Source organism: Nicotiana tomentosiformis, chromosome 6 (genome assembly GCF_000390325.3).
Source record: "Nicotiana tomentosiformis chromosome 6, ASM39032v3, whole genome shotgun sequence".
Taxonomy (NCBI): domain Eukaryota; kingdom Viridiplantae; phylum Streptophyta; class Magnoliopsida; order Solanales; family Solanaceae; genus Nicotiana; species Nicotiana tomentosiformis.
In genome coordinates, this window is record NC_090817.1 from 76,910,858 (window position 1) to 76,982,946 (window position 72,089).

At 38.4% G+C, this 72,089-nt stretch overlaps 3 protein-coding genes across 8 annotated transcripts; 1 reads left to right on the plus strand and 2 right to left on the minus strand.

Moving 5' to 3' along the window:
- Positions 1-4,382: 4,382 nt before the first annotated feature.
- On the minus strand, positions 4,383-21,792 carry LOC138893345 (uncharacterized). Of its 5 annotated transcripts, none has more exons than XM_070177499.1 (6): positions 21,634-21,792; positions 20,296-20,502; positions 20,123-20,215; positions 19,957-20,055; positions 19,513-19,872; positions 4,383-4,631 (listed from the first exon to the last, which is right to left on the minus strand). In XM_070177499.1, the coding sequence occupies exons 3-5, from the start codon at positions 20,171-20,173 to the stop codon at positions 19,525-19,527; spliced, it is 498 nt and encodes a 165-aa protein (XP_070033600.1). In that variant the 5' UTR covers positions 20,174-20,215; positions 20,296-20,502; positions 21,634-21,792; the 3' UTR covers positions 4,383-4,631; positions 19,513-19,524. The 5 variants fall into 5 exon arrangements, 3 of the variants coding, with proteins under 3 accessions (XP_070033600.1, XP_070033599.1, XP_070033598.1); XM_070177498.1 differs by having other exon boundaries at positions 4,383-4,642; XR_011408693.1 differs by lacking the exon at positions 4,383-4,631 and having other exon boundaries at positions 19,372-19,872; positions 19,957-20,051.
- A 23-nt stretch (positions 21,793-21,815) lies between these two features.
- LOC138894244 (uncharacterized) lies at positions 21,816-48,908 on the minus strand. Its single transcript, XM_070178926.1, has 4 exons — positions 48,864-48,908; positions 32,933-33,226; positions 32,661-32,846; positions 21,816-22,129 (listed from the first exon to the last, which is right to left on the minus strand). The coding sequence occupies exons 2-4, from the start codon at positions 32,976-32,978 to the stop codon at positions 21,816-21,818; spliced, it is 546 nt and encodes a 181-aa protein (XP_070035027.1). The 5' UTR covers positions 32,979-33,226; positions 48,864-48,908.
- A 4,871-nt stretch (positions 48,909-53,779) lies between these two features.
- Positions 53,780-56,669, plus strand: LOC104109580 (hypersensitive-induced reaction 1 protein-like). 2 transcript variants are annotated; one of them, XM_009618913.4, is made up of 6 exons: positions 53,780-53,932; positions 54,498-54,689; positions 54,865-54,985; positions 55,131-55,222; positions 55,302-55,398; positions 56,102-56,669. In XM_009618913.4, exons 2-6 carry the CDS (start codon positions 54,501-54,503, stop codon positions 56,458-56,460), a joined length of 858 nt encoding a protein of 285 aa, XP_009617208.1. In that variant the 5' UTR covers positions 53,780-53,932; positions 54,498-54,500; the 3' UTR covers positions 56,461-56,669. The 2 variants fall into 2 exon arrangements, with proteins under 2 accessions (XP_009617208.1, XP_009617209.1); XM_009618914.4 differs by having other exon boundaries at positions 53,787-53,925.
- Positions 56,670-72,089: the final 15,420 nt, after the last annotated feature.

The following is a 72,089-nucleotide window of genomic DNA, read 5'->3' on the forward strand; positions in this document are numbered from 1 at the left end:
CGTTATTGTCAAGTTTGATTCTATAGACATATAGTCTTAGGTTGGCTTGAATAGGTAAGCGACGCGTCGAAAGAACTTCGCGAGTATAATAATCCCTGCTAATCAACAGATTAGATAAGTCAAGTGATGACATCAATTGAAAAAACGCAATAGGAGAGACGTCAATCCCCATCTCATTAAATTATTTCTAAGTGTTTGTTTGCTCTACTTGCGATCCTATAATCTTATTTGCATATTTGTTTAGTAGTAATTTAGTTAATAAAAATCACCATCACTTTTTTCACCACCACTCGAGCAATAAATTTATAAATAGTTTAGATTGGACAATAGTTGATTATAAATTTAAATTCTCGTGGGAACAATACTTTCTCATTACTCTATTACTTGTCGACCGCGTATACTTGCGCGTACATTTGGACCCAGTATCAGCTTTTGTCCTTCGTACTGAGACGCAATAATCAGTAATACAATTAGACACTATTTAAGAAGACAGATGTTTATGTTAAGACGATTAGTTGTAAAGGAGAGTAATAGACCCCTCCACTAGGGGGACAGGGCTTCTAGAGAGAGAAGATAACCGGCCTCAGCAAACAAGCGACAGACTCTTTAGATGTGTTACATTTTCATTTGGTTAAATTTGACACCTCTAATTTCAGGCAGCAATGGCGCCTGGAGGCAAACGGACTATGTCATGTAAAAACATGCAGTGTGGGGTTGGTCCGCCCAGCCAGTCTACAGCTAGGCTTTCGTGATTTGGGTATGACCTTTCAATATAAATAAAGAAAGGCTAAAATTTTAGATGCAAAAACCTGTGGCTTACTACTAGGCTTTCGTGATTTGGGTATAATTTACTTCAAAATCTAGGTAAGAGTAGAAACCACTAAATTGCATGTACTCCGTCTGAAGTACACTACAGGAAAATAGGTCTTTAACGATAGAAAATTCGGTCGTTAAAACTCTAAATCCGGTCATTATCAGTCAATTATGATGGGTAAAAATCGGTCATCGCCGGTCGTTAGTGCCTCCGTCGTTAAAGGTAAACGACCGGATTTTGATCCCATCGTAAAAACTCTTTTAATGATGGCAAGGAATCCAGTCGTTATACCAACATTAGTGAGCGGGTTTTTCCATCGTTAAATGCCGTCCCAGTCGTTAAACACTTCACTAGCAGTAACTAATTTTTAGTGTTTGGCGATCGAAATTCAATTCGTTAATTGTATGTCCTCCATCGTTAAATGCCGTCCCAGTCGTTAAACACTTCACTAGCAGTAACTAATTTTTAGTATTTGGCGATCGAAATTCAATTCGTTAATTGTATGTCCTTTTAACGACATACTTTTAAAAACCAAAATGTTTCTTCGCTAATGTGAAATTTAAATTAATAAATATATTACGCATTCAAAATCATACAAAGAATGAATTCAATATTGACATAAAACATCTTTTATAATTATAAAGAACTAAAGCATCAAAGTAGCAATAATATATTACATCCAAATTGCATGATCCTTTTTTTTCAATTTCTTAAAGAAAACAGAAAATTAAAGAGAAAGTAAAATAGTAGTTTGTACAGATGACGACTACAACGCCTAATAAAACAAAATAGATTTCCCTTGTTCTTCAACAATTCCAGCTGCTTGACCTTGCTCGGAACTATCTTTAAGGATGATTCTTCAAACTTATTCAGGCTCTTTATCTGTTAAAAAGGGTTCATATTAGTGGAGTAAGAAAACAAGATTTAAGATTGGTAAGTTGCTACCACACAGTAAAATGTAAAATCACGCAGCGAAGAACATTTCAAAATACTATGAACAATCAGTGCTTCTTGCAACAACATTACCAAATCCAACATTAAGAGTATAATGAAACGTATTACAATTGCTCGCCAACAGTATAATAGCCATAACATTGGGAGCAAATGATATCATACAAAAAGGTATAACTATTCCCTCCTACACAATGGTGTTTAGGAAGAACCTTAGAAAACACTAATTATCTTTAACAAGAAAGAAACGCTCAGGATTGAATTATTCGTTATTTAGGACTTCACAAGTTACTGTATTACATAACCAAAATGGGAAAAAACAATTGAAGCGAGGTACATCAGTTAGGTTGCAGAAGCATTGATAATACAGATAACTTCAACCATGAATGGTGAGATGGCTGTTTCTTTATGGAATTTTTTTGGTGCGCCACTGGGTGTTAGATGAGAAGAAAGGCCAATCAGAATTTTATTCCAATAACAACAACAACAACAATAATAATAACAACCCCGTATAATCCCACTAGTGGGGTCTGGTGAGGGTAGTGTGTACGCAGACCTTACCCCTACCCTGGGTAGAGAGGCTGTTTCCGATAGATCCTCGGCTTTCTCCTTCCAAGAACTCCCCTCCTTGCTCTTGGGGTGATTCAAACTCACAACCTCTTGGTTGGAAGTGGAGGGTGCTCACCACTAGAACAACTCACTCTTGTCTTTATTCCCATAAATGACTACCATTTTGAGATAGAGCATTTTGGAATAAGTGTCCATAAATTTATTGAATTTATGAGGACAAAATTTTCAGTTTTGGCTTTCAAGAATTCCATTAGGTATCTTTGATTTTTGTTTGTGAGAACTGCCTTGGAAATAGGATTTGCTAAAACTGCAGCTTTTTCTGTCTGTTTTGATGTCATCTAAAATGCTTTGCGCTTTTTATAGTTGACTGGAGGGAAAATTGGTGACCGGCTGCTAGCTGAAGAAGAAACAAATCTCGCCATAAATGTTCTCCCCAGTACATCAGAATCATATGAAGTGCAGGGTAGAGGTGAACTCCAATTAGGTGAGTTGTTTAGGTGTAACAATTTCGATCAATGTTACTCACCCAAAAGCAGCAACATGGCTAAAGCAAAGGCAATAAGAATTTTACAAGCTAAAGCAACTATATATTGCTTTGGAATCAGTGTCCATAAATTTAGAAGGGTTATTTTACTATACATCCTTATAAAATACAATATTTGGGTGAGCAACTATATACTGCTTTGGACAGAAGTGAATAAAATTCTTATTGGTTACTGCATCAGCAACATGGCTAAAGTAAAGGCAATCTTAATTGGAATAAAGTGGAGTTCTATGAATGGTTTCACTAACATTGTGTTAGAAAGCGACTCTTTATTGATCATTAATATGCTTAAAGAAGTTCATAGACTACCATGGCACTTGAAGGATATTATTGAAGAAATCAAGAATTATACTAAGTTGGTTAACTTCACAATCCAACACTGCTTTAGATAAGCAAATCAAGTGGCGGATGCATTGGCTAAGTGGAGTGTTAATAAGTTAGATCATGTATTTTTGTCCAGTAGTGATCTCCCTCAAAATATCAAAGGCCCTTATAGGATAGACAAGATGCAGGTAGTCACATTTAGACATAAGCATAGAGTAAACATCTTCGATGGAAGTTGATCCTTCAGTTGTTAGCCTATCTACTGTATTTTGGTTAGTCTGTAAGATAGGCTTAAAAGTTTGGGTAGCGTTGACTAGGCTTGTCCAGTCACACTAAAGCTAAGGGTAAGAATGTTTAATCCACCTCATTTTCGTACAACTATTTTCTATCAATGGAAGTGTCTGCCGCCATACGGCGATGTTATAATTAAAAACAATACTTCAACAATGAGAGCAATGTGCAGAAGAAACACATACATAAACATGTCCTACTTTATGAGCAAACACTTAAACCTGTCCCATTTTATGAGCTCAAGAAACAAATGAAAGTTGAAATTCAATTCCAGATACATAAACCTGGGTCTATAATATCATACTTTTCTTTCTCTCTATCGCGTTGATTCAAATATTTAAAGTGAAAATTCGTTTTATCTGCAGTTTGTTCTACACATTATTTGATTGATAAATAAGTAGTAGATGTTCTATATTTCTTAGAGTATATGGATTTATATTACGTGTTAAAGCTTAACATGTAAATAGGATAGAAGCTGCTCGATCAATTACCAAAGCAACTAACTAAAGAACCGGAAAGAATTGGGGTAGAAAGTTAAAAGGATCCATGTATGGTTATATTGAAAGTACTGGCCAATACCTTTTGAAATGTGATATGTTTAGAAGCTTTACTGATGTGTCCTTTTGTATTATTATTTAGACTTCCCAAGGTACCAAGTGGAAGAATTATTGGTAAGTTTTCCGAGGACGCTACTAGAAAATAAGTAGTCTAAATAAATGTCACGACCCAAATTCTCCTATAGGCCGTGATGTCGCCCGACGTCGCCACTACGCAAACTAACGGTGAACTAAGTACGTGATTACTCTTTTAATAAGTTTTCAAGTAATTAAATTCTATTTATTAAAAGTTTAAGAAGGGGAAAGTTTAAATAAATAAAGCGAAAGCAACTGAGTGCAATCATAATGATATATAAATACTCCAAAACCATAAAGTTTACTAGAATGTGTGCCAAGACCTGGTGTCACAAGTGTATGAGCACTAGTAGAATATACAAAACTCTAACTGATGTCTGAAGTAAAATAGACAGAAAATAAGTGCAAAAGAGAGGTTCTAGGTGCTGCAGAAAGGCTCAGGAAGCAGCTCACCACTAGGCCTCAGGGTAGCGGGGATGCGCGCCGGTGTGACCGCCAGATGCACCTGCCTCAGATCTTGCACGGTTAATGCAGAAGTGTAGCGTGAGTACATAAACAACATGTACACAGTAAGTATCAAATCTAGCCTCGAAGAAGTAGTGACGAGGGATCGACATCACCACTTACTATGGGCTAACAATAAAAATACAGTAATTCTCAATAAGCATGAGTTATGTAACTAATAATAATTACTCAATAGCAAGCAGGAAAATAAATAATTCTTTCACAAATGGTAAATCCCAAATCAATTTCTGTCTCATATAATTTTAACCTCTCAAGCCATGGAATAATATCAAATATAATTAAGCTCTGAGTATTATCATGTACTATTATATCGAGGTCGTACGGCCTGATCCAGAATAACGTGTACACTGCCAAGGGTCATACGGCACGAACCATAGATGCATCTATCTACTGCCGAGGCATTCTGCCCGCTCCACAAGAAGAGAGAATACTTTATGAACATTCGATTTAAAAGTTATTACAAGGCTAACACACAAAGAAGCACAATTTCTATTAACGGTCAAGTAACTCCCCCAAAACTCAAGTAAATGAAATTCGATCTTTTACAATTCCTTTATCAAGTTCCAATATAATTTAGGCACTTAAATTAACAGGTAGGGTGCAAAGATTACAAATATATTATGATTTGGGTCCTAAACTACTCGGACATAAGCACAATTATTAGCTACGCACGGACTCTCATCACCTCGTGCATACGTAGCCCCCCACAATTAGAAGCAAATAGTAATATAAATCGCCTAAGGGGTAAATTCCCTCTTGCAAGGTTAGAAAAGAGACTTACCTTGTCTCAAAGCTCGCTTTCCGGCCTCAAATTCACCTTAAAGCCTCAACTCGGTGCCGAACAATTCGAAACTAGTCAAATATTGTATAAATTAATCAATATACGCTCAAAAGTTAATGATTTAGCTATTAGTTGGAAGATTCTTAAAATTCACCCCCAGGCCCACGTGCCCGGATTCTGAAAATTTTCGAAGAAAGTTATTACCTATAACCTCACGAACTCAAATATATAATTTTCACTCAATCCCATAACCATTTTGTGGGTAAATCCTATCTTTATCAAAACCTAAGTTTTTCATCTAAACCCATAATTTTTACAATTTTATATGTTAAAATCTACCCATAATCTATGTATTTAACTTACATTTGATAGAAATTACTTACCTCCAATAGCTAGGTGGAAACCTGTAATGACTCGGCCGGTCATTTCAAGAGTTATAGCCCCGTTTCCCCCATTTCTGCTTCTTTTTGTGTTCTTCAGCTATATTGTGATATATCGGGTTAGTTGGTTCAGGTCCGTAGTGGTTTCATTGAGACACTTAGTCTCTTTATTAGAAGCTTAAGTTGAAAAAGTCAACCAGATGTTGACTTATGTGTAAACGATCTCGGATTTAAATTTTGATGGTCCCGTTAGCTCCGTTAGGTGATTTTGGACTTAGGAGCGCGTTCGGAATGTGATTTGGTGGTCGTAGTGGAATTAGACTTGAATTGGCGAAAATTAAAAATTTGGCGATTTTGGTCAGCAGTGGAATTTGATATCGGGGTCGGAATGGATTTCCGGAAGTTGGAGTAGGTTCGTGGTATCATTTGTGATGTGTGTGTAAAATTTGAGATCCTTCGGACGTGGTTTGATAGGTTTCGGCGTCGTTTGCGGAATTTGGAAGTTTAGAAGTTCTTAGGTTTGAATCTGAGGGTAATTTGGTGTTTTGATGCTGTTTTGAGTGATTCAAAGATTCGAATAAGTTTGTATGATATTATGGGACATGTTGGTCTGTTTGGTCGAGGTCCCGAGGGCCTCGAGGTGATTCCAGGTGGTTAACAGAAAGTTTGGAACTTGGAAAATGCAGTTGAAGCTACTGGTTCTAGTGTCTTCCGCACATGCGGAGTGGGAGCCGCAGGTGCGAGTCCGCAGGAGCGACTGAGGAGACGCAGATGTGGCCATGGAGGACTTGGGCTAGAACCGCAGGTGCGAAGGTATTTCCGCACCTGCGAGAGTCGCAGATGCGGGCAGGTATGCGCAGGTGCGAGGGGGAATCCGTAGGGGCGAGGTAGTTTCCGCACCTGTGATGGACGCAGATGCGTCTTGGAGCCGCAGGAGCGGATGCTAGGATTTTAAGTGAGTTCCACACCTGCGATGGAAATTTCACAGGTGCGGCATCGCAGAAGCGACAAAGGGACCACAGATGCGGTTTCACTGGGCAGAAAGTATAAATGGAGGATTTCGAAATTTTTCCTCATTTTCACAACTTGGGACATGGACTTAGGAGCTCTTGGGGTGATATTTGAAGGAAATTCAAGGGTTATCAGTGAGGTAAGTTCCTTGAGCCTAATTATCCTTAACTCTGGTGTTTTCTTGTTGATTTCTCACCTAATTAGCGGGGTTTTGACGTAAAAATTGGGGGTTAGGGCTTGGGATTTTGGAGAGTGGATTTTGGGAATTTGAGAGACCAAATGATGTCGGATTTTGATGAATTTAGTATGGTTAGACTCGTGAATGAATGGGCTTTTGGGTTTTGTTACTTTTATTGGATTTTGAGATGTGGGCCCGGGGGCTGGGTCTGAGTCGAATTCAAATTTTGACTCTAATTTGATAGTTTTCTTGTGCAGTGTCACAACCCAAACCGATGGGCCGCGACGGGCACCCGGTACCTTACTCAACCGAATACCAACGTAACGTATCTTTCGTATCATACTATCATAGGTAATTGAGCAGGAAAGGCTGTCGTGATATAAGTAGAATAAAACATGAGGAAATATTCAATATAAGATGACCCAACTTGATATACTGACTTATACATATGACGTACTGGCCTATAAGGCCATACCAATATCCGTATACATGACATCTATCTACAAGCCTCTAAGAGTACATAAATATCATAAAGGTCGGGATAGAGCCCCGCCATACCAGGAGAACTCTCAACCTTCTGTTGAGCTGATAGCCTACTAGGAGAACTCTCAACCTGTTTATCGGGACCTGCGGGCATGAAACACAGCGTCCCCAGGCAAAAGGGACGTTAGTACAAATAAAGTACCGAGTATGTAAGGCATGACAGTAGTATATAAAAGACATGAAAGAAACATGGAGTAAAGAACTCAACCTGAAATTCTGAATAGCTCTTTAAATCATGAAAATTTATAATGTCATGCATGTGCGTATAAATGTCATACCATGCATAGGTATATGCGTTCATAACATTATCAAGCCTCTGATGGCATCCCATTATATCATCTCGGCCACTGTGGGCAAAATCATCAACGTATACCAGCTGATCAGGTGGTGGTGCATATATAACGCCATAACCTTTTCCCATATCCCATATACATATAATATACGCGTATATAATGCCTTTTGTTCATGGGTCAATGTACATGTATAAATGCATGAAATGCATAAGAAATACGTTAATAAGATTTCTCGAATATCATAAAATCAATATGTCTTTCGGACAAACTTTATCAAATACGTATTTTTCTGAGACCCATGAACAGAGGATATAATAATAATTCACATGGGGAATCAAGAATATAGACACCCCTAGTATTTCTATGAATAGAGACATTTATGAAAGTTGCATATCTTGCTCGTTTCGTTTGTATTATTTAGATCATGCCAAAAGGAAAGAAGGGATAGCCTTAACATACCTTAACTTCGTTGAGTCCTTAATACCTTCCAAGAAATTCTTCAAACAACTAAATTCAATCTATCACATCATAATGCTGCGTAAAGGCTAAGTCCTCAACTTAAACTAGTAGCTCGTTTACGTAAATTTGGGCAACATCTCCCCTGTAACTAGGCCCTCCTCCAATACTATATACCAACAACAACAAGAACATAACAATAACAAAATGTAAGCATAATTTTGCAACCTTATCTCCATCACAATATACCACAAAACAGCCCACACACCCTAATCACTTCATACATAAAATGACAACTAAAGTAGTGTCAAATAACTTTAAAAAACTATAACGACGAACGACCAGCCCACCATTCCGTCATTATGTGGTATTTCTCCAAACCATTTATCCTCCAAAACTCTATTTAACAGTAGAAAACTATATAGCCCAAAGGTAACAACAGCCTACAAAACAGTCCACTACAAGTCAAATAACTCGAACTCACGGCTTCCGATCACCGTCTCGTGAGTTCTAACTATTAGGAAACAAATTTATCAACATTATTTGATATTTAAACACTTAAATACAGAAATTACACGTTTTATTAACTATGAAGTACCCTCCAAAACTCAAACTACAAAGAAAAAGAGAGGCGATATAGCGATACTTACGTCGTAGGGATCGTTTTATTGTTATCACTTCTTGATTCCGTGCCCGAGATGATAATATTATTTTATGCTCTTGTAGAGAGCTTAAGAGTAAAGTTAGGGGTGTTATTTGGGCTAGATCTCTGGAAAAATGGAGAAAGAGATGAGATGGGATGTAAATATCCCATATTTTTAAAAAGGCAAAAAGGTGTTACTTGGCACCCTGTGATTGGCCATTCTTCCAACGCATATAACTTTTTATCCGGGTGTCGTATAAACGAACAGTTAAGTGCATTGGACACTACATTCCAAGACCTTAAATTTTTATATAATATGTCCCAAAAAGACCTCATATAACATACGAAATATATTTCTCAAAAAGCTCTATTACATGGCAAATCCTTAGTCGGTGTTTCCGCAACTTTAATCCGATTTTTTTCAAACTTCATATTTTCTATACAAATATCATATATAGCCATATTATGACTTTAAAAGTATTTAAATCATGATTAACAAGTCGCATATTTATTACATCACCTTGGGACGCACAGGGTGTAACAATCTCCCCCCCCCCCAGAAACATTCGTCCTCGAATGTTAAACTCCCAGAAATCTATAGAAATTTTGGCAGAGTCTCCTCTGTAACGGTACTACTACCAACTTGTCACACAGCAAACCCAACAATACAAAACCACATAGGGCCACAATCATCAATAACACCAATGGCCTCACACGACCAATAACAATATCTCACATAAGAATCAAGTACCATATACGTACCTAAAGGTTGTGATGTCTTAGTCTGATCCTTCTCCAGAAGTGGAAACAAGTGAGGATACCTAGTCTTCATTTCTTCTTCAGCTTCCCAAGTTATCTCCTCTACATTATTGTTAATCCAAAGTACTTAAATCGAAGCTACATCCTTAGTTCTTAATCTCCAAACTTGTCTATCTAGTATATCAATGGGAGCTTTCTCATATGATAGATGCTCTGTAACCTGAACATCGTCAACTGGAATGACTTTAGAGGATATCCAATACACCTACGGAGCATAGACACATGAAATACTGGATGTACAGACTCCAATTTGGAAGGCAAGTTTAACTCATATGCTACTTGGCCTACTCTGCGTATAATCTTATAAGGTCCAATGTACCGAGGGCTAAGCTTTCCTTTCTTACCGAATCTCATAACGCCTTTCATCGGTGACACCTTTAGGAATACCCGGTCATCTACCTGAAACTTCAAGTCTCATCGTCGATTATCTGCATAGGACTTCTGATGACTCTGTGTAGCTAATATCCTTTCCCTTATAAGTTAAATCTCCTCAACTGCCTGTTATAGCAATTCTGGTCCTACTAACTTAGTTTCCCCAATCTCGAAACATCCTATAAGAGACCTATACTTTGGTCCGTAAAGAGCTTCGTATGGAGCCATCTGAACGGTGGAATGATAACTATTATATGCAAACTCAATAGGTGGAAGATGATCATCCCAGCTACCCTGAAGTCCATCACACAAGCCCGTAGCATATCCTCCAATGTCTGAATAGTACGTTCAACCTGACAGTCTGTCTGGGGATGAAATATTGTACTAAGACTTACCTGAGTCCCCAATCTTTTTTGGAAGGACCTCCAGAAATTACCTGTAAACTGAGCACCTCTATCTGAGATAATAGATATAGGGACACCATGAAGTCGTACTATCTCCCTAATGTGAAGCCTTGCATAATCCTCTGCTGAGTAGGTAGTCCTGACAGACAGAAAATAGGCTGCTTTTGTAAGTCTATCAACAATAACCCATATAGCATCGAACTTACGTTGGGTACGAGGAAAGCCTATGATGAAATCCATATTAATCACTTCCCATTTCCAAGTCGGAATCTTTATAGTCTGTAATAATCCACAGGGTTTCTGATGCTCAATCTTAACCTGCTGACAATTAGGGCACTGAGCAACAAACTCTGCTATATCCTTCTTCATTTCGTCCCACTAGTATATTCCCCTGATATCATGATACATCTTCATCGCTCCTGGATAAGTAGAATAACGAGAATAGTGAGCTTCTCTTATAACTTGCTGGCGCAACCCTGCCATATTAGAACACATAATCGACCTCGATATCTGAGGACTCCATCTTCTATAATCTCAAATGGTGTATTCTTCTTTTGAGGGGATGTATCTCTGTAATGAGCTAGCACAGGATTCTCATACTGGAGTTCTTTCACTTTAGTTACTAAAGAGGATGTTGCCGTGTCCTAAATAGTAACTCTGGTATCACCTGAGTCCAGTAATCGAACTCCAAGACTAGCTAGCTGATGAATCTCATGAGCTATCCCACACTTCTCTGATTGTAAATATGACAGGCTACCCCTAGATCTACGGCTGAGGGGGTCGGCTACTACATTCGCCTTCCCCGGATGGTATAAAATATCAACGCCATAGTCATTCAGTAGATCCAACCATCTCCTTTGGCATAAATTCAATTCCTTTTGATTGAAGCTATATTGAAGGCGCTTATGATCCGTATAGATATCAACATGAATGACATACAAATAGTGCCTCCACATCTTTAGTGCATGAATCACCGCGACTAACTCTAAATCGTGGGTCGGATAATTCTTCTCGTGCTTTCTTAGTTGTCTTTAAACCTAAGCAATTACTTTTCATGGTCGTTCGGCCACTTGTTGCATGAATACATGGTTTATCTCATTGCCCACAAATACTGAAATTTTCTGTAACTCATATGATCTCAAATATCATCTTTTGTTTTTTTATCGTTCATTAGCTACGATAGGTGCCACTTTCTTATAGAGTGCATACAATGTTGTAGTGAGACTGTTGTTACAAGATCATTTCTTCTTTATGTCACTATGCTTAAGTTGAAGCCTTCTTCCTTATTTCCTCAGCTAATCTTTCTTTATAGACTTAGGGGGGACCCTTTGACTCCTGTAAGGCTGCGATCTTATCACATCGTATACTCGAAAGAAATTTTGACATTCTTACTTGCCTATAATTATCCTTAATTACTTACCTCCACGCCCTTGTGCTCGTAAGGTTAATTCTGAACTGAAATTTTTGGACTGTCTTCTCAGTGGCACCATTTTTTTTTTCGTAATACTTATACGGTACCTTTAACAACCCCAACTCCTATCTGAATATTTCTCAAGGATTACGATGCCATCATATTTGCGAGACGGAATTCCCTATGTTGGGTTTCGCTATGTTTATCTTGCACAACTTGCAGATTTGTCTGTATCCTCTTGTTTAGCCATGGCTAGGTTCTTCCTGAATCAACTACTAACTACACGTTAGTCCATTCTCATATCTATATTCTGTGTAATCTCTATTGGGTTATATCCTTTGTCTTAACATACCCCGCACACTTACTCCTTACGTATCCAGTGTTCATTTGCACTTATTTATCAATAACATCTAGTGATGGAACCCTTACAGCCTCTCCCCGTCATCATGCTTACATAATGTTCTGGAGTCGTATCATATCCGTAGGATTTGAATAAATGCAATCCCATTCCTTTTGCCTTTCTACCACCTTCTTCCTTTACTATTCCATAGTTACCTTAACCACATAACTCCGACTTAATACCATATCATACCATCTTCCCCCTTTTATGGGAGTACTAACATTTATTGCTATAAAGATTTACCTATAAATGTTTCACTTCTTTATATTTAGCGTCTTTTCACATCTTCACGGACTCTTACTTGCCTTGCGGTAACCCTTCTGTACCAGGGATAATTTAATTTCTTACACATAAAGGTGACACTTAGTGTAACGGGTACACTTAGTCTATTAAGCTTAACTCTTCTCACAACGCTTGTTTTAGGGAAACATCTTGCTGAATGACCTTTAAAGGTTATTCTTCTATTGTCCATTCAATTATTATCGGAATGCGACCTCTGAAATTCTCACGATGTTAACTATTATCAAATCCTTCGGTCCCGAATTCATGTTCAGTTTATCGTATTCACTAGCCCATACTAATTTCTATTACTCTATGGTATAACTTTTCCTTCTGGTAATCATGTATGAGTCACTAACTCATTTCTCCAAATGGGGACATGACTTTATGGCTTATACTCTTTTATTATCTCAAGGCTTGTAACTTCTTGTCTTTTCCTTCACTTGACTACAGAATCTGTAGTCTTGTCATGTTTTGATTTACCGTTATCACCCATTTATCACATCTTACTCATAATATTTTATTTACTTTTTTCTTATTCTCCTGCTAATATTTCTGTCTATCACCTTATTATGAAAACTTCTTCAAAACATTCTTTCACTTTTAGCCTCCCTTACTTCATCTCACTGGCTCTTCGGAATGCCTAACATTCATTTTTTTTTACTCGGGGATGGAGTCATTCTAAGGTAAATATTTATCCTTTCTAGGATTCCAATGCCAATCTTTTGAAATTGCTGAACATTCTAGTATTCATATCTGATTGTACTATTCTAGAGTGCACCATTTGGGTGTCTCACAAGGAGAACCATTACCACATTTGCAATATCCCTCGGAAATATGAGCTAATGATAAAAATCCATCCACAATTTTGGGTTACTCTAACCCCAGCCGGATACTTATATCCCATCCTTCTCTTAAATTATATCTATTAGCTCCCATAGGGCATCACTGAAATAGGTGTTGTCAAGTGAATATATCTTTGTTATTGTTGAAAGTAACTCATAATGCTTATATTTCTCTGCCTAAATTGTAAATGCAGATAATCTTCACTAACTAGGTACCTCGTATCCTTCTTCACCTAGCTTCTTTTACTTGTTGAAACTTGTATCTACCTTCTGATTCTCGCGTTGCTTTTTACCATAGGGGTAGATAGATATTCATGCCTTAGGGCTCCTTATCAAGAAGCTCACACGTCGTAGTACACATATAATTTACTGAAGGCCTTACATTTACTCATCATAAGCATGGCGCAAAATCGAGTTCATCTAACCCAACTCTTCCACAGCCACATTCAATCTCTTACTTACTGTCTTTCTGGATGTAGATGTCGTTGTATAATGAATAAAATAGAACTTAGGAGTTTGAATTTCTTACAACTGAGCTCTACCACATGATCTAGAGTAAGAAGAAAGAGTGACAGTCCCAAATACCTCGTAGCCTCCTGCTTATAGGTGTAGTGCACAACACACCCATAAACAAGAATCTACTAGACACGGCTTGTAGACTCCCTAGGACAGAACTGCTCTGATACCACTTTTGTCACGACCCAAACCGATGGGCCGCGACGGGCACCCGATACCTTACTCAACCGAATACCAACGTAACATATCTTTCGTATTATACTATCATAGGTAATTGAGCAGGAGAGGCTGTCGTGAGATAAGTAGAATAAAACATGAGGAATACTCAATATAGGGTGACCCAACTTGAAATACTGACTTATATATATGACGTACTGGCCTATAAGGCCATACCAGTATCCGTATACATGACATCTGTCTACAAGCCTCTAAGAGTACATAAATATCATAAAGGTCGGGATAGAGCCCAGCCATACCAAACAATACATATTCAAATCATACAGACCAAATAGGCAACTCCGGAGCAAGTGGAGTGTACAAACACCTTCTACTGAGCTGATAGCCTACTAGGAGAACTCTCAACCTGTCTATCGGAACCTGCGGGCATGAAACGCAGCGTCCCCAGGCAAAAGGGACGTCAGTACAAATAAAATACCAAGTTTGTAAGGCATGACAATAGTATATAAAAGACATGAAAGAAATATGAAGTAAAGAACTCAACCTGAAATTCTGAATAGCTCCGTAAATCATGAAAATTTATAATGTCATGCATGTGCATATAAATGTCATACCATGCATAGGTATATGCGTTCACAACATCATCAAGCCTCTGATGGCATCCCATCATATCATCTCGGCCACTGTGGGCAAAATCATCAACGTATACCAGCTGATCAGGTGGTGGTGCATATATAACGCTATAACCTTTTCCCATATCCCATATACATATAATATACGCGTATATAATGCCTTTTGGTCATGGGTCAATGTACATGTATAAATGCATGAAATGCATAAGAAATACGTTAATAAGATTTCTCGAGTATCATAAAATCAATTTGTCTTTCGGACAAATTTTATCAAATACGTATTTTTTTGAGACCCATGAACAGAGGATATAATAATAATTTATATGGGGAATCAAGAATATAGACACCCCTAGTATTTCTATGAATAGAGACATTTATGAAAGTTGCATATCTTGCTCGTTTCGTTTGTATCATTTAGATCATGCCAAAAGGAAAGAAGGGATAGCCTTAACATACCTTAACTTCATTGAGTTCTTAATACCTTCCAAGAAATTCTTCAAAAGGCTAAGTCCTCAACTTAAACTAGTAGCTCATTTACGTAAATTTGGGCAGCATCTCCCCTGTAACTAGGCCCTCCTCCAATACCATATACCAACAACAACAAGAATATAACAATAAAAAAATGTAAGCATAATTTTACAACCTTATCTCCATCACAATATACCACAAAATAGCCCACACACCCTAATAACTTCATACATAAAACGACAACCAAAGTAGTGTCAAATAACTTTAAAAAACTATAACGACGAACGACCAGCCCACCATTCCGTCATTATGTGGTATTTCTCCAAACCATTTATCCTCCAAAACTCTATTTAACAGTAGAAAACTATACAGCCCAAAGGCAACAACAGCCTACAAAACAGTCCACTACAAGTCAAATAACTCGAAATCACGGCTTCCGATCACCGTCTCGTGAGTTCTAACTATTAGAAAACAAATTTATCAACATTATTTGATATTTAAACACTTAAATACAGAAATTACACGTTTTATTAACTATGATGTACCCTCCACAACTCAAACTACAAAGAAAAAGAGAGGCGATATAGCGATACTTACGTCGTAGGGATCGTTTTATTGTTATCGCTTCTTGATTCCGTGCCCGAGATGATAATATTATTTGAAGCTCTTGTAGAGAGCTTAAGAGTAAAGTTAGGGGGTGTTATTTGGGCTAGATATCTAGAAAAATGGAGAAAGAGACGAGATAGGATGTAAATACCCCATAGTTTAAAAAAGGCAAAAAGGTGCTACTTGGCACCCTATGATTGGCCCTTCTTCCAATGCGTATAACATTTTATCCGGGTATCGTATGAATGAACGGTTAAGTGCATTGGAAACTACATTCCAAGACCTTCAATGTGGTATATAATATGTCCCAAAAAGACCTCATATAGAATACAAAATATATTTCTCAAAAAGCTCTATTACATGACAAATCCTTAGTCGGTGTTTCCGCAACTTTAATCCGATTTTTCCCAAACTTCATATTTTCTATCCAAACATCATATATAGACATATTATGACTTTAAAATAATTTAAATCATGATTAACAAGTCTCATGTTCATTATGTCACCTTGGGACGCACAGGGTGTAACATGGAGTTGCCCCCTAGCCTATATTGATTGTATCGTATTGCTTGTGGCTAGATTCGGGATGTTTCGAGGCCGATTTGAGAGGCAAGGGCATTTCGGACTAGGATTTTGCTCGGTTCGAGGTAAGTAACGTTTTCAAACTTGGTTCTGAGTGTTCGAAACCCCAAATTTTATGTTATGTGAATGGTATTGAGGTGACGCACATGCCAAGTGACGGGCATGCGGGCGTGCACCATGAGAATTATGACCTGGGTGATTCCAAGGCACCGTTTAGTAACTCTATCCTATTGATATCCATGCTTTCTTTATGTGATAAAGTAATTGAGCTGTAAATTATGCTATATATCATGTTTAGGCTTTATGCTAGTATTGTTGGGACCCTTAGTGGTCGATTCTTGCTGTCATCTCATTATTTTTATTAATATTCCGTACTCAGTCATGTTCATGCATTTTTATATCATATCTCAGACTCAGTTAATTATTGATTTATCATATCATTGTCCGGGATGTTTTCATGACATTGTGAGCCCGTGGGTGAGACTGTAGAGATTTATGACTGAGTCAGGCCGAGAGCCTGGTTATGAGTGACAGTTATGGCATCGGGCTGCATGCCCCAGCAGTTATTCTGATGATTATGATAGCGCTTGGGCTGTAAGAGCCCCTCCGAAGTCTGTAACACACCCCCAGTTAGCGCGGATGATATTATTGAGGGATGGATTTCCCTGGACATGGATTTGTCCGAAGTACTTGATACCTGGAGATGGATTTCTCCACAGGGTTGGATTGCCCTTTTTCCTCGGTACTGGGCGACTTTCAGTCAGTGTTGTATATATTTCAGGAAGGATTTCCCTGGGCCGGATGGCCATATACAGTACCGAGTGGTTGAATACTTGAGAGTGGAGCACATGGTACATTTCATACAGTCTGTGCATTAGCATGTAGAGATAGCTGAGTTGTATACCTTACACTGTTCAGATCTGTATTTCCTTTGCTGTTTGAGCTGTATATTTGACTTGAAAGCATGCCTACGTTTCTGCACATTTATTTCTGTTATACTTGTTGAGGTTGAGTTCGTCACTACCTTTCAGTCCAAAGTTTGGACTTGTTACTTACTGAGTTGGTGTACTCACGTTACTCCCTACACCTCGTGTGCAGATCCAAGTGATACCGGTCGTAGCGGCGATTGCTGATTGAGGATCCTAGAGTTTTGGAGACTATCAAGGTAGTTGCACTGCATTCGCGGGCCTTGACTCTCCTTCTTTATCTCTGTCGTACTTTTATTTTATATCTCTAGACACTATAGCATACTGTATTTCTAATCTAGACGCTCATGTACTCAGTGACACTCTGGTTTTGGGATGGATTGTATCACTTTGGGATTTTCTTATTTTTCCAACAGTATTATTTTAATGTTAAATGCTTCCGTTAACATTTTTAAACTTATGGTTGTTGGTTTTGGGTTATTGAGTTGAGGATGGCCTAGTTCCACGATAGGCGCCATCACGACGGTTGATTTGGGTCGTGACAAAACCCCTTTCTAAGAAGCTCCAAAATCGCCCAAGAAGTGACAGAAATGGGTCAAAAAAAGGCCTAAGTCCCGTAATAAATGAACCTTTCTGCCTCCAAGACTTTCGCATCTGCGGTCAATGGCTCCGCATCTGCGGCACCACATCTCCGGACCACGGTCTGCTTTTGCGGAAAGCTTCAGGTCCAGCACTGGCCTCTTTTGCGAAGAGGAGACTGCATCTGCGAGCCCGCTTCTGCGGCTCGCCTCTCGCTTCTGCGGCTCCAGGCCTGGACGGCCCCTTCGCACCTGCGGCCCTTCCCTCGCAGAAGCGAGGCCACTTTGGTGGAACCCTCGCTGCTTCTGCGGGCCACAACCAGCTTGCCTAGACTGCTTCTGCGGCCAAGTGATCGCACCTGCGGGCTCGCATCTGCGACCAGATGCTCGCAGGTGTGGGCACACCAGAACTGGTGCACCAGCAGCACCTTTCAAGTTCTAACTCAATCTGTGCTTTGTTCGTATTGCACCCGAGTCCCCCGAGGCCTCGTTCAAACATACCCACAAGTTTAAAATCATGTGACGAACTTGCTCGGACCTCCGGAATGCGGAAAAAAATACCAAAACTAAGAATCACACCCCAAACCAAATTGAATCAAATATGAACTTCAAGTTCTTCCAACGTGCTCCGAACGCGCCAAATTATACCTAAACTATTCGGAATGGCACCGAATTTCGCATGCAAGTCTTAAATCACCATACGGAATTATTCCCAGGCTCAGAATCATGAACGGACCTCGATAACACCAAAACCTACTCCAAACCAAATTTAAAGAACTTTTAAACCTTCAATACGCCAGCTTTCAACTTTATGCGCCGAAACGCTCTCGGGTAATCCAAAACTCGATCCGAACATACGCCCAAGTACGAAATCATCATGTGAACCTATTGGGACCGTCAAATCCCGGTTCCGAGGTCATTTACTAAAAATATTAACCCAAGTCAAACTTAACCCTTTTAAGCTAATATTAAGGAACTAAGTGTTCCGATTTCAACCCGAACCCTTCCAAATCTCGAACTAACCATCCCCGCAAGTGAGCACATACGAGGAGTCTTATTTAGGAAAATAGAGATCTATAAAGCAAAATAACCGGTCGAATCGTTATAATAAATGTCTTCCAAAAACAGGAAAAAAAAAGTATAAGCATAATAATTAGCCACCTTCCAATAGCTAACAAAGGTATAAAACCTTGTCTTATTTATATTCTCTATTTTAGAAGATCATATCACAAATGCTCACCCAGAAAATATATAACAACTCGTTACCTCGGGTTTCAATTGCAAGACTCAAAATCACCACATATATCTTGTTTAATACACAAGATAGTAAAAAGATACTAAACTGTGAATTTGGTCGACATGAATTTGCATATTTTAGCTTGCCAAGCACATATAATGTTATACGTTCAAACAATGAATCTGAGATGCACATATCTAATTGGATTATTAGAGTAACTGTACATATGTCAAGGTCAGTACTTTATTTAACTAACAATAAAAGTTTTCGCTAAATTCATTTAAGGATATTCATCATGTCAAAATTGGTAGAAAGCTTACGCACCTGTTAAATATTTCAACTTGTTCTTTGTTGACTTGAATATGGTGCTGATGAAGGTTGATCAACCAGTAAGCTTATAAGATGATCATACTTAGACTCAAAGTCGTCCATACGTTTTTCTAGAGATTCTTTTGCTTTTTTAGTTACATTCAGCTCGATCTGTAGTGATTCTTTTTCTTTTTGAGTTGCATTTAGCTCAATCAGTATTGCAGCCCTTGAGGAGCTACCGCCTTTTAACTCCTTAGTGGTTATACCACCTCCTAATCCAACCACATGACTCTTATTTTGAGGTCCGAAGTACCTTTCTACTACCTCGATATTCGTAAGAGACGGCTTAGATTGTACCAGTTCTTGTATCTCAGCCTATAAAATACAAGAAAAATTAAAATAACAAAATACATCAAAATAAAATGAAGGATGTAAAATGAAGTTCATAAATAAACATACATATTTTTTACTAGCTTCAGGTTCTACAAGGGTGTCGTCTTTCTTGTGAGTCTCAAAGAAGATAGTCGCCATGTTCGGTAAATTACCGTCTTTGCCTCCCTTCACATTTAAATAAACAAGTCAAACAAAGTCGAGGTTTCTTTATAGGATTGCACTGTGCACTTACCAGTTCGTAAATAATTTCTCTAATCGGCTTGCTACCCGTACGATGAGGCATTTTCAACTTAAACCTATTGATCGAGTTTCTAATACTTGTTTCCTATATTAAGAACAAACCATTGAAATCATGAACTGTTACTTGCAATAATAAGAAGTTAAAAAGTAGTTATGAAGTCTTACCTTAAATTTTTAACTTAAAAAATACTCCTTGACCAACCATTCCCAATCACTCTTGTCTACCTCCTTCGGGACATCTTTTAGAGGTTCATGCAATGGCTTAAACTTCACATACATGTGCAATGATCCTCTCCAATTGGTCCATAACTTTCTCATATAGTTTAAGACATGATATCTTTGATGATTCATGTCATCACTGTCAAATTTGTCCTAAAATATTTTGCAAAATCATTAATCAAGAAAGTAAAAAATTTCATGTAAACTAAAAATATAAAATTTAACCAATAATTCGAGCAAATACAGCAAGTATCCAGAAGACCCTCGGTTCAAGATAGATAAAAGGAAAGGACTTGAAAATTATCAAAAAGGCAAATTAGTAATGCAGCCACTTTGCCATGAATTAATAATATAAACTAAATATGTATTGTAGCTCGCCATAAAATCTACAAAGGCAATTCATGTTTTAAACATCTGTTTATAGAATAGATTCTAAAACCCCTCCCTCCCACCTCTTGCCCCACCCCGTGGCAGACAAACACAAAAAAAAATGGATGTAGTCCACATTATGGCATATTCAAAGTTTAGAATACGTACTAGGTTCAGTTAACATCTCTAAGTTTCATCAATGAACCTAACCTCTGTAATTGTTACATTTAGAGAGGGAAAACACAACTGTGTATGCACAGAGACAAGAAATGTGAGAGCTGCATAACTCCAATATTTTATTTAGATGCTACAGTTCCCAAACCCAAGCAATTAAACCAAACAACTCATTGTCCTTGCCCATTCTAGGAGAGCCTTCTACTACATGAGATACCAAAGTTCACAAAAGTACAAAGATCTTGGACAGGTAATAAACCTGTTATAACACTTTAAATATTTTCATGCGGCATGAAAGGAAAGTCCAAAGCTAGATATATTGGTAACATGAAAATTTAATAAGATGTAACTTTCTAGGTATATGTACAATAATGAACATAAAAGCTACAACTATGAACGACTAGAGAAAATGTTCCTTTGTTTTCCAAGTTCAAATGTTGTTATTTTGATGTGGTGAAGGTTAGAAATTTCAATTAGTAAGGATGACAGAGTGGGACCCTCTGTTTCCTTACTAATTGAAATATTCCTGATGCCACTCAGTTCCTAATATCCAAAGCCACTCAGGACATTGCCTTCATTCATAAATTTTGAACTATGGAAGAGAGGGTGTGCTGCTAAATATGGCCAGCTAAACTTCTCTTTCTCAAGAGTGATTTTCCATGTTATATCCCATGTCAAATTTTCCTGAAAAGAGCAATTCAAACAAGAAAGTATTGCTTTAATAGTGCTTTAAATACTTACCGTAACAGCTCGCCACATGTGTTTCAGCTTATCTTCTCTGAAGTCCTTCCATGAATGTACTTGCAATGGACACATATTACGATCACGAACTAATATACCCAAGTGTCTCGAAAATGAGGCTTGATGCCCGACAACCCGATTGTGGTAAAAGTTGACTCTAAACTTCTTATTCTTGTTCTTTCCTAATAAATTTCAGTCTTATAACAAACAAAAAAAATATTAAACATGAGACCTTGCATCATTTCGTCTTCTTGAGCGAGGAAAACGTCATCTTCCATCAGATCGAAACTAGGAGGCATAAGATTAGTACTATTATGTGCTAGCTTATTCTGCTCAGAAGCTGTTGAGTTGTGATTTTTACTTTCGCCAACCAGATTTTTCTTTCCAACGCTTCCTTTTGCTGAGCCCGAAGATCTTATGTTTTGCCCACGTCCCCTTGCTAAAGCACCAGGTTGACTGAAAGTGTCTCGTACATTCTTCAAAGTAACTCCAACTTCTGCAGATTTTGATTTGAGTAAAGCATAAAATAACTTCCAATCTTATAACTGTCACGACCCAAAATCTGACCTGTCGTGATGGCGCCTATCTCAAAACTAGGCAAGCCGATAACATCAATAACCCCCGATTTCCTTTAAGTTTGAAAAACATAATATTTAAATATAATACAAAATCCCACAAATACTGATACGAACACTCCCCAAAACCTGGTGTCACTAAGTACATGAGTATCTAATATGAATACGAGTCTGGAAAATACGGTCTATGATAGTCTGAGACCAAATACAGTAACAATGAGATAGGGAAGGAGAGACAAGGTCTGCGAAATACGGTAGCTACCTCTAAATCTCCGAAAAATCAACTGTGTGAGAGAATCAACACCCGCTATGTCCGAAAATACCTGGATCTGCACATGAAGTGCGGGATGTAGTATGAGTACAACCAACTCAGCAAGTAATAATAATAAATAAGGAACTAAAGATAATGACGAGCTACACGGTTACAGTTCATTTTTCAGTAATTCCAGCAGAGAGTAGACATGCTTTCAATTCCAAAAGTTTAAGTCAAATTAGTTTTATACAGTTCAAGTTCATGTAATCCGGATATAAAATCTTTCAGAGAATTTTCCATCAATGACAGATAGCAACTAAGTGCAACAACAAATAAAAAAAAGTACAGCCTCTCAGAGCAACAGATACTCAACTCGTCACAACAGCTCAACCACTCGGCTCTCAGCTCTCAGCACTGACACTCAATAGGTACCCACGCTCACTAGGGGTGTACAGACTCCGGAGGGGCTCCTACAGCCCAAGCGCTATAATCTGCATGGACAACTCACGTGTCATAGTATAAATATCTGGATCCGCACGGACAACTCACGTATTGCACGAACAACTCACGTGCTATAGTATAATACAAGGATCCGCACAGACAACTCACCACTATACGGACAACTCACGTGCTATAATATCCCGCACGGACAACTCACGTGTTGTACGGACAATTCACATGATATAATATAATATCTCACAATCAGGCCCGCGGCCTCACTCAGTCACAAATGTTTCCAGTCTCTCGGGCTCTCAATAATCATGAAATCAGCCCAAACAACAATGATATGATGTATCAATAATGAACAATAGAGACTGAGATAAAATAAATAGCTAGCAACAAGTTATACAACTTTACAATTTCACGGAATGGACCAAGTCCTAATTCCTACAGTGCACGCCTACACGCCCGTCACCTAGCATGTGCGTCACCTTCATAATACTCACATAAACTAATAATTCGGGGTTTCATACCCTCATGACCAGATTTAAAACTATTACTTACCTCAAAACGTGAAATTCTTTACTCTGCTATGCCTTTGCCTTGCAAATCGGCCTCTGAATGCCTCAAATCTAGTCACAAATAATTCGTTTCAGTCAATAAAAGTTATTGGAATTAATTCCATATGAAAATACGATTTTTCCATATAAATCCGAAATTTACTCCAAATATTGCCTGTGGGGTCCATGTCTCGGAACCCGATAAAAGTTACAAAATCCAAAAGCCCATTCCACCATGAGTCTACCCATACTAATTTTACCAAAATCCGACCTCAACTCTACCCCCAAATCGTCAAATCTTATTTCTAAATCTCTAAGCTCAAATCTCCGATTTACACCTCAAAAACATGTAATCTAGTCGGATTATTCGATGATAATCCAATATTATGGAGTAGAAATGATCACAAGGGACTTACCTCAAGTTTTTCCGTGATTTCTCGCTCAAATATCGCCTCAACCCGTGTTTGGAATGTCCAAAAATGAGAAAATCACGGAACCCTCTGTTTTTGTACACTATCCAGAGGTTCCGCACCTGCGGCCTCTTTAACTGCTTCTGCGGATTTTCCCTCGCTTTTGCGAAATTCCTCGCTTCTGCGATCACCCACACGCAGATGTGTGTCCGCAATTGCGAGATGCCTTCCGCTTCTACGCTCTACAGTCACCAACCCAGCCTCCGCTTCTGCGCATCTCAGCTTGTACCTGCGAGCTTGCTTGTGCGAGTTTCCTGTCCGCTTCTGCGAACCTTGCACACCTGCGATGTCCATTGCGCTTTTGTGTGGTCGCACCTGCAAGCCAAGTTTCGCAGGTGCGATTGCACCAGAAGGCAGAAACTTCAGATTTCTTCTAAGTCTGAATTTGATCCGTTAACCATCCGAAACTCACCCGAGCCCCCCGGGACCTCAACCAAATATATCAACAAGTCAGAAAACATCATTCGGACTTAGTCAAACCTTCAAATCACATCCAACAATACTAAAAATGCGAATCATACATAGATTCAAGCCTAATGAACTTTGAAACTTTAATTTCTACAAACGACGCCGGAACCCATCAAATCACGTACGATTGACCTTAAATTTTGCACACAAGTCATAAATGACATAACGGAGGTATTCCAATTTTAAGAATCGGATTCCGACCCTGATATCAAAAAGTTAACCCCCTGCTCAAACTTTCCAAAATTCAACTTTCTCCATTTCAAGCCTAATTCCTCTACCGACCTCCAAATAATTTTTCGGACACGCTCCTAATTCCAAAATTACCATATGGAGCTATTGGAATCATCTAAATTCAAATCCGAGGCCGTTTATACATAAGTCAATATCTGATCAATTCTTTTCCAACTTAAGTTTTCAATTATGAGACTAAGTATTTCGTTTCACTCCGAATTCCTTCCGAACCCGAACCAACTAACCCGATAAGTCATAAAATAACTGTAAAGCATAAATTGAGCAGTAAATGGGAGGACGGGATTATAATATTCAAAACGACCAGCCGAGTCGTTACATTCTCCCCCACTTAAATATACGTTCGTCCTCAAACGTGCCAAGAGTTGTTCCAAGCCATCTAATCACTATTTCATCTTACCATGCGCGTACCCGGGGGTGATCCCACGTTACCCTATTCCACATTGGCCTGACAACATAATACAACTGAAAATCCTTAATTTAGCCTTAGCCCAAAAACCTAGGAATTCAATTCCCAACCTGCAGAATTACTTTTCCAGACACGAATCTTACATTTACACACTATATGAGTCTAAACAAGCTGCATCGAGCTATAACTATAATCACGGATATAATCACCCAGCATATTACACAACTCACTCGCTCGTAGCACCATTCCTGATCACAGTAACTACTCCAAACCAACCAAGTACTAGTATAAATCCCTGCAGTCAACATCATTCCACAACCTTCATACACTACCAATGATGAAAGAAATAATCAAAAACTCATAACCACTCATCAGATCAACTACCCATGGAGCTCTCTCGCCTCAACCAAAACCATATCCCTCTTGAATATACCATAATCAAGCCTGATAGTACCCATTCTAGGTGCAATGATCTTATATTATTAAACACAACTATCCCACAGACACGCCACATCAATATAACTCCAGCCACCACTGCGCAATCCGTGTACCCAAATATGGGAGATGTATCAAGGAAGAGAACCATATTGCAAGTTCAACACGCACCACCACAACCACAATATTACAACCAACTCCTCAAATTTCATGAAGAGGATAACTATAGGTGCATGTACACAATTCCTCAAATACGATGCTCATGTAACTTTTATCGTAGAGGAAGAAAAGCAATGAAATCCGATAAATTATCAAAGAAATAAAATTCCCACACACGACACGGACAACTCACGTGCCAATAGTATGAATCGCCTAGCATGGTCACAGGCCTCCAGTCCCAGCATATCATACAAGAGAAATTAAACAAGTACACTTGTATATGATAATGCAATAAGATTCTCATGCTCCTGGACTGGTATAAATAGCACGCCATAGGGTAAGCATGTGCAAAGTCTGCTATCACACTTCAAATCGGCAATTTAATGCAGAAATAGTAATTACCCCGTTTATTCAAGGAATTAGCCTCTTTGTAACCTCAAGTGTAGCCCAGATAGTTCTCAACAAAGGTAAGAACACGACAAATGTTATAACTTTACGCTTAAAAATCAACTCTAGGCATATCATAGCCTAAGCATTCTTTCGAGTATAAATACTTGCTCCGATGCCCGCACATGGGCTCAAACCTCACATATATGCGCACTCATAGCGCATAGCTATCACAAATAATTAACACAACTAGTGCCTCCACCGATTTGTAAATAAAATACTCACCTCAAATAGGTCGCAACCCCGAAATAATATACTTCTGAGAACTCACAGTCTCCAAATTCATCGAGCACATGAATCACCGTAACTGATCCCATCTCCAGCACTCGAATGACTAACACATTTTTCATGCACGATCATCCCACGAGGAATACTTTCATAATTCTTCCGTGCCATATAGCATTAATTTGAATATCAACAGTCTATCAACCAGGTAAGTACTGTAATACCGATGAATATCCGTAAGTCAAAACACAACGCGCCTTCTGAAATGTGCACCCTTCTCAGGAATTACCGAGCAGTTATAACATTCATAGAAATATTTGAAACTGACCATGCTATCCAACATTCGTTACCTTCTCTTCAAGACTGAACTGTCACATTGTATATGTAAATCCTAATCCCGCACAACACACCACATCTATTATGCCATCATATGACAAGCACAAGAATCCCATTATCAACTCTGAGTCACCAGCAAATTACATACCCGATTAGTTAGAAACCTTTCTCTTGCTTCCTTCCAGGAGGGAATCATAATACACAACATATTTCCTATACCAGTAGAAAATATCCAGTTCAAACTATGGTAGAAGCAATCAAGAACACCTTGAAATCTGTTTGCACATAACCAATCTATCAAAATTGAATTCCTCTAACTCGACCAAGCCATGTAGGTTACCAAACCCAAGAATATTGCCACCCAAACATCTATAGAGTCTCACCACATCATAATTACCCCCAAAAATATCCGAACATGCCATTACCATACTGGTCTAGCCTACTACCCAGTGGTCCTGTTTACTTGAGTTTCTTCTGAATTATCCTCAAGTTGATACTTCTCCTTATCAGAACTCCATGATACTTACCCAAAGCTCACTACCAAATGTCCTAACATAAAATTGCTTCGCCCTAATGCCCATAAGTTCCTATATTCTTCTTAAACACCCCCATAAGTAACCCAACCGAAACGTCCACTCTGAAAATAGCTTATGTTAATTTAAAATTGTTCTTCTTGCCCTTCTTACACTGAAATATATAATCCATAGTCATACAGAATTACCGTATGTCCCGATACCATCCAATGTAAGTAACCGATTCTAATGATATACAAATTTGAAATATTTTCAATTGCCACATATATATTTTGAATCCATTAGAACCCTCTCGAGAGTCATCCACTCTGCTCAAATCTAATTTGCTCCGCCCAAACGGGCCGAAAGGCACATGTCCCATTAGCACAACAACCCCCAAAGAAGTAACCATGCCTTAACACCACCAATTAAATTCATACTTCTTGCGCACTACGTTCTTCAAAATAACAATTTAACCATTCCATGATTTTCGTATTTTTATAAAGTGCCATATAACCCGTATTCAGGAATTTTCTTACTCGAGTCATCCTCGATCTCCATTTCTGCAAGTATAACTGATCCACAAGTATGACTCAGACCAAAACTAAAATTTAACACATAACCCTTAAATCAAATTGTCAATAGCAGGCTCCCACACTTAGCTTTAAGCTGCAATTATATAAACTTAGAACACACAAGGATTTCTCCTTCTCAATTACCATGATCTCGCACCGTTAACCCGCCAGACTTCTCGAAGTCTTTTGTTAAGCTTTTCATGAACATTCTGAATCACCAGCCACAGTCACACACTCGACCTCTTACCGGGTAGCAAGTAATATTCCTTGCAGAAGCTTCATCAACATCACGTCACCGCTAACTGCTCACAAGAGATAACCCACCCGTGGAATTCCTTACCGACATCTTCCGACGACACTGCAATGGGTGAAAAGATCACGTAATCAGTAAATTCTCCTGAGCTCATGCTCGCCCACCATTTGTATAAGTCTGCACTTTGCCTTTTGACATCAATTGAAAGTTCAACAATACCTTCCGAACTCAAGTCATATTGCGCTTGAAACGATAATCAGATCTTCACATCCCTCTTCATTTCAAACAAATTCCTTTCTGCCATATTCAATCTTTCTTCGTACAGTAACCATCACTCCAAAATACAGTCTGTAGGCCAAATCACATTCTATCACGATTCCAAACCGTTCTACACTTTCTCAAGGCGCGCGACTACCCTACCACAGAATCCGTATGCTAATCTGTCACTCTTACTTCAGTTAAACCATCTCCTTTAAGCAACTTTTCAACCTCTACTTCTCTTACTTGACCTGCTAGTACTTCAACTACCGCGAAACACTTTCCGTCATGTCTTCCCTCATAATTTGCTACCCAACTGTTGCATCAAATCAAAATGCATCTCTGAAGCAAATGAACCAATAAATTGTTACCGACCCTAAGCCTCTTCGAAGATCATCCTTCTCGAGCCATCAACATTAGAAATACTCATTCGATTCTGAACCGCTGCATACAGCTATCTCTAGCAACCGCCCCTCATGCACCATTTCATAACTCCCTGCCCCGAAGGCAAAATCCAAGAAGACTGTAACACCGGTGGACCATAATGCGTTCAAACAAGGACGGCGACACAGCATCACAATGAAAGTTTGACCATGCTCGCAAATACCAAGTCTTGTTACTTTAACAACCAAACTTGGACATCTATAGTCCGACAGCCTTTCCTCCGCTGGAATTAATTGTTGAACCCCTTAATCATGTACTGAGAAATCCTCTCTTCGAGCCATTCGCCGCCTCAACGCATAACGAGCAACTTACCATTACACCAATATTGTGCGATAATAACGCATAGCCATCGTAGCAACCCGTGCACAGTCTTGAAATTATAAAAAAAATACAGATACTGAGCTGGAATAAAAGAACATTCAAATCATCTTAACATATCCCGCAGTTACATCATACTCATCACAAGGCCATTCCATCGCTCATCGAGCCACAAATTCCACTCGTAGGGACATTACCGGACATATGAGTCCAAATGTACATGTTACAACTGAAGCTACCAAGCCTAAGCTGCGGTCTAAACCTGGCCTCAAGTCCTCCGGACTGGCCCATCACCAAAACACAGAATACACATCTTGAACCTCGTTCATAGAATCCCAAGCCGGCGATGCACAGCTGATACCGAGCGCTCACACGCACATACAAAATGCGTGGAAGGAATTCAAAGAGTTATGTTTCAAGCTGAATCAATTTCTCACGATAGAATACAAGAAAGTGAAATTTTCCTAAGGATTCGACAGCCTCTCAAAGATAAGTACAGACATCTTCGTACCAATCCGCAAGACTCTACTAAACCTGCTCATGACTCGTGAGAACTATGTTACCTAGGGCTCTGATACCAACTTGTCACGACCCAAAATCTGACATATCATGATGGTGCCTATCTCAAAACTAGGCAAGCCGATAACATCAATAACCCCCAATTTCCTTTAAGTTTGAAAAACATAATATTTAAATACAATACAAAATCCCAAAAATACTGATACGAACACTCCCCAAAATATGGTGTCACTGAGTACATGAGCATCTAATATGAATACAAATCTAAAAAATACGGTCTATGATAGTATGAAACCAAATACAGTAACAAGGAGATTGGGAAGGAGTGACAAGGTCTGCGAAACATGACAGCTACCTCTAAATCTCCGGAAAATCAACTGTGTGAGAGAATCAACACACGCTATGTCCATGAACACCTGGATCTGCACACAAAGTGCAGGGTATAGTATAAGTACAACCAACTCAGCAAGTAACAATAATAAATAAGGAACTGAAGATAATGACGAGCTACACAATTACAGTTCATTTTTCAGTAATTCCAGCATAGAGTAGACATGCTTTAAATTCCAAAAGTTTAAGTCAAATCAGTTTTATACAGTTCAAGTTCATGTAATCCGGATATAAAATCTTTCAGAAAATTTCACATCAATGACAGATAGCAACTAAGTGAAACAACAAATGAAAAGAAAGTACATCCTCTCAGGGCAACAGATACTCAACTCGTCACAACAGCTCAACCATTCGGCTCTCAGCCCTCAGCACTCACACTTAATAGGTACCCGCACTCACTGGGGGTGTACAGACTCCGGAGGGGCTCCTACAACCCACGCGCTATAATCTGCACGGATAACTCACGTGCTGCACGGACAACTCACGTGCCATAGTATAAATATTTGGATCCGCACGGATAACTCACGTGATGTACGGATAACTCACGTGCTATAGTATAATACAAGGATCCGCACGGACAACTCACGTGCTGCACGGACAACTCACGTGCTATAATATCCCTCACGGACAACTCACGTGTTGCATGGATAACTCACGTGCTATAATATAATATCTCACAATCAGGCCCTCGGCCTCATTTAGTCACAAATCTCTCCAGTCTCTCGGGCTCTCAATAATCATGAAATCAGCCCAAACAACAATGATATGATGCATCAATAATATACAATAGAGACTGAGATAAAATAAACAAGTAAACTGTGACTGAGTACAAAACAACAATTACGCAGGTAGTTCAACATGTACACGACCTCTGTGGGTCCCAACAGTACTAACATATAGCCTAAGCATTGTTTATAACATAATTTGCAGTCAAATCTCTATAACACAGGGAGAGCATATAGCTAGCAACAAGTTATACAATTTTACAGTTTCATTGAATGGACCAAGTCCCAATTCCTATGGTGCACGCCCACACGCCCGTCACCTAGCATGTGCGTCACCTCCAGAATACTCACATAAACTAATAATCCGGGGTTTCATACCCTCATGATCAGATTTAAAATGGTTACCTCAAAACGTGAATATCTTTACTCTGCTATGCCTTTGCCTCACAAATCGGCCTCCGAAAGCCTCGAATCTAGTCACAAATAATTCGTTTCAGTCAATAAAATTTATTGGAATTAAATCCATATGAAAATACGATTTTTCCATAAAAATCCGAAATTTACTCCAAAACTTGCCCGTGGAGCCCACGTCTCGGAACCTGACAAAAGTTATAAAATCCGAAAGCACATTCCACCACGAGTCTACCCATACTAATTTTACCAAAATCCCACCTCAACTCGACTCCCAAATCGTCAAATCTTATTTCCAAATCTCTAAGTTCAAATCTCCGATTTACACCTCAAAAACATGTAATTTAGTCGGATTATTCGATGATAAATCAATATTATGGAGTGGAAATGATCACAAGGGATTTACCTCAAGTTTTTCCATAATTTCTCACTCAAATATCGCCTCAACCCGTGTTTGGAATATCCAAAAATGAGAAAATCACGGAACCCTCTATTTTTGTACACTGTCCAGAGGTTCCGCACCTGCGGCCTCTTTAACCGCTTCTGCGGATTTTCCCTCGCTTCTGCGATCACCCACACGCAGGAGCATGTCCGCACCTGCGAGATGCCTTTCGCATCTGTGCTCCACAGTCACCAGCCCAGCCCAGCCTCCGCTTCTGCGCATCTCAGCTCACACCTGCGAGCTCGCTTGTGCGAGTTTCCTATCCGCTTCTGCGAACCTTGCGCGCCTGTGATGTCCATTGCGCTTCTGCGTGGTCGCACCTGCAAGCCAAGTTCCGCAGGTGCGATTGCACCAGAAGGCAGAAACTTCAGATTTCTTCTAAGTCCGGATTTGATCCGTTAACCATCTGAAACTCACCCGAGCCCCCCGGGACCTCAATCAAATATACCAACAAGTCATAAAATATCATACGAACTTAGTCAAACCTTTAAATCACATCCAACAATACTAAAAACGCGAATCACACATAGATTCAAGTCTAATGAACTTTGAAACTTCCAATTTCTACAAACGACGCCGGAACCCATCAAATCACGTCCGATTGACCTCAAATTTTGCACACAAGTCATAAATGACAGAACGAAAGTATTCTAATTTTTAGAATCGGATTTCGACCCTAATATCAAAAAGTCAACCCCCGGTCAAACTTCCTAAAATTCAACTTTAGCAATTTCAAGCCTAATTCCTCTACCGACCTCCAAATAATTTTTCGGACATGCTCCTAAGTCCAAAATTATCATACAGAGCTATTGGAATCATCGAAATTCAAATCTAAGGTCATTTACACATAAGTCAATATCTGATCAATTATTTTCCAACTTAAGTTTTCAATTATGAGACTAAGTGTCTCGTTTCATTCCGAATGCCTTCCGAACCCCGAACCAACTAACACGATAAGTCATAAAATAACTGTAAAGCATAAATTGAATAGTAAACGGGGGAACGGGATTATAATATTCAAAACGACCGATCGGGTCGTTACAATAATAAACCAAAAAAAATTAAAACTTGAGATTTTGCATCATTTTAGCTTCTTGAGTGAAGGAAATGTCGTCTTCCATCGTATCAAAACCAGGAGTCATAAGATTATTACTATTATATGCTAGCTTTTTCTGCTTAGAAGCCCCTGAGTTGTAATTTTTAATCTCGCCAATCAGATTTTTTTTGCCATCATTTATTTTTGCAGAGCCCAAAGATCGAAAGCTTTGCCCTCGTCCCCTTGCTAAAGTCACAGGTTGAATGTATGCATGATGTACATTCTTCAAAGCTGCTCCTATTTCTGCAAATTTTAATTTATGTGAAACATCAAACCAATACCAGTCCAATTAGAAACAAAACAAAACAAAAAATTATAACTTAAGGGACCTTGCATCGCTTTAGCGTCTTGAGAGAGGAGAGCATCGTCTTCCATCGAAGCGAAATCATGGGCACAAGGTTATTAGTATGTGCAAGCTTATTCTGCTCAAAAGCTGTTGAGTTGTGATTTTTTCTTTCTCCAGTCAGAGTTCTCTTTTCAATACTTGTTTTTACAAATCCCAAAGATGCAAAGTTGTGTCCTCTTCCCCTTGCTAAAGCACCACGTTGAATATATGCATGATATACATTCTTTGAAGTTGCTCCCATTTCATACTTCTGAAATTTTGATGGATTCATGTCAACCTAAAATAAGATAAGTATGGAGTAATTGTTAGTTGAGAAAGATAAAAATCATTAAGATCAGTAATAAAATTATTCATCCACAAGAAATTTTTCATGCCAATATTACTGATAAAAGAATTAACTTGTGTTAGAATTAGAAAACACAAACAAAATACAACAAGGCTGAACTTGTAAAATCACATATTTAACAAGACATTGCAGCCCTTTTCTTACAACAAAAATAGAAACCAATATTAGTTCCTGTCAAAAGGGGGAAAAATTTATAGCCAACTGATGATGAACTTATCTGTAGTTAGAAAAACAAAGACAACATACATGATACAACAAGGTTGCACTTGTAAAACCACATAGCCCAACGACATATTGTTGCGAATTTCTTTCAAGAAAGAAAGAGAAAACTATCATTAGCAGCACAAAATGTTCAACACTAATAAGATAAGATCAAAGATAAATCAATTTTTCCATCTCATGAAAATAAAAGAAATAAAATTATTTGGACTTTTTATATTTGTAATGCCGATAAGTTCTTACTGCTAAAAGTCCATTTTAACTGAAAATTCATGTCAAGTAAAAATGCATCACATTATATTCTTTGGAACAAGGATAAACTGATTGTACATTTTCTATTACCTCTATTCTACTAGTAATAATAAGACAAGAGTATGAGCCTTGAAAGAAGTCTAAACATGATAAATATGTAACTAGTGTTGGCAATATTGTAAAAGGAAAAAACAAAATGAGATTTATAATGAATCAATAGTATGCCAAATTATGCAGTTTATTTTTTTTTTATAAGGTAGAAATTTTATTCTGAATGTACCACAAATTGGTACCAAATGAGTACATCAGACTGCAGGGAGTACCCATAACAGTCGTTTACATTTTTATTCCTAGCAAGTCCAGAAAATCCATGAATGGATTCATTCTAACTATTAGTTCCAGTTAAATGGATTCATACTAACTATTAGTTCCAGTTATCATAGAAAGCAAGAAGCAAGAGGCCTAAGAAAATAAATATTAACAGCATGCACGATAAAGGTCAAAAACCTTCATGAGTTCTTTTCTTTTTCATTTGTGTAGAATTATCCAAATTCTCCAAATCGTCATCCTTTTCTTGCAAAATGTCAAAAGTATCACGAGGTAAACTTTTCTTGCAACATGCCAGCCTTTATGTCACGATCCAAAAATCAAACCGTCATGATTGCACCTAATCCAACCTGCTAGGTAAGCCAATTAATAAAATAACATAATATAATAATACTGATGTGAATCAAAGGTGAGATAACTGAATTTTATACAACTCCCCAAGGACTGGTAGTACAAATCATGAGCTTTTAAGATTTAGAATTTACAAAGCTGGTATGAAATAAAGTACATCATCTGTTTGAACTATACAAGAACAGATTAAAACTCTAAAGCTACCAAGATCAAGAGGCAGCTATAATCGGAATGCAGGCACACCTTCAAATCCAGCTCCCGCCATGTACAGGAACATCAGCATCCAACATCTGCACGCAAGGTGCAGAAGTGTAGTATGAGTACAACCGACCCCATGTACTCAATATGTAACAAACCTAACCTTAGGTTGAAAGTAATGACGAGTTGGGACAAGGGTCAGGGTCCAACTCCAATAACTAGCAACAGTTCATAACAATATGATAAAGATAGTGCAAGAAACAATTCAGCTGGTTCACAGTTACGGAAAATAGGCATATTTTTCAAGTATAACAGTATATCTCATATCTTTCACCGAAAACCTCAAAAATATATGAATAACTTTGAAAACTGTGATTTTCCCAAAAAAGAAACCTTTTAACAATAAATAAGATGTGTCATTTACAGATAGCATGAGAAAAATACATCTCTATGTCTACATATCAATATAGAGATAAAATCATGAATGTCACCAAAATCGGGTAGCATGAGGAAATGCATCTTTATGCCTGTATATCAAGTACGCATGTCAAATGCAATGCATCTCAATGATGAACTCATGTACTCACACTCTCAAAGTACTCAATCACTCAATACTGTACGGGGCAGGTCCAGCCCAGGGAAGATCCATCCCTTAATATAAATAGCAACTGACAGTCAGTCACGCAGTACTGTATAGGGCCAATCCAGCCCAGGGAACTCTATCACAAATATAAAAATACACGGCAACTTCATGCCCAGGGAACTCCATCCCAAATATGAATATATGGGGAAACTCCATGCCTAGGGAACTCCATCCCATTAATAATATCCACTACGCTCACTGTTGGTGTGCAGACTTCGGAAGGGCTCCTTCAGCCCAAGCGCTATAATAAGCTAGATCCAGGCATAAATAAATAAAAATATTTTGCGGCGTGCAGCCCGATCCCTTAAATATTACTCACAATCATGCCCTCGACTTCACTCAATCAATAATCTCTCCAGTCTCTCGGGCTCACAATGCTCATGCTACGCAACCTTAATAAATGATACGGGATGTGAAATGATGAATGCGACTGAGTACATAACTATAATTAAGCACATAAACCGACAGCAAAGAACGACCATTGTGGGTCCCAATCGTTCCAGCATATAGCCTAAACATGAATTATAGCATAGATTACAGCTCAAGTTCTCTAACATATAGAGTACAGTAAAAATGTTCAGATAAGATAGCTCCACAGTTCCACGGAATCGACTAAATCACAACTCACACAGTGCACGCCCACACGCCCGTCACCTAGCATGCGCGTCACCTCAACATCAATCACATAACACGTAATTCGGGGTTTCATACCCTCAACACCAAGTTTAGAAATATTACTCACCTCAAACAAGCCAAATCTAATACCGAGCAGGCCAAGCAATGATCAAAAATATCATCCCGCGCGTACCGACCTCTGAACGTCTCGAAACTAGCCAAAAGCAACTCAAATATATCAAATAATACCAAAGAAAACAAGCACAATCGATAAAGGACGAATCTTTAATCAAAAGTCCAAAATCAACCCAAAAGTCCAACCTGGGCCCGCACCTCAGAACTCGACAAAACTTATAAAATCCGATAATTCATTCAATTACGAGTCCAACCATACTAGTTTTACCCAAATTCGACTCCGTATCATTGTTCAAAACTCAAAAACTCACTCTATGAAACTTTAGGCTAAAACCCCCAATTTCTCTTTAAAAATTCATAATCCAAATACCAAAAATAAAGATAGAATCACGAAATATAATCAAAACCGAGTATAAAACACTTACCCCAATCCTTGTGATGAAATTTGCCTTCAAAATCACTTAAATTCGATCTCCCCAACTCAAAATGAGAATAAAATAGCCAAACCCTCGATATATAGCTTCTGCCGAGGTATCGTCACATCTGTGACCCACTTAGCTGCTTCTGCGGCATCGCTTTTGCGGCAAGCATTTCGCTCCTGCGAATGACCACTGGTAGCCTGCCCTCACACTTGCGGCAGAAAGTCCACTTCTGCGATCATCCAGGTGCGAGTTAAAAATGCGCTTCTGCACTTCCATCGCCTCTGCGTTCCCAGCACCGCATCTGCGATCACGCAGGTGCGGAAAATAACCTCGCACCTACGACACTTCCTTGATCCTTCCATGCCGCTTCTACGGCCACTGCCTCGCTTGTGCGACGTCGCACATGCACCCAACATTCCGCAGGTGCGATCACACCAGGACTGCTCAAAAACTAGCCTTAACAAAAATTGATCCAAACGATCTGAACCTCGTCTGAAACTCCTCCGAGCCACTTAGGACCCTGTCCGAATATACCAACAAGTCATATAACATAACGCGGACCTACTCGAGGCTCCAAATCATGTATAATAACATCGAAACGATGAATCGCGCCTCGAATCAAAATTGATGAATTTTGAACTTCCAACCTCCAAATCTCGCGCCGAACATATCAAATCAACCCAGAATGAACTCAAATTTTGTACAGAAGTCCCCAATAAAATAACGAAGCTATTCCAATTCTGGGAACCACAATCTGAACCCGATATCATCAAAGTCAACTCCCAGTCAAACTTATGAACTTTCCAAACCTTCAAATTTACAACTTTCGCAAATTAGTGCTGAATCCTTCTAGAAATATCTAAATGCAAATCCGGGCATACGCTCGAGTCTAAAATCATCATCCGGACCTAACGGAACAATCAAAACTTCGTTCCGGGGTCAAATTCGCAAAAGTCAAACTTAATCACCTCTTCTAACTTAAAACTTCAATCATGAAATTCATTCTTCCAAATCGATTCCGGATAACCTGAAAACCAAAACCGATGATTCACACAAGTCATAATACATCATACGGAGCTACTCATGTCCTCAAACTATCGAGTGAAGTGCAAATGCTTGAAATGACCGGTCGAGTCGTCACATCCTCCCTCACTTAAACATACGTTCGTTCTCGAACGTGCCAAGAGTCGTTCCAAAGCCATCAAATTGCTGTATAACCTTGCCACGCACATACCTGGGGGTGATCCTACGTCACCCTATTCCATATAGGCCTGACAACGCAACATAACTGAAGATCATTACTTCAACCTTAGCCCGTAAACCACATAATCCAATTTCCAACATCTGAAATTTCCTATAAGATCTAAATCTCGCATCTACACACTGTATAAATCTCGTATCAAGCCATAGCCATAACTCAAGATGTAGTCACATGATATATCGCATAACTCGCGTACTTGCAGCAATAACTTCCGATCACAATAACTCCTCAAAATAAACCCGGTACCGGTAATAAACCTCATATCAAATAAAATCTCATTCTAAAACCTTCGTATACTGCCAATGATGAAAGAAACACAAAGAAACTCATAACCACTTATCAGATCAACAAGTCATGGATCTCCATCTCCTTCGACAAGAACTATAGTTAATTTCTAAGTCGATCAGCGACATTATCCTTCCAGATATACCGAAAACAACTCTGATGGCACCCATTCTAGGTCTAATGATCTTACTTTATCAAGCCTAACTATCCTATTGACATGCTACACCAATACTACCTAGAAGCACGACCTGTGCAATCTGTGCACCAATAAGCAACAACTCAAATGTACCCAAAATGGAAAATGACTCAATTGAGAGAACTGCCCCGCAAAATCAACAAGTACCACCACAACCGCAGAGCTATGAACACATCATACATGGTAGAATCAAGACTCACGAATCTAACACAAAGGATCATAACCCAACTTAACTTCGCTGCAATGTGTGACCCCATCCAAACACTGGTCCACATGAAATACCTCAAGCCACAATGCTCAAAATCAATAACCACGCACAATTTGTCATCAAGTACCCAATGTGCATGACCATAACCAAGGAGAAGCAAATAGCACAATATAGCACAGTCTGGAGAGAACATAACCAAGGTACAATCAACCATTCAACACCCTAATTTCCGTTTTGCTCGAATTCCGCTATAAGGCTCAAATAGGACCGCACCATGTGTGCCTATAACCAACGGATCCCAACCTTTCGTAGCATAGAAGGGTAACTCATAGAACATCTCCGAACACGAATAAGCTCAACTCTAACCGAATGGCACATCCCTCAACAACAGTAGTACGGAGTCAACCAATCCAATCCGTTGTAGAATACACATCCTCATTGGCCCTGCCAATGGACCCCAAATCCACTTTGGTCACCCACAAATAGATACATAACACTCCGAAAGTCCACAATGACTGAACCATAACACATATTATCATCTGGCTAGCTTCGGCCACAACTTCACATTCCACAACCACGAAACAATCTGTTTCTGAGAATTCCTGGTCTCCATGTCCATAGAACACATGAATCACCATATCCGATCCCAACTCCATCGCCCGAATGTCTAACACATTTCTCATACACGATCATCCCACGAGAAATACTTCTAAAATTCTTTCGTTCCACATAGAAAAATCTGAATATCAACAGTCAATCAACCAGGCAAGTACCGCAATCCCAATGAAGCATCCGTAGGTCAACACACAGTGCGCCTTCTGAAATGCATACCCTTCTCAGGAATTACCAAGTAGCATCCATCTAAATATCTGAAACTGTCCATGCTGCCTAAGAATTTATGACCTTTCCTTCAGAACTAAACCGTGACCTTGCACACGCAAATCTCAATCCCACAAAACACACCGCATCTATCATGCCATCATATAAAAAGTACGAGAATCCCATAATCAACTCTGAGTCCAGCAGAATACCTACCCGATCAGTCAGAAACCTTCCATTTGATCCCACCCAGGAGAAAGTCACAATACGCAACATGCTCCTCACGCCGGTAGGAAATATCCATCTCAAACTGTGTTAAAAACAATCGAGAACTCTTCGAAACCCATTTGCACATAACCAAGCCATCAGAACCGAATTCCTCTAACTCAGCCAAGCCACGCAGGTCACCAAAACCCAAGAGCATTGCCACGAAACACCTGTAGAGACTCACCATATCATAAGTACCCCAAAGAACCAATCATATCCATTGTCGTGTTGATCCAACCTACTACCTAGCTATCCTATTTCTCCGAGTTCCTTCCGAATTGCCCTCAAACTAACACTTCTCCTTGTTAGACTACCACGATCCTCACCACAAGAGATCCTAGCATAAAATCACACCGCCCTAAGGCCCATAAGCCGTTGTATTCCCTCTTAAGCACCCCAAACGTACCGCAACCGAGATACCCATTCTAAAGAGACCTTCTGTGAATCTGAAGCTGTTTCCTTCACCTTTCTGATACCGAAATGTAAAATCCTTAATGATATAGAAATACCGCGAGTCTCGACACCATCCAATGTAAATCTCAAATCCTAGCCATATACAAATCTGGAAAATTCATAATTGCTACATGAAAATCTTGAATCTATTAGAACTTTCTCGAGAGTCATCCACCCTGCTCAAATATCAACTACACCGACCAAACAGGCCGAATGACCTGTGCCCCATTAGCAGAACAACACCTAAAGAAGTGACCCCGCCTTAGCACAACCAAGCAAATTTCTACACCATGCGCACTACATCCGTCACGAATAACAACTCAAATCACTCCATGATTTCCATATACCCATAAGGTGTAATATAACCCATATCCAGAAATTTCTTTACTCGAGTCATCCTCGAGCTCAACCTCTGCAAGTCATAACCGATCCACAAGTATGCCTCAGACAAAAACTAATACAACACGTAACCATAAAATCAAATTGTCAATAACAGACTCCCCCACTTAGCTCAATGTTATAGAATAGAACATCTGATAGCTCACCATACCCATACTCTATTACTGCCATAATACCGCAAGGAGATTCAACTAAATCCTTCATAAGCTCACTTAACACAAACCATATAGTACCTCAAATTATCTACTAAGTTCGCATATATCCATATGACGATCAGGTCAACTTTCTCAACCAAATTCAAATTCAAATCTCAACATATATACCCCACGGTAGAAAAGAAACTCTCCATACAACATTATAAGGATCACACCTCCGTAGATTACTCCGCAGGAGATAACCCACCTGTTTAGCCTCAAATTGGCATCTTGTTATACCTTTTCGCAACCACGATTACTATGTCATCACTTAATCTTCCTGTGTCTGAACTCACAACAAGACATGAAAATCTACTTCGTTCCACAATTAAACAACATGAACAATCTTTCAACACACTCATAACTCGAGACTATACGTCACATCAAGACACCAATCAAGCACCCAATAGTCCTTTTCCCATCGCAAGCAAACTCTTTCCGTCACATTCAAACCATCTGAACACATCCCGCAGTCACAGCATACTCATCATATGGCCATCCAGCCACTCATCGAGTCACAAATTCCACTCATAGGGATGCTACCGGACATATAAGTCCAAAAGCACGTACTCACATAACCAAAATCCCTATGCTCAAGCTACGGTCAAAACTCGGCCTCAAGTCCTCTAGACTGGCCCATCACCAACACACAGAAAACATGTCTCGCACCTCATCCATGGGATCCTCAAGCCATCGATGCACAGCTAATATCGAGCGCTCACATGCGCATTCGAATATGTGAAAGGAAATCGAAGAGTTACGCTTCAAACTGAATCAATTCTGCACGATAAGGAAAGAAAGATGGGAAATTTACCCTAAATGTCCTATAGCCTCTCGAACATAGGTATGGACGTCATCATACCGATCCGCAAGACTCTACTAGACACTTGCTCATGACTCGTAGAACCTATGAACCTAGAGCTCTGATACCAATTTGTCACGGCCCAAAAACCAAACTGTCGTGATGGCACCTAACCCAACCCGCTAGGTAAGCCAGTTAACAAAATAACATAATATAATAACACTGATGTGAATCAAAGTTGAGACAACTGAATTTTATACAACTCCCTAAGGACTAGTAGTGCAAATCAAGAGTTTTTAAGATTTAGAATTTACAAACCTGATATGAAATAAAGTACATCATCTGTTTGAACTATACAAAAACAGATTAAAACTCTAAAGCTACCAAGATCAAGAGGCAGCTATGACTGGAACACAAGCACATCTTCAAATTCAGCTCCCACCGTGCACAGCAACATCAACATCTAATATTTGCACGCAAGGTGCAGAAGTGTAGTATGAGTACAACCGACCCCATGTACTCAATAAGTAACAAACCTAACTTTAGGTTGAAAGTAGTGACGAGTTGGGACAAGGGTTAGGATCCAACTCCAATAACCAACAACATTTCATAACAATATGATAAAGATGGTACAAGAAAAAATTCAGCTGGTTCACAGTTACGAAAAATAGGCATGCTTTTCAAGTAAAACAGTAGATCCCAGATCTTTCCACGAAAACCTCAAAAATATATGAATAAGTTTGAAAACTGTGATTTTTCCAAAAAAAAACCTTTCAACAATAAATAACATGTTTCATTTTCAGATAGCATGAGGAAAATACATCTTATGCCTACATGTCAATATACAGGTGAAATCATGAATGTCACCAAAATCGGGTAGCATGAGCAAATGCATCTCTATGCCTGCATCTCAAGTACACATGTCAAATTTAATGCATCTCAATGATGAACTCATGTACTCACACTCTCAGAGTACTCAATCACTCAGTACTATACGGGGCAGGTCTAGCCGAGGGAAGATCCATCCTTCAATATAAATAGCAATTGACAGTCAGTCAAGCAGTATTGTATAGAGTCAATCCAGCCCAGGGAACTCCATCTCAAATATAAAAGTACAGGGCAACTCCATGCCCAGGGATTTCTATCCCAAATATGAATATATGGGGCAACTCCATGCCCAGGGAACTCCATCCCAAATATAATATCCACTGCGCTCACTATGGGTGTGCAGACTACGGAGGGGCTCCTTCAGATCAAGCGCTATAATAAGCCAGATCCAGTCATAAATAAATAAAAACATGTTGTGGCATGCAGCCTGATCTCTTAATTATAACTCACAATCATGCCCTCGGCCTCACTCAGTCAATAATCTCTTTACTCTCTCGGGCTCACAATGCCCATACTAAGCAGCCCTAATAAAGTATACGGGATGTGACAATATATGATAACAGAGACTGAGACATGATATGAAATGATGAATGTGACGGAGTACATAACTGCAATTAAGCACATAACTCGACAGCAAAGAACGACCGATGTAGGTCCCAATCGTACCAGCATATAGCCTAAACATGATTTCTAGCACAGATTATAGGTCAAGTGCTCTAACACATAGAGTACAGTAAAAATGTTCATATAAGATAGCTACACAGTTCCACGGAATCGACTAAATCACAACTCATACGGTGTACGCCCACACGCCCGTCACCTAACATGCGCGTAACCTCAACATCAATCACATAACATGTAATTCGGGGTTTCATACCCTTAACACCAAGTTTAGAAGTGTTACTTACCTTGAACAAGCCTAATCCAATACTGAGCAGGCAAAGCGATGCTCCAAAAATGTCATCTCATGTGTACCGACCTCCGAACGGCTCGAAACTAGCCAAAAGCAACTCAAATACATCAAATAATGCAAAAGGAAACAAACTCAATCGATAAAGGTCGAATCTTTAATCAAAAGTCCAAAATTAACTCAAAAGTCCAACCCAGGCCCGCGCCTCGGAACTCAACGAAACTTATAAAATCCGACAACCCATTAAATTACGAGTCCAAACATACTAGTTTCACCCAAATTCGACTCTGAATCGATGTTCAAAACTCAAAAACTCACTCTATGAAATTTTAGGCTAAAACCCCCCAATTTATCTTTAAAAATTCATAATTCAATTACCAAAAACGAAGATAGAATCACGAAATATAATCAAAACCGAGTATAAAACACTTGCCCCAATCCTTGTGATGAAATTTTCCTCCAAAATCGCATATATCCGATCTCCCCAACTCAAAATGTGAATAAAATAGCCAAACTCTCGATATATAGATTGTGCCCAGGTATCGTCGCATCTACGACCCACTTAGCCGCTTTTGCGGCGTCGCTTTTGCAGCAAGAGTTTCGCTCCTGTGAATGACCACTAATAGCCTTCCCTCGCACATGTGGCAGAAAGTCTGTTTCTGGGATCACGCAAGTGCGAGCAAAAAATGCTCAAAATTTCACAGGTGCGATCACACCAGGACTCCTCAAAAATCGGTCTTAACAAAAATTGATCCAAACGATCTAAACCTCGTCCGAAACTCCTCTGAGCCACTCGGGACCCCGTACAAATATACTAGCAAGTACTATAACATAACTCAGACCTACTCGAGGCTCCAAATCACGCATATTAACATCGAAATAATGAATCGCACCTCAAATCAAAATTGATAAACTTCGAACTTCCAACCTCCAAAACTCGCGCCGAATATATCAAATCAACCCGGAATGAAATCAAATTTTGCACACAAGTTCCAAATGACATAACGAAGCTATTCCAATTCTCAAAACCACAATCTGAACCCGATATCATCAAAGTCAACTCCCGGTCAAACTTATAAACTTTTCAAACTTTCAATTTTCTAACTTTCGCCAATTAGTGCCAAATCCTTCTAGAAATATCCAAATGCAAATTCGGGCATACGCTCGAGTCTAAAATCATCATCCGGACCTAACGGAACAATCAAAATTTCGTTCTTGGGTCAAATTCGCAAAAGTCAAACTTAATCACATCTTCCAACTTAAAGCTTCAATCATGAAATTCATTCTTCCAAATCAATTCTGAATAACCTGAAAATCAAAACTGACGATTCACACAAGTAATAATACATCATACGGAGCTACTCATACCCTCAAACTACCGAGCGAAGTGCAAATGCTCGAAACGACCGGTCAGATCGTCATACTTTATTTGAAGGATCGTCGACATAAAATACTTGTAATGCTTGGTTTGCTAATACAAATAGCTCATTAGTTTTCAATAATCGCTAACAGTTAACACTCACAAAGCCATATTCATCCATTTTAACTCCCTTTTCTTGGTGATACACATCAAACTAGATACATCTAAACAAAATCACTCTTTTTCCTCCAATAAATTGCAATTCAAGAATCTCAGTAAGTTCTCCATAATAATCAATACTTTTATTCTCTTCATCTGTCTCACCAACTACAACCACCCCATAGTTTTAAGTTCTCAAACCCCTATCATAGTCTTACACATAAAACCTATATCCATTAGTAATGTAACCTTTGAGACGTCTCACATATGGTAGGGGACCACGTGATAAAGTGAGCAAATCTTCCATTTTCTTATTGTTATCACATTTGTACAATTCAACAACCTATCAAAATTAATTATATAATTTAATTAGCAAATACTATATAAAAATTATGTTTAAAAAAATAACAATAGTATATAACTAGTACTAACCTTTTTTTAACCAGCTAATGAACGCCCTATCTGAATGTTTTTGAGAGGTATCACCTGGAATTTGTGAAAACTCTCTACAAAAAATTAAAGAATAACATGTCATTTTAATTGAAATCATGGATAAAGTATAAGTGAATTAGTATGTCGAGTCAATACTTACTCGAGAAATGGTTGAATTTTATCATAGTTCTTCAAAATATAAATATGTGCTTGCTCTAATTCATCTGGATTAAGTTTGTCTAATTTTTCAACTCTTAATTCTTTTCCAGGTTGACAAAAAACTGTTAAACCTCCATCAGATTCAATAACACCACCATCATAATTTCGCTCAAGGCGATTAAACTTTATTTTCATTGTATGCAAATACCTTGAACATAAAGTCAAACATCCAATTGCCAAATATCCCTCCGCAATAGAACCTTCTGGGCAAGCCCTATTACCAAATAAAGATTTCAAAAAGTATAGCCATCGCTCCACTAGATACATCCATTGATATTGAATAGGTCCAGTAATCATAGCCTAAATATCTAAATGGATCGGCAAGGGCACCATCACATAAAATATGAAGGAGGGAATACCTTTTCTAACTTGCACAGAGTTATAGGAATTTGAGTTGCTATTTGTTCTAACTTATCCATTCTTAAACATTTTGCTCCAAGTAAGTTGAAAAATAAAGAAAACTCAATAAGAGGTTCACATACAGATTTGCAAAGCATACCACGTATAGCAAGTGGAAGTAAATATTGTAGAAGAATATGGCAATCATGACTTTTTAGGTTTGAAATTTTGCGATCTTTAGTATTGACACACTGAGATATATTTGATGAATATTCATCTGGAACCTTTAAGTTCTTTAGGAATCTGAAAAATCTGTTCTTCTCTTCAGGAGATAACGTGTAACATGATATTGGTAGCTCATATTTATCCCCATTCTTAATTGGATGCAATTCTTTCCTTATGTTCATTACTTGCAAATCCAATCGAGCTTTTATGGTATCTTTGGTTTTTCCTTTGATATTTAAGACTGTCCCCAAAATATTATCACATATATTTTTCTCAATATGTATCACATCTAAATTATGTCGCAATAATGGAGTTTTTCAATAGGGAAGATCAAAGAAAATACTCTTCTCATTCCAATTATTACTCCTACTCTCATGTGATATTTTAGGCTTCTTCTTTGGATCCTTTGTTAGTGGTAAACCATCTAAATGATCCACTTGATCAAGTATATCCTCACTCGATAAAATTTTGGATGGTAGTCTTCGCTACTTAGTGCCATCAAATGATTCTTTATCATTCCTCTATTTGTGATTAAGAGGAAGAAAGAGTCTATGACCCATATAATACTGCTTTTTATCATTTTCTAGCCTAATTGAGGATGTTTCTTTATTGCAACATGGGCAAGCCAATTTTCTTTTACTCTATCCAGATAAATTTGCATAGGCCGAAAAGTCATTAGTGGTCCATAATAAAGCTGCATGCAACATAAATTTCTGTCTAGTTGACGCATCAAAGGTCTCCACTCCAGTTTCCCATAATTTCTTTAATTCATCCATCAAAATTTGAAGATAAACATTAATTGCATCTCCCGGACTTTCAAGACCAGGAATAAGTATCGACAAAATAAAATTCTCTTGCTTCATACATAGCCAAGGTGGTAAATTATAAGGAATAAGTACAACAGGACAAATATTGTACGGAGTTCTAGAACTTCCAAGTGGCTGAAAACCATCACTAGCAAGTCCAAGTCGAACATTGCGAGATTCAGCGGCGAAAGATTGGTGAAGCTCATCAAACTTTTTTCATGCCATTAAGTCAGCTGGGTGCCTCATTATTCCATCGTCAACTCTTTTTTCATGATGCCATGTCATTAAAGATGATATCTTTGAGGACATAAACAATCTTTGGAGTCTTGGCTTTAAGGGAAAATAACGTAAAATCTTGTGCGCTATCTTTTTTCCCACTCTTAAATTTAGTTTCTCCACTATGTTTATCCTCTTTCCATCTAGATGCTCCACAAACTTTGCAAGATTCAAGAAACTTGTCATCCTTCCAATATAACATACAATTATTCTTACATGCATCAATCTTCCTGTAAGAAAGTCTAAGATCCTAAATTATCTTCTTTATCTCATAATATGAATCTGGCAAGTTTGATTCATCAGGCAATAGATCTTCCTTCGACATCTTCAACAACATTGTAAATGACTCATGACTCTAACGCCCAATACTTTTGATATGAAGCAATTTAACCATAGTAGAAAGTTTAGAAACTTTTGAAATTTGGTACGATGGTTGCTCAAAATCCTTTAAAAGCCTATAGAATTTTTTTGCTTCAAGATTTGGTTCCTCCTCAAGAAAATCATCACCATCAATGTTCGTATTATCTACATCAAAATCAGGGTATAAATATCTTAGGATCCTATGTATTTCATCCTTACCATCAACTTCTTCAATGTCATCATCTTCAACATCTTCTGAATTTGATTGTGGCTCACCTAACTTTTTTCCGTGATGATACCAAAAAGTATAATTTTAAATTATTTCATGTACTATTAAATGTGACTTAACCATCTCACGTGTTCCCGAAGATGTATTACAACATTTGATATATGGACAACGTATTACACGCGCTTCACTTAATCTTGTAAAAGCAAAATCCAAAAAACTGTCCACCCCAAGCTTGTAAGCATTACCAAGTCAGTCATTGACAAGTTCCATCCATTTCTTATCAGGCGCCATAATCTGGTGCATATGTAATATATATGTATATATGATTAAAATATATGTATTAGCCAGAAGTAAACACTTATTCAACAAGCCAACAAATAAGCAAACATTTCAACTTGTATGTAGTACAAATGTATACTAAAGCAAAATCGATAATAATCATCGTATCGCCTTTAAAATCGCTAATTCGGATTGAAAAATCTAAAGTAAAAGCAAACAGATGTTACATATGTGAGCTTTCTAAAGTATCACAGCCACGACCAATGCTTTAGAAACAAAACAATGATCATCTAACAACTTTTACAATAATGAATACAAACATCACTAAGAAATATAATGAAAACAAAACAATAATCATATAACAACTTCTATTTTCTGGAATCAAAATTAAAGGGCTAATTAAGAAATATAGTTCAACTTTATTTGGCCAGAACATCATCTTCTAGGTAAGATAAGAAAACAGTACTTGATTAATTCATTAAATTATATAGCAAATAACTTTTCAGAGAACTAGTCAAAGAAGTATTTTTCTTCTGTAGTAATTATATACAATAGCAAAAGGCAATAATTTTTTTAAAAATAGCAACATCATGCCTTGCTATTTTTATTCCACTAACATATTATTTTCATTGTTACATGGAGTTTCTCTGTTGAATCTTTCTGAAATAATACATTAATATTATGATAATCTTTTTGCAGATTGCTTTGATCACAAATGGTCATAAGAAGAGGTTTTTTCAGGAACTAATCAGTGAAGATCTAAGGAACACCACATCTAAACACATATTGTTACAAACTAAGAGGTAAATTTAATCCTTACAAACATGTTTGATTCTTAAATCTTAATCTTCGAGTAAGCAAACAAATAGCAGAGGTACTGCAAGATGCCTCGCCATAAAGGGCGTCAATGTAACTATAAATCAGAAAAATATACATGTAATTCTAAGAAGAAATCCAATATTTGAAAAGCAGAGACATAAAAAAAAAAGGGACCCAATTTCACAATAGTTATAACTACAAGTTTAGCGACTTGAGTTTACCTTGACGAGAAGGAGAACGAAACCCTATTAGCATTGACACAGATTCACCAGAGAAGACAGATTGTACAGCAAGAAGCCCAAATTATTTTGTGATTATTTGTTGAGTTTTGCTCTGTATATATAGTGTTAACTTCACTTGAGAACTTCTTCGCCGATCGAGTAGTGGCCAGTTGCAGCGAGAGCCCTATTTGTTCGTGATTCTTTGCCTCTTCTTTGCTGAAGTTGTTGTACGTATTTTGGGACAGCATTAGAGTGAGAGATTGTAGGGTTTTTTTTGATAATTTGGGGGGTATGCGCGGATAGTTGGTTGAGAAAAAAAAGAAGGGAAAAATTAGCGCTCATTTTTCATTTTTATTTAGATTTAACGAGGGGATTGACATAATTTGAAGGGCCGGAAATTATTCCCTCGTAAAAAATACAGTAAAAAATAATTTTAACGACCAGAATAAATATTGGCCACTATAAGTACACATATAATGACTGGATTAACTTTTTTTCGTGAAGAAGTGGTCGTTAAAGACCACTTTTCTTGTAGTGGTATAAGCATGAGCTTCCTTGTTTTCTTAAATTTTAATTTATCATTACATTTGAGAATGATTATTAAATAACCTGTCTTAGTATTTGGTCTTACCGACTTTCAATCTCCTCCTTTTTCCTTTTGCAAGAAGCGACTATACGCACACATGAATTTATGAAGATCCATATTTTCTTTCCCATAAAATATACTCGTATGTTAATAAAAAAACCAATAGATGACGACTGTGAGTTAGATTTTCTTAAAAAAATTAAAAAATAAAAACGTGTACTACAATATGCAGAGGGTACATGTAGGGTTTATTGCTTGATTACCCATTCGTAGGTATTGTCGGCAGAGTCATTAGAGGTGAAATCTCTATTTGTTTCACGTATATTTTATGTACTTTCTCAGCTAACTGGTGTCCTTTTCCAGGCACCCAGTAAATCCCTAGTTAATTGAGCAATATATGGCCTTCACAACATTACTCAACTTCGAAACAAAACATTACTACTATCATTCTTCATATTTTACAAAGCCAAGCAACGCTAGGGAGGGGGATTTCAACAGAAGTATCAGAAGACGCAACATCTTCTAATTAAGTTCTATCTAAAACGAATGTGCACTTATTTCACACTTAGTTTGGAGTATTTGGACCCCAATTTTAATTAACACCATCTACCAAGACGCATCCATTTTGTCCCTCTAATTGAGTTATTTTGGTGCATTTTAAAATTTAAAATTATATGACCTTTCATATTAGTGAAATATTGTGATGGTATACTCCTCTTTATAAAAAATATAATATAATATAATATTGGTGTTTTTTTTTCAGCAATAGAATAGTCTACTGCTCTTTCCTTTTCTTTTTTGTGGTGTTTCAAAATGAAAAGGTTCACTTAGTTAACAGGGATTTACGGGAAGCCCCCATTGGACAATATTGAAAGGAGCCTTAGATCAGCTTTAAAGATGTTAAAGTGTGACCTATAGGTTACGGGTTTAAGAAATCAACCGTTGATGCCTGCATCAGGGTAGGCTGATTGTCTTAAGGTAAGTTGCCTGCATCAAGATAGGATGCTTACATCACATCCATTAAGATGCGACCCTTCTTCGAACCCAATATGAACGTGGGATACTTTGTGCAGCGGGCTGCCCTGCCAATGGGACAATACTGGTTGGACAACAGTGAGAAGGCCCCAACTGTGCTTTCATATCTAAAATTCGAATTCGTGACACTATAGTTTGAATTTTGATCTCTTGATCTTGACTAGGTGCAGGACATAATTTTATTAAACTCATTCCATGATTATGAATAAAGTGATAGATTAATCATCCATTGGCACAAGTAGGGGTGTACAAATAAAACAGACAAATCGCATTAACCCGATAATCCGACTCAAATCGAGAAAAAAAACCCGACTATGGTTTGGTGTTGGAAAAAAAAAAACCCGAGCATATTTGGTTTGGTTTGGTTTTAACTAAAAACAGTCAAACCGAAACCAAACCGATCCGACATTATATGTATAAAAGTTTTAAATATATTTAATACATAAAAATATTTATGGTAGTATAGTTTATAAATATTTCTTAAACTTTTTCATAGTTTTATCTTTTAACGTATTATTTCAAACTTGGGCTTATAATTTTTGGATGCTCCAATAAGTTTTATAGTTCATAACGGTTAGTAACTCAAATAAATCCTAAATCAAAATCAAATCAATACTAATGCTAATAAAAGATACTCAATTCAATTGTATTATGAATGAAAATAGTGTTGGATATTTATTTTTTAGTTTTTCCATGGTTTAGATAAAATGTATAACTTATTTTTCTTTTAGTGGTTAGTCATGTAAATAATAGTACTTATTAATCATAATTTTAAATTATGTTTGTTCTCATTATGGCTTATTAATAATATTTATTTTATGCGATTTTATTATCTTTATTGTTGAATATTTTAGTACAATGTCATGACTCATCTCATATTTATGGTATTTTATTGAAAAATAACTTATATAGTTCTGTCTTACTAGGATTAAAGAAATATTTGGAGTACAAATTTTACGTTTTGTGCTATGAAGACTTTATGGGAAAAATCCGAAAAACCCGATATTAAAAAATTCGACTTTTATTAGTTTGATTTGGTATTTAGATTTAATAACCCGATACAATTGGTTTGGTTTGGTAATTAGAAAATCCGAACCAACTCGACCCATGTACACCCCTAGCCATAAGTTTCTTAATTAGTTTAAATAGCAAGCACCACCTGTGTTCCTTGTAATCCTTTTCATGACGTAGAACCCGTTTGGATTAGCTGATTTGAAGTAAAGTATTAGGTGCTGAAAAATACTTTTAAATGCTGAAACTGATTTAACAAATAAGAAGTTACGTGTTTGGATACAAGTGCGAAAATTGATAATAAACTGCTGCAATATTTGATAAAAAAGTGCCGATAAGCTCTTTTTTCTATTAAAATGACTTGAATAACCTTAGAACTATTTACACTTATAATGACATAATTTCTTCAAAATTTTAAATTGCAGATCGATTCAAATACAAAATATTCTATTTGTCATTTTATTTTAAATACAACTGTGATTAGATAAGATAATTTTTATGATAAATATAATTTATTTTATGATAAGCATATAATCATAAGTTATAATAATTAATAAATTGACAAAAGTTTCTCAAAAAAAAAATAAACCTAAATAGGATAAAATATTTGAAGAGAAACACTGTCTTCATCACCACAACACTTTGAAACCAATACACTAAAAATTTGATATGTCCTCGTTTATTACATACAGTTCAAAGATTAATACACAGTCATATAGATACAAATATACAAAGGAATAGAGAATTTACTTACCTCAAATAGTCAATGAGAATTTACTTACCTAAAGTAGTCAATGAGAATTGCAGACTTAAAGAGGCGGGGGATTTAGGTTGAAAAAATACGTGAGGCAGTGAGTATCGATATAGGAGTTTTGTTTTGAAAATGAATATTTTAGGGATAAAATAATAAAAATCTTGGTCAAACTTAAAGTGTTTATAAGCTAAAAATTCATAAGTTAGGGGTGACCAACTTATGACTTTTGGCTTATTTTGGCCACATGATGTAGTCATATCGATTAGGATAAGATGATATCCGAAAATTTGAGTCATATTATTGAACGTTTAAGGCACGTTGCTTGAAATCGACTTATTTATTATTACAAAAAAACAAGATTATTTGATTCATTCGACTTAATTAGAAACAAAGAGGTGTGTTATTTGGTTAAATCACGTGCAATTTCAGTTAACGAATACTCCTATAATTTATTCTTTCGAAAAGTGGCTTTGAATTTAGTCTTAATTTTGGATAAAGGTCGAGTAAATCACTATGCCTATATATGGGGAGTTAAGGACCATAAAACGAATGAATGTGAGTGAATACTTCGTCAGAAGCCACTTCCAAAATTATTCTTTAGCAAATGGATAATAAAAATATGTCCTTTTACGTGCCTGTTAATGTTTCATTTTTTTAGTGGAAAATTATTTGCAATATGTACCTAATGTCTCCTCCCTTACAAAGAAAGGAAAATCAAAAGTCAATAGCTTTTGCAACTATCCATTAGTGGATATCACAAAGTCTTTTTTTTTTGTTTGATTTCCCATCCCAGTATTTATCACAAAGTCAATGGTTACAATTATTATGACTAATTGAAAGTGATATCATTCAAAGATTCGAAATCAGCATCTTTTTATTTTTCATTTGATTTGATTTCTTCCATTTTATTTTTCAGGAAGATGAAATAACATAATAGGGTAACCAAAATACAAAGGAAGAAACAAGCTTAGCAAGTGTTTTTTTAGTATACTTAAATATCATATTTCGACATAGAAGTACTACTCACTCTGTTTCAAATTAGACGACACACTTTTCTTATTAGATCATTCCAAAAAGAATGATATATTTATACAATTGAAAATAATTTAATTTTAAACTTTTCATTTTACCCTTAATGAGAAGCTTTTATAACCACACAAATATCATGGTCGCACAAAGCTTTTAGCCATCAAGCTTTTAAGACCACAAGTTTTAAAAGTTTTCTTTTTTAATTAAACTCCGTGCCAAGTCAAACTAACTCATCTAAATGGAAACGGAGGGAGTATATCAATTCGATTGAACCCAATAATTTTGACACAAATTTTTTATATGTGTTAACAATTAATAAAATATAAATAAATATTAAATTTTAAATTTAATAATTAACATTTGAGATCGTTGACTTAGAATTAGAAACTAAAATCTTAATCCAGTGATATGTAACACGCAATGTTGCTAGTTGCAACCTGCTGTCTACAGCATTTTGATATTTTTCCAACAGTATATTCCATTTCCACGAACTTCCTTACCAAGTCTCTCCACCCTCCACCCACAACCCCCACCCCACACACACAAAACCCAAACAGCTCATATATAAATACACTCCTCCAGCTAGCGAAACCCAATTCAAAATTCTTCAGACTTTTTTGCTGTTCTTGTGCTTTGTTGCTTGTTTCGTAAGTCGTAAGTTTCTTCTTCCTCAGTTCAATTTTGTAAATAGTTATAAACTGAAAATACCTTCTATAGTTTCTTTAATTTGATGACATGGATTTTAGTCTTGCCTTCTTGCACTGAAATGAAAGTCGGCTTTTGGTTTGATAAGGTAAATTAGATTGAAAGGTTTCTTTTTTCCAGAAGATTGACAAGAAAAATTCAATTTTCATGTCAATTTGGTGGGATATGCCTTTTGCAGATGCATACAGTAGCTGTAGAAAACAATCTGCTAACATCATAATACTGAATCTTTTTCTTGGTCAACTAGGAGTTTATTGCAAATTCTGCAAATTTTCCAGAATCGTTTGAATTAATCCCCAGGAAAATATAGAATCATAGTTAAAAAATATTACCCCTTTTTGGATTGTGAACATGGGGTGTTCAAGTGTAATTTGTAAACTTAGTCAAGAAAATATGTCATATGAATCTGAGATAGTCTAGATTGCAATGACAAGTTCCTTGGGTGTAATGTCTTTGGAGCATGTTTCATGGGTCGTTGTTGTGGATCATGTTCTTTTTCATGCCATCTTTACAGAGTATGGGCAATTTGTTGTGCTGTGTACAAGTTGATCAGTCCACAGTTGCAATTACTGAGCAATTTGGCAAGTATCAAGATGTGCTTCAGCCTGGGTGCCACTGTCTGCCTTGGTTCCTTGGATTTCAGCTGGCTGGCCATCTCTCCCTCAGGGTGCAGCAACTGGATGTTCGCTGCGAGACCAAGACAAAGGTCTATTCTTTATTCCAAAACGAGAATTACATCGACTTGAAATATACTGTATTGATACTTCATAGCTGAATCATCAAAGTCTATCAAAATTGGCACTTTCACAAACATAAGTAGGTGATGGTTTTTCAGTATTTACACCTGTATGACATATACATTTATTGCAATAAATGTGCAGGATAATGTATTTGTCAATGTAGTGGCATCAATTCAATACCGTGCTCTTGCAGACAAAGCAAATGATGCTTTCTACCGACTAACCAACACTAAGGGTCAAATTCAAGCCTATGTTTTCGATGGTAGATATCTAAGATGTCTCTTTATATATATCTGATGATTTTCTCTTTGACTTGAGTTTTATTCTAACAAATTTATTTCTTACAATATATTGATTTCAACAGATAATGCTAACTTACACAAATCTACATTTTTATGTTTCTTCAGTCATAAGAGCAAGTGTTCCAAAACTCAATCTTGATGATGTTTTTGAGCAGAAAAATGAAATTGCCAAGGCTGTTGAGGATGAACTTGAGAAGGTAAGCCAAATCCTCAATGCTTCTTTTCACCGATATCATATATTGGATCTCATACAAGTGCCATTATGATCATGTACAGGCTATGTCGGCTTATGGATATGAAATTGTTCAGACACTTATAGTTGATATAGAACCAGATGAGCATGTTAAGAGAGCCATGAATGAAATCAATGCTGGTATGTCTTAAATCTTTCTCCTCTAATTAATAGCCTGTTTGGCCAAGTTCCGTTTTGGCTAAAAGTGCTTTTTTTGTGTGGCCAGAAATGCTTTTTTTCCAAAGTTAAAGTGTTCGGCCAAGCTTTTAGAAGGAAAAAATTGCTTTTGAATAGAAGCAAAAACAATTTTTGAGAAGTAGAAAAAAGTAACTTCTTCCGAAAGCACTTCTTTGAAAAGCACTTTTGAGAAAAATACACTTTGAAACACTTTTTAAAAGCTGCCAAATGTTAATTGCTGCTCAAAAGTGCTTTTCAAATTAATTAGCTGAACACAAACTGCTTTCCACCAAAAGTACTTTTTTGAAAAGCACTTTTCAAAATAAGCTGATTTTAGAAGTTTGGCCAAACATGCTATAAGCCTACTAATCGCGCGCTCTGTTTGTCAACTGCTCTCAGTAGATAATCTGAACAGGAATATATACATCACTGGATGGATTTTCCTTCCATTTGGAATGTGAATTATATTATGTAAAAGAAATTCTACACAAAGTTACATGACCGCTTTAGGAGTTGTAGTGCAATCTATGTCTACCAAGCTCTTCAAGGACTAGAATCTATTCTCTTTACCTGTTTAATGTTTTTTGGTTGGCCAAATTGAAGACTGTGATATTCTTATCCAATTTGTCTTGCTATTTGTATTTCTTAACTGTCTTCAACTTTGCAGCTGCTCGGATGAGGTTGGCTGCTAATGAGAAGGCAGAGGCTGAGAAGATTTTACAAATTAAAAGGGCTGAAGGAGAGGCAGAGTCAAAGTATCTCTCAGGATTAGGTATTGCACGACAACGTCAAGCAATTGTGGATGGTTTAAGAGACAGTGTGCTTGGCTTCTCAGTGAATGTGCCTGGAACCTCGGCAAAGGATGTTATGGACATGGTCCTTTTAACTCAGTACTTTGACACCATGAAAGAAATTGGCGCTTCCAGCAAATCATCTGCCGTGTTTCTTCCTCATGGGCCTGGTGCTGTAAGAGATGTCGCAAGCCAGATTCGCGACGGACTCCTTCAAGCTTCTACTCAGCATTAAATGTTCTCTGTCAGATATGTCAATGTGTTTCACTTGATGCAGCTATTTTCCCTTTTGTCTTTATTTTGTCAAGTGTGGATACATGTGGTGAGATTGACTTTGAAGTTGTGAATATACTACTATCCTATGTACAGAAGCATGTATGTTTTTGAAGATCTTCAGACCCTTTTTGAAGAATTCTGAATTGCTATCTGATATTTGGCAGCTTACCTTTATGCTTCATCAATATTATTTCCTTCCCTATTTTGCTCTACTGGAGCAATCTTGCTTCCCAATTATCAATCTTTCATTTCATGGTCCTTTGCTGAACAATTATCATCGGTTCACACATTAGATCCAATCCAAGATCCTTCAATTCACTATCCTACATACACATTAGAATTTCCTGCATACGTTTCACCTGTTGTAGATCAGGGTAATTTGGTGTAATAAATTAGATCATTTTGTTTAACGTCTATGGCAGGTTGTTGAAATCAGTATGTTAAAAGGCGTGGGCGTAAGGCGAGGCGTTTTACATATCCTCAGCGGAGCGTAAGTGTCACGTCCCAATTTCACCTATAGGTCGTGATGGCGCCCAACACTACAGCTAGACAAGCCAACTAATAAGTCAATCGTACATTGGTTAAACTTTTATTACAAGAAAATAATGAAATACCAACTTCTACCAATGTGTGTGCCAAGACCCGGTGTCACAAGTGCATGAGCATCTAGTAGATTATACAAAACTCCAAATACTGTTTGAAATGAAATAGACAGAATATAAATATAAGAAGAGACACTGGCAGCTGTAGAACGGCTCAGAAAGGCAGCTCACCACTATGCCTCGGGATGACGTGGGTATGTGATGATAGGTCCTCCACTAGTACATGTCTCAGATCCTGCACAAAAAGTGCAGCAAGTGTAGTATGAGTACGTAAACAACGTCTACCCAGTAAATATCAAGCCTAATCTCGAAGTGGTAGAGACGAGATGACCGACTTTGACACTCACTATGGGTCAATAGCAATAACTGAAATAAAATTAGAATATTTAAATCAGCATGATTTACAGAATTTACAATAATTTGTTTAATCAGCAGAAATAATCAAATTCCTTCAAATGTAACAATTCTCAATATATTAATTAAATTCCTTCAATTCAGATAAATTCCAATTTATCAATTAAATCTCATTTACAGGAGTAACAATTAATTCCATAAACAAGCAAGAATAATAATTCATTAAATTTCAAGAATTTTCCAATTTATTAATTAGCTTCTCAAGCTGAAATAAATTATTAAAGTATCGTGTAATTATTATTATTAAGCACGATTTCTGCCGAAGACGTACGGCCCGATCCAGAGTGTCGTGTACACTGCCGAGGGACGTGCGGGGCGATCCATAAATGCATCTATCCTTCTGAGGCGTTCGGCCCGCTCCACAAGAAAGGAGGACATTTTCTTATGTGCCTCCGGAAGGAGAGTATATTTATTATAAGGTAAATTCGGGAGGAGAACAATTTCTTTTAACAATTAATTGATTTAAACAGACAATCAAGCCTATGAGATTTCCATCCTTTAATATTTTTATCTAACAATTCACAATATATTCATATAGATATCAATTAATATAAATAAATCAAAGAATACAATTTACACAAGTAAGGCATGCTTTGAGTCTTAAACTATCCGAACTTTAGCATTAATAGTAGCTACGCACGGACTCTCGTCACCTCGTGCGTACGTAGCCCCCCACAATTAGCAACAATTATTTAATTTTAATCACGTATGAGGTAATTTCCCCCTCACAAGATTAGACAAGAGACTTACCTCGTCTTGCTCCAATTTAATCCACTATAAGGCCTTTTCCACGATTATCCAACTCCGTCTGGCTCGAATGTAGCCAAAATAATTCGATACAATCACTAAATATTATAGGAATCAATTCTATAAGAAAATACTACATTTTTAAGAAAAGATCCCGAAATTAATTAAAAATTCGCCCGCGTGGCCCACATCTCGGAATCCGACGAAAGTTATGAAATTCGACAACCCATTCAATTACGAGTCCAACCATACCAGTTTCACTCAAATCCGACTCCGAATCGATACCGAAATCTCAAAAATTTATTTCTATGATATTTCTAAAAGTTTCCCAAATTTAAATCTCAAAACACTAATTTATGGTGAAAACAATGATATACTTGTATATGTAGACCAAATCCGAGTTAGAATCACTTACCCCAATATTTTTCCCTTGAAAATCTGACAAAAGTCGCCTCTGCTCAAGATCAAGTTCGTCAAAAATGGCAAATGGGACGAATGTCCTCTGTTTTTATAATTTACAGCTCTGCCCAGTTCGATCAAGGAGCTCGATCAGGGGTGCTCGATCTCAGGAGCTCGATCTCAGGGAGCTCGATCTTGGGAGCTCGATCAAGGAGATTGATCTCGGGCCTCGAGCCTGGGACATGGTCATGGCCTCGATCAAGTTCGATCTTGGGTCTTGACCCTGGCCCTCGAGCCTTGCCTTCGATCATGGCCCTCGAGCCTTGCCTTCGATCGAGGCTTCGATACTGAGCCTCGTCCCTGGCTTCGACTCAGGCCTCGATCGTGGGCTCGATATCTGAGTTTGATCTGGGGCTCGATCACAGCCCAGAATATACAGCAGAAGAGAAAATTGCAGCAGCTTTTTAAGTCCAACTTTTGTTCCGTTAACGATCCGAAACTCACCCGAGGCCCTCGGGACCTCAACCAAATATACCAGCAAGTCCTAAAACATCATACGAACTTAGTCGAACCTCTAAATCACATCAAACAACGCTAAAACCATGAATCATACCCCAATTCAAGCTTAATGAAACTAAGAGTTTTCAACTTCTACATTCGATGTCGGAACCTATCAAATCAACTCCGATTGACCTCAAATTTTACACACAAGTCATAAATTACATAACGGAGCTATGAAAATTTTCGGAACTGGATTCCGACTCCGGTATCAAAAAGTCAACTCATCGGTCAAACTTCCAAACTTAAATTCTTGTTTTTAGCCATTTCAAGCCTAATTTAACTACGGACTTCCAAATAAAATTTCGAATACGCTCCGAAGTCCAAAATCACCATATAGAGCTGTTAGAATTATCAAAATTTTATTCCGGAGTCATTTTCTAAAAATGTTGACCAAAGTCAAACTTAGCACTTTAAGGCCAACTTAAGGAACCAAGTGTTCCGGTTTCACCCCAAACACTTCCAAATCCCGAACCAACCATCCCCGCAAGTCATAAATCATTACAAGAACCTACGGGAAGTTTTATTTTAGGAAACGGGGTTCTAAAAATTAAAATGACCGATTGGGTCATTACATTCTCCACCTCTTAAACAAACGTTCGTCCTCGAACGGGTTTAGAATTGTACCTGGAGTGCTGAATAAGTGTGGATATCTGCTCCGCATGTCTTCCTCGGCCTCCCAAGTTGCTTCCTTGACTGGTTGGCCCCTCCACCGGACTTTTACTGCAGAACATCTCTTGGACCTCAACTGGCGAACCTGTTTATCAACAATGGCAATTAGCTCCTCTTCATAATCCAAGCTATTATCTAGTTGAACTGTGCTGAAGTCTAACACATGTGATAGGTCGGCATGATACTTCCGGAGCATAGATACGTGAAAAACCGGATGAACTCCCGATAGGCTGGGAGGCAATGTAAGCTCATAAGCAACCTCCCCAATTCGTTTCAATACCTCAAATGGGCCTATAAACCTTGGGCTCAACTTGCCCTTCTTCCCGAATCTCATAATTTCCTTCATCGGCGAAACCTTCAAGAGAACTTTTTCACCTACCATAAATGATATATCACGCACTTTCTGATCCGCATAACTTTTCTGCCTGGACTGTGCTGTACGAAGTCGTTCCTGAAACTTTACCTTTTCCAAGGCATCCCTTACCAAATCAGTACCATATAACTTAGCCTCACCTGGCTCAAACCATCCGATAGGTGAACGACATCGCCGACCATATAAAGCCTAAAATGGAGCCATCTCGATGCTGGATTGGTAACTATTATTATAAGCAAACTCGGCCAAAGGCAGGAAACGATCCCACTGACCTCCAAAGTCGATCACACATGCCTTGAGCATATCCTCCAAAATCTGAATTGTCCGCTCTGACTGCTCGTCGATCTACAGATGAAAGGCTGTGTTGATCTCTACACGGGTCCCCAACTCACTCTGTACTGCTCTCCAGAAATGTGAAGTAAACTGAGGGCCTCTATCTGATATGATGGAAATTGGCACACCATGCAACCGAACTATCTCCTGAATATAAATCTGGGCCAACCTCTCTGAAGTATACGTAGTCACAACAGGAATAAAATGTGCCGACTTGGTCAACCTATCAACAATCACCCAAACTGCATCAAACTTCCTCAAGGTCCGCGGCAACCCAACTACAAAATCCATATTAATTCGTTCCCATTTCCACTCTGGTATGGTCATCTGCTGAAGTAGGCCACCTGGCCTCTGGTGCTCATATTTAACTTGCTGGAAATTTAGACACCGAGCTACATACTCAACTATGTCCTTTTTCATTCGTCGCCACCAATAATGCTGCCTCAAGTCACGATACATCTTCGTAGCACCTGGATGAATAAAATATCGAGAACTGTGTGCCTCCTCTAGGATATTTTTCCTCAGTTCATCCACATTAGGAACACAAAGACGATCCTGGAGTCGTAGAACACCATCTGCACCAATAGTGACTTCCTTGGCACCACCTCGTAGTACCGTTTCATGAAGAACCACCAGGTGTGGGTCATCATACTAGCGAGCCTTGATATGCTCAAATAGTGAAGAGTGGGCCACAACACATGCAAGAACTCGGCTGGGCTCTGAAATATCCAGCCTCACAAGTCTGTTAGCCAAGGACTGAATATCTGAGGCTAATGGCCTTTCCTCTGCTGAAATGAAAGCCAAACAACCCATACTCTCCGCCTTTCTGCTCAAGGCATCTGCAACCACATTTGCTTTGCCCGGATGATACAGGATAGTAATATCATAATCTTTTAGTAACTTAAGCCATCTGCACTGTCTCAAATTTAGGTCCCCCTGCTTGAACAAATGCTGCAAACTGCGATGATCAGTGTAAACTTCACAAGACACCCCATAAAGATAATGCCTCCAAATCTTAAGAGCGTGAACAATCGCAACTAACTCCAAATCATGTACCGGATAATTCTTTTCGTGGGGCTTCAGCTGACGTGAAGCATATGCAATAACTTGCCCTTCCTGCATCAATACACAACCCAAGCCAATGCGCGAAGTGTCGCAATACACTATATACATCCCCGAACCGGAAGGTAACACTAACACTGGTGCTGTAGTCAATGATGGCTTGAGCTTCTGAAAGCTCACCTCACAATCATCGGACCATCGGAATGGAGCACCCTTCTGGGTTAATTTGGTCAAAGGTACTGCAATAGATGAAAAACCTTCCACGAACCGACGATAATAACCTGTCAAACCCAGAAAACTCCTGATCTCAGTCGCCGAAGTGGGACGATGCCAATTCTGAACTGCCTCAATCTTTTTGGGATCAACTTTAATACCTTCGCCCGATACAATATGTCCCAAAAATGCAATAGACTCTAGCCAAAACTCACATTTAGAGAACTTAGCATATAACTTTTGTTCCCGCAATGTCTGAAGCACTACTCTCATATGCTGCTCATGTTCCTCCTTACTGCGCGAATAGATTAATATGTCATCAATGAAGACAATGACAAACGAATCAATATATGGCATGAATACCCTGTTCATCAGATCCATAAATGCTGCCGGGGCATTAGTTAAACCGAAGGACATCACCAGAAACTCATAATGACCATATCTAGTCCGAAAAGCAGTCTTCGGAACATTCGAATCCCGAATCTTCAACTGATGGTACCCCGACCTCAAGTCGATCTTAGAGAATACCCTAGCACCCTGCAACTGGTCAAATAGATCATCAATACGTGGCAACAGGTACTTGTTCTTAATAGTGACTTTGTTCAATTGGCGATAATCAATACACATCCGCATTATTCCATCCTTCTTTTTCACAAATAATACTGGTGCACCCCAAGGCGATACACTCGGTCTGACAAACCCTTTGGCTAGTAACTCTTCAAGCTGTTCTTTTAATTCTTTCAATTCTTTTGGAGCCATGCGATACAGTGGGATAGATATAGGCTGGGTATCTGAATCCAAGTCAATACAGAAATCAATATCACGATCAGGTGGCATACCTGGAAGATCTGACGGAAATACATCGGGGAACTCCCGAACTACAGGCACTGAATCAATAGCCAGAGTCTCTGCAGTAGTATCCCGAACATAGGCTAGATGAGCCAAACAACCCTTCTCAACCATGTGTTGAGCCTTTATAAAAGAAATAACTCGATTAAATGAACTAACAGGCAAACCTTTCCACTCCAGCTTAGGCAATGCTGGAATAGCCAAGGTAACAGTCTTGGCATGACAATCTAGAATAGCATGATATGGAGACAACCAGTCCATGCCCAGAATAATTTCAAAATCGGTCATCTCAAGCAATATGAGATTTGCTCTAGTTTCATAACCACAGAATATAATAATACAGGACCGGTAGATCCGGTTCACAACAATAGAATCGCCCACAGGAGTGGACACATAAACAGGAGTACTCAAGGACTCACGAGAAACACCCAGGAATGGAGCAAATAAAGATGACACATATGAATATGTAGATCCTGGATCAAATAATACTGAAGCATCTTTGCCACAAACAGAAATAATACCTGTAATCACGGCATCTGAGGCCTCTGCATCTGGTCTAGCCGGAAAAGCATAGAACCGAGCTGGAGCGCCAACTGTCTGGCCTCCGCCTGGCTGACCTCCACCTCTAGGACGTCCCCTACCCACCTGTCCTCCACCCCTGGGTAGTCGGACTACTGGTGGAGCAACTGGTCCGGTAAGCATAGGCTGCTGACCCTGCTGTACTGGTCGACCTCGAAGCCTGGGGCAAAACCTCCGCATGTGACTGGGATCCCCGCACTCGTAACAACTCTTCGGTGCGATGGGCTGTTGACTAAGTGTCTGGCCCCGGGGACCTGAATACCCACGGAAAGAACCCTGAATAGCTGGCGGGCGATAAGAACTCTCCGGTATAACAGTAAAATAAGGTCGTACTGGAGCACCTCGAGGAGGTGGTGGTGCTGGATATGGGGGTCTGCTGGACTGCCCCCTCACGAACTGACCCCTTCCCCCAGACAGAGCACCTCTGAACTCTCCAGAGTACCTGAACCGCTTATCTCTCATAATATGCTCTCGGCTCCGCTGACGTACACCCTCAATCCTTCGGGCTATCTCCACAACTCACTCATAAGAAGTACCCATCTCAACCTCTCGAGCCATAGTGGCCTGAATACCAGTATGTAAACCGGCTACAAACCTTTGTACTCTCTCCGCCTCAGTAGGGAGTATTATTACTGCATGGCGAGATAATTCAGAAAACCTCGCCTCATAATCAGTCACTGACATCTGACCCTGCTGGAGCTGCTCAAACTGAAACTGCAACTCTTCCCTCTGGGAGGGTGGAATATACCTGTCCAAGAAAATACGGGTGAACCTGTCCCAAGTCATGGGAGGAGAATCTGCTGGTCTACCAAGAGCATAAGACTGCCACCATCTACGGGCTCTACCCTTTAGCTGAAAAGTAGCGAAATCAACCCCATGGGATTCCAATATCCTCATGTTGTACAGTCTATCCTTGCAACGATCAATGAAATCCTGTGGATCCTCATGTCACTCACCACCGAAGACAGGAGGATGTAGTCTAGTCCATCTGTTCAATACTTTCTGAGGATCGGCGGCTACAGCTGGCCTGGGCTGAGGTATAGCGGCTGTCACTGGCTGGACTCCACCCACGGGTAGTGCACCCTGGGTCTGATATACAACAGCTGCCTGTCCATGAGCCTGCGCGGTAGGGATCTGTGCTCCCCCGCCCGACTGAGATGTGGCTGGGTCTGCCGGAAATAAATCGGCCTGAGTCATATTGTCCATGAATCGCAGCATACGATCCATGACATCCTGAAATCCCGGTGCAGATGTAAAGTCCACCGGAGCTGGCTCTACCACAGGCACCTCACCCTGCTCCTTAATAATGGGATTCTCTGTTGGATCCACTGGCGGCATAACTGGAATAGTCCTGGGACGTCCTTGCCCTCTACCACGGGATGGAGCCCTCCCTCAGCCTCTGCCTCGACCTCCAGCAACTGGGGGAGTAGCTCTTCCCTGATCTGGAATCTCATTAGAGCGTGTTCTCACCATCTGTGAGCGAATAAGAGAAGGATATTTATTACTACATCAATTGCACGATGGGATATGAAGAAAGGTAGTTTCCTATCATCATATAACCTCTCGAAGATAAGTACAGACGTCTCCGTACCGATCCGCAAGACTCTATTAGGTCTGCTCATAACTTGTGAGACCTACGTGAACCTGGTGCTTTGATACCATGTTGTCACGACCCAATTTCACCTATAGGTCGTGATGGATCCCAACACTACAGCTAGGCAAGCCAACAAATAAGTCAATCATACATTGTTAAACTTTTATTACAAGAAAATAATAAAATACCAACTTCTACCAATGTGTGTGCCAAGACCCGGTGTCACAAGTGCATGAGCATCTAGTAGATTATACAAAACTCCAAATACTGTCTGAAATGAAATAGACAGAATATAAATATAAGAAGAGACACTGGTAGCTGCAGAACGGCTCAGAAAGGCAGCTCACCACTATGCCTCGGGATGACGTGGGTATGTGATGATAGGTCCTCCACTAGTACCTGTCTCAGATCCTGCACAAAAAGTGCAGCAAGTATAGTATGAGTACGTAAACAACGTGTACCCAGTAAGTATCAAGCCTAATCTCGAAGTGGTAGAGACGAGATGGCCGACTTTGACACTCACTATGGGCCAATAACAATAACTGAAATAAAACTAGAATATTTAAATCAGCATGATTTACAGAATTTACAATAATTTATTTAATCAGTAGAAATAATCAAATTCCTTCAAATGTAATAATTCTCAATATATTAATTAAATTCCTTCAATTCAGATAAATTCCAATTTATCAATTAAATCTCATTTATAGAAGTAACAATTAATTCCATAAACAAGCAAGAATAATAATTCATTAAATTCCAAGGATTTTCCAATTTATTAATTAGCTTCTCAAGCTGAAATAAATTATTAAAGTATCGTATAATTATTATTATTAAGCACGATTTCTGCCGAGGACGTACGGCCCGATCCAGAGTGTTGTGTACACTGCCGAGGGATGTGCGGCGCGATCCATAGATGCATCTATCCTGCCGAGGCGTTCGGCCCGCTCCACAAGAAAGGAGGACATTTTCTTATGTGCCTCCGGAAGGAGAGTATATTTATTATAAGGTAAATTCGGGAGGAGAACAATTTCTTTTAACAATTAATTGATTTAAACAGACAATCAAGCCTATGAGATTTCCATCCTTTAATATCTTTATCTAACAATTCACAATATATTCATATAGCTATCAATTAATATAAATAAATCAAAGAATATAATTTACACAAGTAAGGCATGCTTTGAGTCCTAAACTACCCGGACTTTAGCATTAATAGTAGCTACGCACGGACTCTCGTCACCTCGTGCGTACGTAGCCCCCCCACAATTAGCAATAATTATTTATTTTTAATCACCTATGAGGTAATTTTCCCCTCACAAGATTAGACAAGAGACTTACCTCGTCTTGCTCCAATTTAATCCACTATAAGGCCTTTTTCATGATTATCCAACTCCGTCTAGCTCGAATGTAGCCAAAATAATTCGATACAATCACTAAGTATTATAGGAATCAATTCTATAAGAAAATACTACATTTTTAAGAAAAGATCCCTAAATTAATTAAAACTTCGCCCGCAGGGCCCACATCTCAGAATCTGACGAAAGTTATGAAATCCGATAACCCATTCAATTACGAGTCCAACCATACCAGTTTCACTCAAATCCGACTCCGAATCGATACCGAAATCTCAAAAACTTGTTTCTATGATATTTTTAAAAATTTCCGAAATTTAAATCTCAAAACACTAATTTATGGTGAAAATAATGATATACTTGTATATGTAGATCAAATCCGAGTTAGAATCACTTACCCCAATATTTTTCCCTTGAAAATATGACAAAAGTCGTCTCTGCTCAAGATCAAGTTCGTCAAAAATGGCAAATAGGACGAATGTCCTCTGTTTTTATAATTTACAGCTCTGCCGAGTTCGATCAAGGAGCTCGATCAGGAGAGCTCGATCTCAGGGAGCTCGATCTCAGGGAGCTCGATCTTGGGAGCTTGATCAAGGAGCTCGATCTCGGGCCTCGAGCCTAGGACATGGTCATAGCCTTGATCAAGTTCGATATTGGGTCTTGACCCTGGCCCTCGAGCCTTGCCTTCGATCATGGACCTCGAGCCTTGCCTTTGATCGAGGCTTCGATACTGAGCCTCGTCCCTGGTTTCGACTTAGGCCTCGATCGTGGGCTCGATATCTGGGTTCGATCTGGGGCTCGATCACAACCCAGAATATACAGCAGAAGAGAAAGATGCAGCAGCTTTTTAAGTTCAACTTTTGTTCCGTTAACCATCCGAAACTCATCCGAGGCCCTCGGGACCTCAACCAAATATACCAGCAAGTCCTAAAACATCATACGAACTTAGTCGAACCTCTAAATCACATCAAACAATGCTAAAACCATGAATCATACCCCAATTCAAGCTTAATGAAACTAAGAGTTTTCAACTTCTACATTCGATGTCGGAACCTCTCAAATCAACTCTGATTGACCTCAAATTTTACACACAAGTCATAAATTACATAACGGAGCTATAAAAATTTTCGGAACTGGATTCTGACTCTGGTATCAAAAAGTCAACTCATCGGTCAAACTTCCAAACTTAAATTCTTGTTTTTAGCCATTTCAAGCCTAATTTAACTACGGACTTCCAAATAAAATTTCGAACACGCTGCTAAGTCCAAAATTACCATACGGAGCTGTTGGAATCATCAAAATTTTATTCCGGGGTCGTTATCTAAAAATGTTGACCGAAGTCAAACTTAGCACTTTAAGGCCAACTTAAGGAATCAAGTGTTCTGGTTTCACCCCAAACACTTTCAAATTCCGAACCAACCATCCCCGCAAGTCATAAATCATTACAAGCACCTACGAAGAGTTTTGTTTTAGGGAACGGGGTTCTAAAAATTAAAATGACCGGTTGGGTCATTGCAAAAGTGGTTGGAATTGACCTTATAAGTAATTTACATGTAAAAAAAGACCATTTGATTCTTGACTTAATTAAGAATGCAGTAGGCGGATAATTTGGTTAAATCACGAGCCTTCGGTTTATGATAACAACAACAACAATGACCAGTAAAATCTCACAAGTGGGGTCTGGGGAGGGTAGTGTGTACGCAGATTTTACCTCTACCCCGAGGGGTAGAGAGGCTGTTTCCGATAGGCTGTTTATGATAAATGAATGAATAATTATCTTCTGCAAATTAGCCTCTCTTTTTTTGCCTTCCTATAAGCATCCGGTTTTAGAAACGCACTTGTTTGATTTGCTCCAAGGAGACTTGCTAGGGAGGTAAAGGGCTCCTTTTACAGTCATGAAGTTCCTCATTCCTAGAGTTCGAAATTAATATTTTACTTGAAATTTAGTCTTAATTTGAAAAAATAAAGTAAAACACTAGGAGCCACACTTGAAGATCATTCTTTGAATAAAAAGAAAAAAAAGAAGTCGAGTAGGCACTTCCAAATTACTCATTTGGGGTAAAACAAATTAATAATTATTATCACTAGTTTTTGGCACGCCACATTTAGTAGAAAATTTTGGATAATTGCATAAGATTGTTAATTAAAATATTTGCACGTAAATGAAGTTTCGTTTCAGCTTAAAAAACAAAAAATCACAATTCTCATTGCATTCTTCAATTACTGTAGCAAAAACAAAAAGAACAACAATATAATCAAAAAGAAACATTAATGTAGATAACTAAGTTGTTATAACAGCCTGTAATAAACACCTTTTAAATTTTGAAATGCTTTATATAGGATTAGAAAAACGCAAATTGACTCACACAAACATGTTTTGATCTACTGAATACAGGTTATGTCAATCTGACAATAATTATATCTTATTATCTAATTTTATCCTTTATATATTTAGATCCATAATATTTTAAATCTTAATTCACTCTTAACATAAAACAGAACTTCACATTCTCTTATTGTTACAGAAATTGCTAATCCATTTATTCATTGAGAAAAATCTTTGCTTTTTATATGTAATAATCTTTAGGCACGTGCACCTCATATCAATGACTATATAATTTATAAATTTTTTTTTAAATATTGTTACACAATGTATTTAAGTTATAAAAAAATTATAAAAAATATATATTTCGAAACATATTGAATATTGATCATATCCATAGGTAGCTAGCTAAATAAAGGAAAACATTCTACAACCTGAATCGTTTTTGTTAAGAACACAAACATCTTTAAAATTTTAGTTCTTTATCTAAAAAAGAAAAAAAGAAATGCAACACAATTTTATTTTGATCTACTGGATACAGGTCATGTCGGTCTGTTAACAGTTATATCTTGTTATTTAATTTTCTTCTTTATATATTTAGATTCATAATATTTTATCTTAATTCACTATTAACGTAAAACATAACTTCACATCGTCTTATTATTATATAGAAATAGCTAATCATTCCACTTAATTCACTTTACTCCTATATATATATATATATATATATATATATATATATATATATATATATATATAAAATAAGGAATAAATTTTTTATTTTAATTAAGCCAAGTGGCAAGTTATTAACAAGATATTTGACAAGTTTAAGAAGAGTTTGTGGAGAGAATGTCAAATAAGAAATATAGATTATGAATAATCTATGAAATCTCATTTACTCTAATCAAATTTTTACTTGGCAACCTTATGGAGAATTTATGAAAGATTATCAAATAGGATAAGAACTATATAAGGAATCTCATTTACTGTAACTAAATTTTCAATTACTTTAGTTCCATTTTGACTTGGCAATTGTTACGATCCAGTTTCTCCTATAGGCCTTGTGGCACCAAACGTCGCCGCAAGGCAAGTCAATGGTGAACTAAACATGTGACTACTCTTTTAATAAGTTTACAAGTAATTTAATTTCATTTATTAAGAGATTAAGAAGTAGAAAATTTAATAAAATAGAATGAAGGCAACTGAGTGGGCTAATATAGTGACATAAATACTCCAAAACCATTAAGCCTACTAGTATGTGTGCCAAGACCTGGTGTCACAAGTGTGTGATCAACTGGTAGAATATACAAAACTCTAACTACTGTCTGAAATAAAGTAGACATAAAATAGATACAAAAGAGAGACTCTAGGTGTTGTAGAATGGCTCAGGAAGCAGCTCACCACTAGGCCTCGGGGTAACGGGGGTGCGCGCCAATATGACCTCTAGATGCACCTGCCTCAAATCCTGCACGATTAGTGCAGAAGTGTAGTGTGAGTACACAAACAACATGTACCCAATAAGTATCTAGTTTAACCTCGAAGAAGTAGTGACGAGGGGTCAACTTCGACACTTACGATGGGCTAACAATAAAATACAAAAATTCTAAATAAGCATGGGTTATATAAGCAGTAATAATAACTCAATAACAAGAAGTAAATACAATATCTTTTAACTAATCATAAATCCCAGGTCAAATTCTGCAATTTATAATTACATCCTCTCAAGCCATAAAATAATATCAAGTATTATTAGGCTCCGAGTATTATTACGCACGATGTATGTCGCGGTCGTACGGACCGTCCAGAATAATATGTACAATGCCGAGGGTGGATCGGCACGAACCATAGATGCACCTCTAGGACGGCCCCTACCCACCTACCCTCCGCCTCAGGGCGGCAGACGACTGGTGTGGCAGCTAGTGCTGTAATCATAGGCTGCTGATCATGATGCACTGTCTTGCCCCGAAGCTTGGGGCAGAACCTCCTCACATGACTAAGATCCCCGCACTCGAAACAACCCCTCGGTACGCTGGACTGCTGACCCGAAGTCTGACCTTGATGGGCTGAATACCCACTGGAGAAATTTGGAATAGATGGTGGGCGGTAGGAACTCTCTGGTATGGCACTGAAATAGGGCCGCACTGGAACACCCCGAGGAGGCGACGGTACTGGATATGTGGGCCTGTTAGACTGACCCCTCACAAACTGACCTCTACCCCCAGTCGAAGAACCACTGAACCCTCTTGAATATCGAACACGCGTATCCTTTGTCGCCTGCTCTCGGCTTCGCTGACGAACACCCTCGATCCTTTGAGCTATCTCCAAAACTAGCTCATACGGAGTACCCATCTCAACTTCTCGGGCCATAGTGATCTAAATACCAAAGTGCAAACCTGCAACGAACCTCCGCACTCTCTCTGCATCGGTAGGAAGTATCATAAGTGCATGGCGAGACAACTCGTTGAATCTCACCTCATAGTCGGTAACCGACATCTGGCCCTGCTGAAGTTGCTAGAACTAAAACCACAACTCTTCCTTCTGAGATGGTGGAATGTATCTGTCCAGGAAGAGACGTGTGAACTGGTCCCAAGTCATAGGAGGAGAACCTGCTGGTGTGCCGAGAAAATAAGACTGTCACTATCTACGGGCCCTGCCCTCCAGCTGAAAAGTGGTAAAGTCCACCCCGTGGGACTTCAATATCCTCATGTTGTGTAGTCTGTCCCTGCACCGATCAATAAAGTCATGGGGGTCCTTATGTCGCTCACCTCCAAAAACAAGAGGATGTAGCCTGGTCCATCTATCCAATAGTTTATGCGGCTCACCAGCCGCAACAGGTCTGGGCTCAGGTATAGGTGCTGTAACTGGCTGGACTCCGCCCACGGGTAGTGCGCCCCGGGTCTGATATACGACAGACGCATGCCCTGGAGCCTAAGCGGTAGGGGTCTGTGCTTCCCCCCGCCTAAGATATGACTGGGTCCACTGGAAATAAACCAGCCTGAGTCATAGAGTCCATGAACCGCAATATACGACCCATGACCTCCTGGAATCCTGGTGCGGACATGAAATCCACCGGGGTTGGCTCTGCTTCAGGCACCTCGCCCTGCTCCTCAATAATAGGATCCTCTACTGGATCCACTGGTGTGTTTGTTTTTGGTTTGAGCATGATATGATAAAGTTTGTCTTATTGTATTCAATAAAATTGGCAAAATGGAGATGAACTTGAATTTAAAGAATTATACATTGTTTAAAATGAAAGTAGAGTTTAACCTATTAGTGGCCATATCTAGTCCGGAAAGCCGTCTTCGGAACATCCGAATCACGAATCTTCAACTGATAGTACCCCGATCTCAAGTCAATTTTAGAGAATACCCTGACACCCTGTAATTGGTCAACCAAATCATCAATACATGGCAGCAGGTACTTGTTCTTAATGGTAACCTTGTTCAACTGGTAGTAATCAATGCACACCCGCATAGTCCCGTCTTTCTTCTTCATGAATAACACTGGTGCAACCC

Bases quoted from the DNA above. Each gene is read 5' to 3' on its own strand.
- LOC138893345 (XM_070177499.1), bottom strand. From the start codon at position 20,173: ATGCCTCATCGTACGGGTAGCAAGCCGATTAGAGAAATTATTTACGAA. The intron at 20,056-20,122 runs GTAAGTGCACAG...TTAAATGTGAAG, and splicing joins GAGAAATTATTTACGAACTG to GGAGGCAAAGACGGTAATTT. The intron at 19,873-19,956 runs GTATGTTTATTT...TGTATTTTATAG, and splicing joins CTGAAGCTAGTAAAAAATAT to GCTGAGATACAAGAACTGGT.
- LOC104109580 (XM_009618913.4), top strand. From the start codon at position 54,501: ATGGGCAATTTGTTGTGCTGTGTACAAGTTGATCAGTCCACAGTTGCA. The intron at 54,986-55,130 runs GTAGATATCTAA...ATGTTTCTTCAG, and splicing joins TCAAGCCTATGTTTTCGATG to TCATAAGAGCAAGTGTTCCA. The intron at 55,223-55,301 runs GTAAGCCAAATC...GATCATGTACAG, and splicing joins TTGAGGATGAACTTGAGAAG to GCTATGTCGGCTTATGGATA.
- LOC138894244 (XM_070178926.1), bottom strand. From the start codon at position 32,978: ATGGAAGACGATGCTCTCCTCTCTCAAGACGCTAAAGCGATGCAAG. The intron at 32,847-32,932 runs GTCCCTTAAGTT...TAAAATTTGCAG, and splicing joins AGACGCTAAAGCGATGCAAG to AAATAGGAGCAGCTTTGAAG. The intron at 22,130-32,660 runs GTAATAATCTTA...CAAAATCTGCAG, and splicing joins GAAAAAGCTAGCATATAATA to AAGTTGGAGTTACTTTGAAG.